This window comes from Urocitellus parryii, chromosome 8 (genome assembly GCF_045843805.1).
Source record: "Urocitellus parryii isolate mUroPar1 chromosome 8, mUroPar1.hap1, whole genome shotgun sequence".
Taxonomy (NCBI): Eukaryota; Metazoa; Chordata; class Mammalia; order Rodentia; family Sciuridae; genus Urocitellus; species Urocitellus parryii.
Genome location: NC_135538.1, coordinates 122,988,461 through 123,060,290, shown reverse-complemented (window position 1 = coordinate 123,060,290; position 71,830 = coordinate 122,988,461). Strand labels below are relative to the sequence as shown.

The following is a 71,830-nucleotide window of genomic DNA, read 5'->3' as shown; positions in this document are numbered from 1 at the left end:
TCCTCCACCACTCCCTTTTACCTCATGTCTCCCCAGCCCCTGTAGGCATTTCCTAACTTAGCAATTTATTTTACATATATTATCATATTTAAATCTCACTTGCAAAAAAAATTGTCAGTATCCAATCTCTAGGAAACCAAGTATGCTTCAAAATCAAAACTTAGGATTTGTTAAACAATAGGACTTGTTAAAACACAGATTTGCTGAGGCCCAGCACAGACTTTCTGTTTCAATAGGTTCAGGGAAGAACTGAATTTACATTTTAAACAAATTCCCAGAAGTGCAGTGCTGTCCCACTGAGAACTACTGGTTTAGAGACACCATAAGTTGCTCCAGCTACTCCAGATAACAAATGACGGAGCTCCATATTAAATGTTCTTTCTTTCTCACAGCATTAATAAAAACACATGGCAATCTTCAAAAGTGACAAGCAAATCTTTTCAAGTTTGGAGAAGCCAGCAGAGAGAGAGAAAAGGAAAATGCACATATGAACACCATCAGTGATTTCAGACAATTATCACTAAACAGGCATGATAACTTCATGAAGGGGAAAAAGACATAAAAGAGGAGACTGTAACCAGTGTGGAGGCACATGCCTGTAATGCAGCAACTAGGAGGCTGAGGTAGGAGGATCTTAAGTCTGAGGCTTCACTATGTGGTGAGATACTCTCGAAACAAAAAATAAAAAGGGCTGGGAATGTGGTAGAACACCCCTGGGCTCAATTCCTAGTACCAGCCAACCAACAAACAACAAAAACAAAACAAACACCCCCCCCCCACACACACACACATTAAGTAGTGGTCCAAAAGTGCTTTCACTCTCCTAGAATTATTATTGCTATTCTTGGGCTATTCATCCACAGGACTCAATGGAATGGATATTTAAAACTCTTAGCAGATTCAGCAGTTTGCAACCAAACTGCCTCCAATTTACAAAGGATGAGGTCTTCTTTTCCTTTTTTCAGTACTGGGGATCAAACTCAAAAGGTGCTTTTCCACTGAGCTATATGTCCAGCTCTTTTCATTTTTTGTGACATGGCCTCAAGCTTGTGATCCTCTTTCCTCAGTCTCCCAAGTTGTTGGGTTTACAGGTCTGCACTGCCATGCCTGGCTTAGGATTGAGGACTTGAAAGAGATACTATTGCATGTTAGTTCCAGAGGGGTAAGACATCCAAGCATAGAGTTTATAAAAACTAGCCCTAGAAGAGAAGTGATATAGTGCTGCCGCCAAGATAGCTGTCAAAAAAACAGACAAGAAGTCACACAGCAGTGGGTGCATGGGTTCAGTGGGGTCCTGTTAAGACTAATGATGACCTTCTCAGAAGTCAGTGAGGGCCAGAGGTAGTTCTGTGACTAGATATCTCCTGTTCTGTCCTACAATGTTACATCAGCCTCCCCTGTATCAGAGCTCCAGCTTAGAGATGAAGATAAGGATGGAAGAAGCTGATGTAGCTCAGGGGCAGAGTGGGAGCTGGGGATGGGAACCCTGGCTCCCTCTAGTCATTGGTTGGGTGCTGCTTCTAGGGAGTGTTAATTCTGGGCACTTTCAGCCTGTACTGCACAGGCAGAGCAGACTGATGACCACAAGAAGCCCTTGCATGAAAAGTTACAGGAGCTGGAAGTTGGAAGTGGGATGTTGACAGTGTCCATAACAGGGAACTAATCTACAGAGATTAAAGATGGACAAAGAATCAGACAGACATGTTTTTATTCTCTCTCTCTCTCTTTCTTTCTTTCTTTTTTTTTTTTTTTTTTGAGGTGGGTCTCCCTATGTTGCTTAGGCTGGCCTCAGAATTGCACTCCTCCTGCCCCAAGCTTCTCCAGTAGCAGGGATTATAGGTGCTCTTTACCTTGCCTGGCTGTTTTTAAGCTTTAGATTTGAACCCATTTCTAAGGGGTTGCCACTGAATGCCTGCTATTAAAAACACAGCTATTGGTGAACATCTTAAAATTAAGTTCAGGAACAAGATAGTAATGATCACTCTAGTGGAATTACTTAACTAGTGGTATTACTTAACACAATGAGAAAATTAAGTAAGCTCTTATGTAAGTAAGAGCTTAAGAATTGGAAAGTGAAAGATATATTTGTTACTATTTAAAAGTATGATAGATTTTTCTTATAGACAACTCAATAAAATCAAAGGACAGGTTATAAGAACTAATAAAAGAGTTACTGGATAAAGATCTATAATACAAATAGAAATTGGAAACTGTAGTGGTAAAACATTCTTTTATATTATTAAAAACTCCAGACAAACCTAAAGAACCTAGGAAAGAATCTGTCAAAAAAAAAAAAAAAGAAAAAAGAAAAGATAAAAAATGACATGTTAGCAGACAGTAAATTTAAATATAGTAATATAGTAATTAATCATTAATTCATAAATTCTGTGTAATTCCAATTGGAATCTAATAGAGATTATTTTGAGGTGTGTATGTAAAACTTGGCAGATTCTAAAATTAATGTAAAAAGGCCAAGGTCCCAAAAGAACCAAGGCAATTATGAAAAAGAAAACAGGGGAAAGAGGAATTGTCTTACCACCTAGAATGGCCTATTATAAACCTATAATTAGGACAGTGTGGTGTTGTTACAAAAATAGACAAACTGATCAATGGAACTAAATATACAGCCAGGAGCCCAGCAATTCTTACACAGTAACTTGGTCTAAGATAGAGTGGCATCACAATCTGTGGGGAATATATAAGCTACTTAATTTATGATGCCAGGTCTAAGGGCTTTCCCTGTTTGGTGGGGGCTTGTGTTTGATCCATACCTCACACCACATACAAAAATAATTCCAGATGGCTCACAGACTAATTCAACGTGAGGGAAAAAAATTATAGGCTGGAAGTAGATATTTGTTATCTATCTCATCATCAAAGAAATGACTAAAACCTAGAATTTATAATGAACTCCTATAAATTGATAAGGAAATTCAAGTCACCTATAAGTTAGTATGTAAATTTAAAGTGAACCCAATAAAAATGTCTACAGGGCGTTTTTAAGAATTGGAAAAGCATATTTTAAAGATCATGGGGGAAAAATAAATAAGGTCCAAGCAAAGAAAAAAATAATGATATGGTGAATGTTGGGAAAAGTGACCTCATTTTATTATTAACACATTATATAAAACTCAACTATTTGGAATGAACAAGAGAGACAAGTCATGAAGAAGGGCAGAAAGTCTAGCAACAGCCAGATATATACTGTACACAGGGTGAAATTTAGTATTTGTTAAAGGTGAAATGTCATATTAATGATTGAATAAGTGATATTGGGACAAAAAGGTAGCAATCAAGGAAGAAAAAAAATCTATATTGAAATCACCATCTTTAACAGGATGAGCAGGAAGAGGCCTCAAAACACATTCAAAAGAAAGTATGAAAATGTAAAAATACTAGAAAAAATAATGCAAAAATTACTTTATGACTTAAGAGTGGGGAATGTCTTTATAAATATAACACAAACCATTAATATTGGTGACTTTACAAATAGAAAAGTAATTCTGCATGACAAAAATTCACAAAAGCAAATTTTAAAAATAAACAGATACAAAACTGGGGAAAATATTGGAAATTTATATCACATAATATTCAAAGGTTAAGGATCACTTTCTTCAGGATATAAAAGAGTTGCTACACATCAATAAGACCAACAATCTCTTAGAAAAATAGGCAAAGGATATGAATAGACAATTCACCGGAAAGGAAATACAAACAACTTTTGTGCAAATAAAGAACTCTCAGTCTCTCTATGAGAAGAATATTAAAGAAATGCATATTAAAATGGCACTGAAATGCAATGGTTTATATTTCAGAAGTAAAATCCAGAAGTGATGGCCAATGTCAGGAAAAACAGGGCTCAAATTGCCAGGCCCATATAAATTGATACAGATGGAGCCCAATGTCACAATGTTTCAAAATTACAAATGCTCATTCTCCTTTATCTCAGAAATTCCACTTCTAGGAATTTATCCTACAGCCATACTCACATGCCTAAACTTACTTTGGACTTTGTAGTAATGTTTGCATTAGCAAAAGATTGAAAACAATCTAAATGTTTATCAGTAGAGAAATGCTGAAAAAAATCATATTCTAGCTCTATAACTGAGAAGAAATAAAATTTCTGTATTTACAGATAGTAAATATCACTAAGATATATTGTTATGTGAAAAAAATGATGCAATATAATGTATATACTCCCATGCCACCATTTGGATAAAAAAATTCTTGAACATGCATATAAGCTTTCTATATAACATTTGTTGCTTCTTTTTTGTGTGTGTGGTGCTGGGGATTGAACTCAGGGCCTGTATATGCAAGGAAGGCACTCTACCAACTGAGCTATATACCCAGTCCTACATTTGTTTCTTCTAAGAGAATGGATTTAGCTGACTGAGAAATTGAGAGATTTTTCATTGTTTACTCTTAAATTTTGTGAATTTTTATTTATGTAAATACTTTATGTCTTCATGACATTAAATGATTAAAAAATGGACAGAGAACGAACTGGAAATTCACAGAATAATAAATATTGTTGACCCATTCATGTATGAAAACAGTAATCTTGAAAATGAAAACATATATTTTATAACTCAGATTTAAGTCTGGGAATATAAAATATGACCAATAACATGGAGAAATGGGTACTCTTATATCTTGTTGTTGATGCTGTAAATTAAATCAATTTGTTAATATTTAGTAGAGTGTAAAATTGCACCTTCATTTTAAGGTTATATAATTATGATAATGGAAACAGTACTGCTAATAATAAAAGCTAACATTTATTGAGGGCTTATCATGTGCCAAGCACAAATTTAAATATTTTGCAGGGAGTTATATTATCCCAAGTTTGAGGACAAGTTACCTGAACTTTAAAGAGATTAAACAATTTGCCAGAGGTCATTTGGTAAGTACCAGTGGAATGGGAACTTGAACCCTGGTAACCTCCAGAGCCTTCTTACAATTCTGCCCCCCTGGAGAAAACCTTTTACATGTGCACTCAGAGATGTGTGTTAAGAGTATTTTCACTATTGTTTGTGAAAGCAAAATATTAAATAAGACCTGCATCAGAGATTCTCAACCATAGCACTAAAACATTTTAGGCTGGGGTAGGGCCTGCCCTGTGCATTTTAAGGTATTTACCAGAATCCCTGACCTTCACCACTAGATTACAGTATTACTCCCATTCCCCAGTTGTGACCAACAAAAATGTCTCCAGACAGCACTTCTGGCTGAGAACCACTGATCTATAAGTATCACATGTCTAGGTCTCAAAGCAACAATAAGTATGGCATTATTTATATGCACTTAAAAATACACAATCAAAAAAAGCAGTAGAAGAAGGGGAACAATTAAAATAGGAGCTGAGATCAATGAAATCAAAACAATTGAAAAAATTAACAAAACAAAAGTTGGTTCTTTGAAAAAATAAATAAAATAGATAAACCCCTGGCCATGCTAAGGAAGAGAAAAAGAGAGAAAACATAGATTACTAAAATACGAGATGAAGAAGAAAATATCACAACAGACATGTCTGAAATACGAAGATAATTAGAAACAATTTTGAAAATTTATACAACAATAAAATAGAAAATATCGAAGACATTGACAAATTTCTAGAGACATATGACCTATCCAAACTGAATGAGGTGTTCATACACAATTTAAACAGATCAATTTCAAGAAATGCAATAGAAAATGCCATCAAAAACCTACCAACCAAGAAAAACCTAGGACCAGACAGATTCTCAGCCTAGTTCTACAAGACTTTTGAAGAATTAACACCAATACTCCTCAAAGTATTCCATGAAATAGAAAAGTAGGGAACCCTTCCATACTCATTCTATGAGGCTACTATCACCCTGATACCAAAACCAGACAAATACACATCAAGGAAAGAAACTTCAGACCAATAACTCTGATGAACATACATGCAAAAATTCTCAATAAACTTCTGGCAAATTGCATACAAAAACATATTAAAAAGATAGTGCACTATAATCAAGTGGGGTTCATCCCAGGGATGCAGGATTGGTTCAACACACAGACATCAATAAATGTAACTCATCATATTAATAGACTTAAAAGCAAGAATCATACAATCATCTCAATAGATGCAGAAAAAGCACTTGGCAAAATAAAGCACACCTTCATGTTCAAAGCATTAGAAAAACTAGGGATAGTAGGAACATACCTCAACATTGTAAAAGCTATATATATGCTAAACCCAAGGCCAGCATCATTCTAATTGGAGAAAAATTGAAAGCGTTCCATCTAAAGCTGGAACAAGACAAGGATGTCCTCTTTCACCACTTCTATTCAACATCATTCTTGAAACTCTAGCCAGAGCAATTAGACAGAAGAAAGAAATTAAAAGATACAAATAGGTAACAAAGAACTCAAACTATCACTATTTGCTGATGACATGATTCTGTATCTAGAAGATCCAAAAAATTCCTCCAGAAAAACCTCTAGAACTAATAAATGAATTCAGCAAAGTTGCAAGATATAAAATCAACACCCATAAATCAAGCACATTCCTATACATTAGTGATGATTCACTGAAAGAAAAATTAGGAAAATAACCCCATTCACAATAGCCTCAAAAAAAAAAAAACACTTTGGTAATCGATCTAACAAAAGAGGTGAAAGACCTCAACAATAAAAACTACAGAACACTAAAGAAAGAAATTTAAGAAAACCTCAGAAGATGAAAAGATCTCCCATGCTCTGGTTAGGCAGAATTAATATTGTCAATGGCCATACTATCAAAAGCATTATACAGATTTAATGCAATTCCTATTAAAATCCCAATGACATTCTTCATAGAGATAGAGAAGGCAATCATAAAATTTATTTGGAAAAAACAAGAGACCCAGTATAACCAAAACAATCCTTAGCAAGAAAAGTGAAGCAGGAGACATCATAATACCAGAACTTAAACTATACTCCAGAGCTATAGTAACAAAAATGGCATGGTATTGGCACCAAAACAGACTTGTAGACCAATGGTACAGAATAGAAGACATAGAGAGAAAACCACATAAATACGGTTATCTCATAATAGACAAAGGTGCTAAAAATATTTACTGGAGAAAAGATAACCTATTCAACAACTGGTACTGGAAAAACTGGAAATCTATATGTAGCAAAATGAAATTAAACCTCTATCTCTCACCCTGAACAAAAATCGACTCAAAATGGATCAAAGACTTAGGCACTAGAACAGAGACCCTACATCTAACAGAAGAAAAAGTAGGCTCAGATCTTCACTGTGTCGGCCTAGAATCTGACTTCCTTAGCAAGACTCCTAAAATGCAAGAAGTAAAATCAAGAATCAATAAATGGGATGGATTCAAATTAAAAAGCTTTTTCTCAGCAAAGGAAACAATAATATGAGGAGAGAGCCTACAGATTGGGAGAAAATCTTTACCACATGCACCTTCAATAAAGCATTAATCTCTAGGATATATAAAGAACTCCAAAAACTTACCACCCCCCCAAAAAAAAACCCAAATAACCCAATCAATAAATGGGATAAGGAACTGAGTAGACACTTCACAGAAGAAGAAATACAATCAATAACAAATATGAAATAGTGTTCAACATCTCTATAATTAGAGAAATGCAAATCAAAACTACAATAAGATTTCATCTTATTGCTGTATGAATAGCAATCATCAAGAATACAGGTAACAGTAAATGTTGGCAAGGATGTGGGGAAAAAGGCACACTCATACATTGCTGGTGGGACTGCAAATTGTTGCAACCACCGTTGGAATGGAACCACCATTTGACTCAGTTAACCCACTCCCCGGTTTATACCCAAAGGACTTAAAATCAGCATACTACAGTTATGCAGTCACGTCAATGTTTATAGCAGCTCGATTCACAATAGTTAAACTATGGAACCAACCTAGGTGTCCTTCAATAGATAAATGGATAAAGAAAATGTGGTATATATATCCAATGGAATATTACTCAGCTTTAAAGAAGAATGAAATTATGTCATTTGCCAGTAAATGAATGGAGTTGGAAAGTATCATGCTAAGCAAAATAAGCCAATCCCCCAAAAGCAAAGGCTGAATGTTTTCTCTAATATGCAGATGCTAATTCACAATAACAAGGTGGGGGGCACTAGAAAAGAATAGAGTTAGAGGGAAGTGATGCGGGGGAGGAGATGTGGGGATAGGAAGGATAGTAGAACAAAACAGATATCATTACTTTATGTATATATGTGATTGCATGACCAATGTGATTCTACAACATGTACACTCAGAAAAATGAGAAATTATATCCCATCTATGTATGATATATCAAAGCGCATAAATACATTCGACTGTCATGTATAACTAATTAAAACAAATAAAAAATAAGAAAAATACATAAACCAACACTGTATATAATTTGCAGTTCCATATATACATGCTAGAGATTTAAACACATAGCCTGGAAGGACACACATTGAAGTTTTGATAAGTTTTTGCTTCTGGAGAAAGAGGGAGAGAAATGGAAGAATAGGACTAAATGGATAGAGAAAAATCTTGAAGTTATTTGTAACATTTAATTTAAAAAAATTTGAGCTGAATATGATAAAATACTTACATTTGTTAATTCTAGGTTGTTGGTTACAAGGGTACTGGTTATGTTATTTTTAATATTCTTTTCCATTTCACTTTTTTCAAAATAAAACAATTTTGTTAAAATAAGAATATTAAAAATGAACAATGGATAAAACTTGAAATTTAAAGGAATTCTAAAATGTTTCAAAATAAAAATGAAGTTCAGTCTTCCTATTACTTAGGAAAATACAAATAACAAAACACAAATATGAGATAAAATTTGTATTCATCATATGAGCAAGCATTTTAAAATGTCCATAGCTGATAAAGATGTGGGAAAATGGGATTCTTCACACATTGCCCGTGGGAGTCTGAGAAAGTGATAGCTGGTCACTGTCTTCTTGGAAAGCATCAAGGCAAATGATATAAAACACAATCATTGGGTGACTAGAAAGCATATTATAAGAGAGTCAAATGTAAAGAGAATTTCAATAAGTTTTTTAGACTTCAGGATGAGGAGTAGGAATGAGGTCATGGGACAATCTGAGCAGAGACACCTGTAACCAGTTTTCTTAGCAGAAAGCTAGATTTTATTTCATTAAAAGTAAAAATTAGGGAGCTGCGGCTGTGGCTCAGTGGTAGCGCACTTGCCTGGCATGGGTAAAGCACTGGGTTTGATTCTCAGCACCATGTATAAAAAAATAAAATAAAGGTCTATCAAAAAATTTTAAAAATTAAAAAAAAGAATATTAAAAAAAGTAAAAATTATGGGGCTGGGGTTGTGGCTCAGGGGTAAGGTGCTCACCTAGGGTGTGTGAGACACTGGGTTTGATTCTCAGCATCACATATAAATAAACTAAATAAAGGTCCATTAGCAACTAAAAAATATTTTTTTAAAAAGTAAAAATTAGAAAGTAATAAACACAGTTATGTTTAAAATACTTTAATAATTGTCACGTGTGGTGATTTGTAATCACAAGGACTTGAGAACTGAGGCAGGGGCATCAAAATTTGAGGCCAGTCTTCGCAATGCAGAGTGACCCTGTGTCCAATCCCCAGTACTGAAAGGAACAAAACAAACTTAGTATGCAGAATTGATGAGGTCATCAAATTATAGGATGCCAATTGAAAATAATAGAATTTGAAATCCTTTACAGAAATTGTATACTGCACTTGCAAACAGAAAGCAGCAAAACAAACAAACAAAAACCCATAAAAATTAATGTCTGTGGTTGGGTGTGGTGGTGCACTCCTGTAATCTCAGCGGCTCCAGAGACTAAGGCAGGAGGATCACAGGTTCAAAGCCAGCCTCAGAAATTTAGTGAGGCCCTAAGCAAACCTGTCTTAAAATATAAAATAAAAAGGGCTGGGGATCTGGGTCAGTGTTAAGATCCCCTGGGTTCAATCCCCAAAACCTAAATAAATAAATGTATGGGGCAACAGAATGTCAATTTATAATAGAATATTAGATATTGTGGGGAGCCATTCTGAATGACCCATGCCTTCCATCCTGAAGCAAGAGGCTCTACATTTCATGGTGACTTGGGCATTGTCCCAGCCCAGGAAGTAGAAGGCATGTCTTCAGGAGCTACACTCACTTATTCCTTTGTAATACTATCCTTTTTCCCTGGTTTGGGATAGAATGTTCCATAGAAATGCCCTTTGTATGTCCCCTTCTCTTGCTCTTGGTGTGACCTTCCTAGATGTCAATCAACCTGCTGACAGCAGACATCAGGAAGCTAGACTCAACCCCCTGAAACCTGACCCCTTCCCTTATTTGAATGGCTTCTCAATAAAAGGGTTCAGCATGTGCTCTCTTGCTCTTTCTGCAGACCCTTAAGTTCAGAGGAGCCGTCCAGAACCCAAAGAAAAAAGTATCTCTTGTGTGATTATTTTGTGCAGCCCAGTTCACCCAGAGTGACCCTGAGTGTTTTAGTAGTGAGGAACACAAGATATTACTTTCAATTTTTTGAATTATTAAACAAAAGAATTGGTCTTGGGATTAGAAAAACCAACAAGATACAAGATATCTTTTCTTCCTTGGAGAGAACCATTAAAAGATATCTACAGTTTTAAAGGCTGCAATGCAACAGAAAAGTGCCATAGTGGTCTCACCCCTCACTTTTGCCAGGAGAATATGCAGGCTTCCTAAAACCCCAGCTCCAATTTAGTATGGAGCAAGATCAGGGGAACTTAGCCTTCTTTTTATTCAGGTACCTAAGATTGTCGAATTCTTGAATTAGCTTTGGTGATTAATTTTATATGTCAATTTGGTTGTGCCTCCATACCCAGATATTTGTTGACACCAGTTTTGTTTGTGCAAAGGTATTTTTTAGATGCAACTGGCATTTAAATCAGTTACTATTATGTAGATGACACTCTAATGTTGGTAGATGACACTCTATAACGTTGGTAGGCCTTATCCACACAGTTGAAGGCCTTAAGGAAAAAAGATGGAGGTTCCTGGAGTTGGGGAATATAGCTCAGTTGGTAGAGTGCTTGCCTTGCATGAACAAAGTCCTAGGTTCAATCCCTAGCAACCCCGCCACCAAAAAAAAAAAAAAAAAAAAAAAAAGCAAGCAGGTTCCCCAAGGAAGTGGGGGGTTTGATCGCAGGATGGCATCCTGCCTTTGAACTTGAGTTGCAACATCAGTTCCTCCTTGGCTCTCCAGCAGACAGGCCTGCCCTGCAGAATTAAAATTTGCTAGCCCTTGCCATCAGGTGAGCCAATTCCTTAAATCTTTCTATGTAATATTTTTGTATTGCAGAACTGTGCCCAATTCCAGCCTTGGAATCACCTCTGTAAAAGCCCCCTGTTCCTGCTGATGGGCAGAATCACAGCCTTTGGGGCAGGAGTCCCCCGTGTTTCTCATTTCTAGCAAAACAAAAACTTTATCCTTTTCCTCAAAACCTTGTCCAGTTATTGAATTAACATTGGGGACAAGGACAGAGCTTTTGGCAACAACTTGAGACTTTTCTGTAGATAATGAATGTACCTTTGATCCAAGAATCCTGATGTAGGAGTCAGGTAAATGGGTCAATGTCTAGAGTTCTCCCCAGAAAATAAAACTATTTTAGTTATGACGTTTACTCAAAATTTTCAGCAATTTTAATTCACGTAAAATGTCATTTTTTAACCCAGTGATTTCTAAAATATGTTTTAAAAATATTGAATAATTTATGGGGGTTGTAAAAATTGGACAGTCTGTTCAAATGAGGATGCTCCCCCATTAGTCTGCCTCCCCTTGGCTTCCCATGGCCCTTACCCCATTCATTAATTCCACAGAGACCTAAAAGCACCTTAAAGCTGATATCTGAGTTAGACTTGTGGTCCTAGCACAATGTCAACTCACATCTGACATTGAGTTTCTGCTAAGTCTACTGATTGCTCCCGTCTCCTGTAGACAACATGTGCACTGGCCCCGAGTTGGCACAGGAGAGCTGCTGGGCCCCAGCTGCCCTGCCCAAGCTGTCTCAAACTCAGGGGATGACATCTGGCACCACCATTGCACAAAGCTGTCCAACATTGGCCAGTGGTTCCCATGAGCTCATATCACAGGTGGCCAGGGATACAGTGGGAGAGAGCCCTCAGGAATAGCTGTGCAATCCTCCCAGAGCCAAGTCTAGATGAATTTTCCATTTAAGACTGTGAAAATAAATCTTCTTACCTATGACCATTATTTTTCTTCATGATGTCCTCTGCACTTTCTGCAGGACCTGGCACAAAATAATTTTTCCATTGCCATCATAAACTGAGCCATTTTAATATGTACTGATGTAGCAAAAATCTTTTTTTTTGTGAAATGAAAAAAAAGTAATTAGCCTGTGAAATTTTGCTTAAAAAGAGGTATATAAAATATGACATAAAATTATATACACACATATACTTCATTTACTTCCACTCACATCAAGGAACATTGAAAGAACACAGAGGAAACTACTGTTTACCTGTAGGGCAGGGTTTGGGGAAGGGACAAAATACGGGCAGTATTGTTGCAAATCGTCTTGGGCACACCTTTTTTATATATTATTGAGCCAAATGAATGCATAACTCTTTAAAAATTAATATAGTTAAAATTATATTATTTATTTTTGGGGTATCCATTTTGTGATGGCCAAAAGCTGAAATGGAAAACAGTAAACTACTATATCAATTTCTCTGAGGTTACTTGCTCATCTTTACTTTTTCCTGAGCTCAGAGATGGACCAAGTCCACCATACTTGAGTTTCTACTATATTTTAACTCTAATGCCCATTATTGATTTAGTCTAGAATATTTTTCTCCCCAAAAATCTCCTGTGCCACCTGTTAGAATTTTGAGTTCTCTGGCAAATTTCTAAGTATGGCTTTTTATCTTCTTGAAAATAGCATGTACATAGTTGTTGTACAGTCTGTGTCCAAATATCCCAGCATCTGGAGACCCTGTTGTGTGTTATTCTTTTCTTAGTACTGTCCTCCTTCTGGTGCCTGGTTACCTCTGATAATTTGGAAGACATATTCAAGAAAGTATCTGTAGAAAGAAATCAAGGCCTAGGGTGATATTCTCTTCCTCCCAAAAGAATTCTAGTTTTTGATACTAGCAGTTTGGAGTCACCTTAAATAAGTTCTATGCTTGAGCATTTTTGGCCTTGGGACTTCCAGTTGCCATAAGCCTTTAAAGGATGCCAAAATTCAGTTTAGATTCTCAAACCCCCTACAGAATCAACAAATGCCCCCTTCCCCCAGAACAAAAGCAATCCCAAGTTCCAGGCTTGTGTCCACAGATTCCTTTCCCAAGTTTTGGCCTAGCAATTCCTTACTAGCCCTTTGAATTTTAAAATATTTTATCCAGCTTTTTTAGTTGTCTTCATCTGGAAGATTGGTTTGAATTACTCAGTCCTTAATGAAAGTAGAAATCCTTCTGATCCAGACCTCAGTTTTTTAGTGGTTTACTTTTCTCTGGACATGAGCTTCTTAGAAAACTTTTTTTTTTTTTCCGATTTCTTTTTTCTTTAGCAGTAAAGTCTACATTGACTTGTGCACACACACACACATTGCTTCCCTCACCTGCAGTCTGGGCTGGAAGAGAACCCTGCATCCTACACACCAAATATCCCAGGAGAGCTGAGGTCAGAGTGGCCCTCCTTACCAGACTCAGAAACAGCCTGTTGGTACAAATATTCAGGTGGGGCCTGGAGAAGGCAGGTGCACAGCCGTGGCTTTGATAATTTTCTCTTCAGTGCAACACTAGCATGAGGAGCAGCCCTGGGTATAAAGGCCCCTGATAGGTCTCAGTTTGCAGAATAGGACGTGACAAGAAGATCGGAGCTGCAGCCAGCTCTAGAGGGAGAAAGAGGAGCCAAACAGAAAACAGAAGCTAAATGATGCATTAAAAACCTGTAAGTCCCCCCACGAAGATTTCCTCTTCGGCAGGCTTCACTTTTAAACAAAGCTTTTTCATTCCATTGGTTTGGGGTGAACTGTTCCTGGAGATTTTGCTAAATGGATCGGTATGGGGCGGATTGGGTCCGCAGGGAAGAATTTGTGGAGGCTGGTTTTCAGAGACTGCCTCTGTTGTAGGAAATCAAATGTAAATATTCCCAGAGTCACTTACAGTACTTGTTTTTGGTGACTACTCTCAGTGGCCACTGGGGATTGCCTTCCAGGGTTCTGGGCTTCCTTCGGTTTCCTCATTTGTAGGTTGGGGATCACTACTCTGTGAGCGATTCAAGGCGCGCAGACCCAGGTGAGGCGCTGGCAACCCGAATTCCGCAGGGTTAGAGAAGCCAGAAGGACCGCGGAGACCAGAGAGAACCGGCTGGCGGTGAGAGGACAGTCCTGCATCCTGGCTGCGGGCTAGGCTGCCGCGACAGGCTTTGTGAATCTAGAGGCGGCACAGGAAGTCTCTCCCTTTGAAGGCCAGACAAGGAGTGAGGCAGCTCTGGTGGCAGTTGCTGGACGTTAGGGTGGTTGGGGCAAAGCTGTTGGTGAGCGTGCTCCGGAACAAACTGGGCGCGCGCCCCCACACACGAATGGCTGAAGGTGTTTTAAAAAGCCTATTTGAAAAATAAACAATCTGGGAGTAATCTTGATTATATTTCTCCAGTTGAGGGGGCTCATTTTTGTTTTGCTTTTGTTTTTTAATCCTAAAGCACATATTCGCTTATGAATGCTATAAAGCTGCGGGCCTGGAGATGCGTGTTGGTGGAGGTTTTCTGCAAACTGCGTTGTGCAGACCTTGCCTCTGGAATTCGGAAGCCGCTGCAAAGACAGAAACTAAAAATTGCTTGAGCTCTGGAAGCGGCAGCCTCTGGCGACGGTTAGAGCTTTCAGTAGGGACTCATAGATAGATCCTTGGGCGGCAACTCTGCTTCTCACCTTCAAGACCTCATCTGCCAAGATATCTGTCTTTTTCCGTTTCGACTCTCTTAAGGACTTGCTGATGGAAAACCGCCAGGGCTGGAAGCCTTCCAGGAGCACAGCCTTACAGCTTGAAAACTCAGGGCGGGGTTCAGTTCAGGTTCACGCAGCTTGAGGACCTCTTCAAGAAAAAAATATACAACATCAGACTAAATTAGGAACCAAAGTAAATATTAACTTAGCATGCAAAAAGCAGTGACAATAAATTATACAATTTAAAAAGCTGACAAATACCGCGACCAAAAAGAAATCCAGATAAATATTTCTAATAACTGCTATATTTTCCTATATTTTTAGTTTTATACTATTTGATTAACTCTTTAATTTGATGACAGCTTGAAATGTGTTTTCTTGGTTCAGAATAATTTGGTATTTCTTCTAAACGTGGTTAATTTAAAAATTTTTAAGTTACTATTGAAAATTTAGAAAAGTTGATTTTTATTTCACAATCATTGGTAATCGCGTGTCAATTTTAATGCACTCATTTGGAAAGCTGCCAACGCTAAGTGTTTCTTTTATGATCCTAAGATTTGTCAGGGCATTTCAAGTTTCCTTGGGTAGTTAGTGACTCACTTCAAATACTCCTTAAATTGCTAATGGTCATTGACTTGTTCATTGCTAAGTCCTTCTGGTAAATATCTATGTAGATATTTTTTGTTAAATCAACAAAAATTTAAAGTTTCTATGTGTTTATATAGTTCATTCCTCATAAATAGATTACAAATATCTATGCATCAATTCTACTTCAAATCAATCTTTTCTCTCCAGTAAATTACTGGTTTTGATTGGAAATGAAAAATAATTGTTACATCTTTCTTTCTTTCTTTCTTTTTTCTTTCTTTCTTTGTACTGGGAATTCTACCTGGGATGTTTTACCAATTATCCCCAGCCCTTTTTATTTTTCATTTTGAGGCAAGGTCTCACTAAGGTGCTAGGACCTCACTAAGTTGGCTTTGAGCCCACCCTCCTCCTTCCTCAGCATCCCAAATCGCTGGGATTACAGGCATGCACCAGTGTTCCTAGCTCTTACAATTCCCTTTATTTTGGTGGGGTAGGGTGGGGGGATGGGGGAGTAGGGGGTGGAGTGGTGGTGGGGGCCCAGGATTGAACTCAAGGGCATCCAACCTCTGAGCCATCCCCAATTCAATTTTGTATTTTATTTAGAGACAGGGTCTCACTGAGTTGCTTAGTGCCTCGCTTTTGCTCAGCTTGGCTGGGCACTTGCAATACTCCTGTCTTAGCCACCCAAACTACTGGAATAACAGGCGTGGGCCACTGCGCCCATCTACAATCCACTTTTTTTTTATGTCAGAATAACTTCTGTTAATTTATATAGAAGGCTGGGATATAGCTCAGTGGCACAGCATTGTCCTGGTGTGCTCAAGAACCTGGCTCAATTCCCAGCACTGCCCCCCCAAAAAAAATTATGTAGAAAAATGTAAAAAACAATTTTATCTCATGACAAATGTACAATTGTATGTGTTGCATTGTAAATATACTCCTAAAGATGAGAGCTTTTATTTTGACTAGACATTGATGATCCTACATTTAGAATTTTCTGGTATTGGAAGGATTTATTGGCTCTGCTGTCCACAGACTTCTGGTGCTTCATGTCTTAAGACACGTTCTTATGGTGACAATTCCTCTGACCTTGCACTTTAGTCTTTGCTGTCAAGTGAGTAATCTCAGCAGGTGGCAGAAGTATTCCTGGAAGCCATTTCTAAATTTAGCAATAACCTGATGAAACACAGAGGTATTTATAAGCCACTTGTCTTAGTACACTCAAACCATGTAAGCCTAACTCAATTTCCCTTTTGCTGGATCCCCAAATGCCCACTGATACAAGGACAGAGGAAAGTTGGGATGGAAAAAGAGAAATGCTAACTGCAGTTAAAAATACATTACTTTTGCAAATCTACAAAATAGTGTGACCATGTGAACACATTGCTACAGCCCATCCCGGGGCCTTGGAAATAGCCAGTGCAAGTGATGAACTTCATGGTACTTGTTTCTCTGCACACCCAATTACTTGAATCAGAATTGTATTTGAAGTTTCCTCTGCTGAAGTCTTACTTCAGGCTGACTCTCATAGCCTTATCGAACATCACTCTCTGCACTTGCTTACTCCTTTTGATTTTTCTCAATGCCTCAGTAAGTTTGGAATTTGCAGCTCATAAATTCCCATATTATAAGGAAGTGTCTAATTGTGTAACCTCATCATTTTGTTGAAATAGGTGTGTCTAACTTAATGCCTACAGTAAGTCAACCACTTGTATACATTCCACTCAGGGTAGATTCATCCCTCTCCACAACTTCTATAAGCAAAATGTCCATACTGGTCCATCTGGCTGTTCTTAGGAGAAGATGTTTTGTAAGATTCTTTCTCAACCTGTGGATGATGAACTGCCTCAATACATTTCAGGTTAATTGGGGGTTTGTTTACTTGTTTTTGTTTCTTGATGAAAATATTTGAAATCTACATTCAGAAATTTCGAAGAATAAACTGCACTTTTGCTAACTGTAGTCAACATGACATAGATCTCTTCAACTTATTCCTTCTGTATGAAATTTTGTATCCTTTGATCAATACCTCCCTGACCTGCTCCTTTCCCTAGAAGCTGGTGATCAGCATTTTACTCTTTGCTTCTATGAATTCAATTTTTTCTTCTTTGTAAGTAAATGTGATCATGAGGTATTTGGGGCTGTTTCCTCCATGCTATTGGGTGGAATTCGGGGATTTTACTAGCAATTCTTAAGGTCTCTGCTGAGGCATCCACATCTCCTGAACTTCATGAGTCACTTCATTTTCTGGGATCCACATCATCAAACGTTACTTGTTTTTGTTTCTTGGTGAAAATATTTGAAATCTGTAATTTCTCGTACATTACTTTTTTTTGGGGGGGGGATACCAGGGATTGAACTCAGGGCCACTCGACCATTGAGCAAACTCCCAGCCCTATTTTGTATTTTATTTAGAGATAGAGTCTTACTGAGTTGCTTAGGGCCTCGCTGTTGCTGAAGTTGGCTGTGAACTCTGTATCCTCCTGCCTCAGACTCCCAAACCGCTGGATTACAGGTGTGGTCCACCACACTTATGTTGTTTCTTTCTCAAGTAGTTGTGTATATTATATCAACTGACAATTTCCTGGAGATTTAAGGGAGAGGTGGTGTTGAGTTCCAGGTTAGAGGATGGCTTTCATCAAAGGACAAAATTGCAGAGCAGATAACTTAAGATTTTGTATTAGGCATTTACATTCTTCACCATTCTTTGACATTTCTCCCACATGACATTTCTCATTGGCAAACTGTCCCCAGTCCCCTTGCCTTCTGCTGCCCTGTGGGTTCTGCCTTTCTCCTGGCTCCCTCTTCCTCTTATACAATTTTATGTTCTTTCTCTCCTACTTCCACCCCTGCCCTGTCTACATATTTTATGTCTAATTTTACACAGCCAGATATTTTTTCTTTTTCTTTTTATTTTTTGTGCATTACAATTATACAAAATAGTGGAATTTGTTGTTACATATTTGAATATGCACAAAATATAACAATATAATTTGGTCAATTTCATTTCCAGTGCCTCTCTTCTTCTTCTCCCTCCCCCTGTCCCCTTCTTCTACTCTACTGGTCTCTCTGAGATTCCCCCATCATTTTTTCTTCTCCAGCTTCCACATATGAGAGAAAACATAAGACTCTTGACTTTCTGAGTTTGACTAATTTTGCTTAAGATAATGCTTTCAAGTTCCACCTATTTTCCTGCAAATGCAATAATTTCATTTTTCTTTATGGCTGAGTAAAACTCCATTGTGTATATGTTCCACATTCTTTATCCATCATCTGTTGATGGACAACTGGGCTGGTCCCATAACTTGGCTATTATAAATTGTGCAGCTATACACATGGGTATGCATGTGTTACTATAGTGTGCTGACTTTTAATTATATTGTGTCATATGGTAATTCTTAGTCTTTTGAGGAACCTCCATATTGATTTCCATGGTGGTTGTACTAATTTAATTTACAATCTCACCAACAGTATAAAACTATTCCTTTTTCCCCACATCCTTTCCAGTGTTTATTATATTTTGCTCTGAGTAATTACACTGCCAATTTTAAGTCACCATCTTTAAAAGAAATATCCTAGTGCTCTCAAGTCATGGCAGCAGCAGTCTACCTCCCAGAGGTGAAAGGAAGAAGTCATGTTCCAACTTGAGAGACAGTGCCACTTACTTTGCACCCAGAGTCAGCTACCAAAAGCACTCAGCTGAAGCACCCTCTCTATTCCTGTTCTGGGCAGAGTGGCAGGTTAAAATCCAGGTAGGAATAATTTAGAAGGTACATTGAACTTGAAGTGGTGATGGGACATCCAAGGATGTGCAGGAATTTAAACTCAAGGAGATCAAGACAAGGAAAAAAGAATCTGAATGGCATTGAGACTCAGGTGGAAAAGACAGGGTGGTGGCATGAACCCAGGGCCTCTGCCTTGGAAGTTCATTTAGCTACACCTCATGGCACAAGGTTGGAGTAGTCCACCTTTTATGGATGATTAGAGGGGTGAGGTGAGAGGGAACCAATAGCCAAGGAAAAGAGAATTACAAGGAGGGGACTGCTTGAACTAAGGTCTCAGAATCATAAGTTTGGATGTAAATTGAGAAAATATCACTGAAATTCAAGTTTAGGATTGTCAATCTAAATTTTAAAAATCATATTTTCCCCCAAATACTGATATTTATTTGGGAATAGCACTGCATTGGGATTGTGCATGCCAGCAAACTATGGGTGTATTCAAGGAGGTTGAGACAAGGGGAAGTTTTTGAAGTTTTCAAAAATGAAGATTACATCAGATATTTTGAAACATTGTTTCTTGGCTATAGTGGCAAATAACTTGAGTAACATCAGTTCAAGGTTAAATAGACAATTGCTTGGTAGATGTCCTTGTAGAAGTATTTTTGGGGTCTGGCAGAGTCTTCTGTGAGTTATTATCAGGTAATTGTGTGTAAAAACCCTTACTTCATAAATTTCCAGCCTTACTTACAATTTTTTTCTTAAGCTAATATTACTCAGGGGTCTGGGGGTATAGCTCTGTTGGTACAGCAAAGGCATAAAGCTGTTCATTCCCTAACACCACACACACACATACACACACACACACACATACAAACACACACACACACACACATATACAAACACACATACACAAGCTATATTACTAAATAGTGGGTTCCTGCCTTTAAGTTGCTCAATAAACCTGTAGGAAAAACAAGTACCTAAATAACTATAGTAAAAGTTACTATATGATCAGTATTCCACATTGGCATAAAATGCTATTTTTCTTCATCTATGTGGCCATATATCCACTTAATCAGTCTTTCTATCCATCTATCCATTCACCCACTCATTTATCAAGGGCAAGGAATGGTGTGGAGAGAGATGACATTTTGTGGCAAGGAAGCCATGGGTCTGGGATAACAGACATCCAAATCTGAATCCCAGGTCTAGATTTACCCCACTGTGACTTTGGACAGTTATTTAATTTTTCTATATTTTGTTTCCTACATTATCCCATGAGATTGTGCAGAAATGTCCAATGCAGGAGGGTCAAGGACTAGAGGTTAAAGAACGGGTGTGGCAGTGAGTAGCTTACAGAGAGCAGCAGGACAAGGTTGATGCCTAGATTTGTGATTTCAGGTGCTGAAATCTGAATTCCAACGAAGTGCAGAGAGTGGTCACAGGGTAGGTGGCAAAAGGGAAGGTCATTAGACATGGTCAGGTCAAGGAACTGAGGGACTTCAGTGTTGGATGTCCATTTACATAGTCTTGTACTTAGGATAATGGAAAGACATGGGGTAAGGAAAAACCTGTGATCCTTGTACCCAAGTCCTCAATGAATTAAAGGAGACAGGTGTGTGAAGGGTAGCAAAGAAGAGCCAGAGTAGACAACCAGAGATCTTTCAGACAGATATTCTTACTCTGAGTCTGAGAAATAATGGTCAGGAGGTGGGGGTATGGAGTGAGGAAGGTACCCACCCCACCTGTGACCTTGAAATTTTAGGGAGTCATCTCCTTTGAGAAGAAAGCCAAGGAACTATGACTTGAGAAAGTGACTTTTTGGTATCAACCTAAAAGAAAATCTGTTTAAACATTTGGGCACCAAATATGTGGATTTATTTTTCTCACACCAACTAATTTTACAATTCTCTGACATAACTAAATGTCCTTAATTCTGACACTATTGGTGGTTAATACAGATACCACAGGTTAAGGGCTTGTCCCAGAAGACTGCCTCTTGCTTCAGATGCACATCATAAGTAGTGGGTCCCCAGGTTACCCACACTTATGGCTGACTTGGCTACAAATTGGAATTCTCCATGACCCTATCCTTAAGTTTAACAATTTGCTATAATCATGCACAGAACTCAGAAACACACTTTAATTGCTATTACTGATTTGGTGCAAAGAAGTCACGAACAGCCAGATGAAGAGGTACATAGGGTAAGTAAGCTCCAGAAGGGAAGAGCACAGGATCTTGTGTCCCCGATGAGTTGTATCCCCGCTGAATTTGGTGAGCACCATTTTCCCAGCATGTGATGCATTTACCATCCTGGAAGTTCTTTGAACCCTTTTGTTGAGACTTTCATGAATATTCCAATATGTAAGTATAATTGACCAAATTATTGGCCATTGGTGATTACTCAGTTCCCAGGACCCTCTCTTCTTTCTTGAGGTAGGAGGTAGAGCTATAAGTTCCAACTCTCTAACCATAATTGGCTTTTCTAGTAACTGGCCCCATATTTTAAGAGCCACCTCTTTGGCATAAAAATCAGGTTTGGTTGAAAGGGTCCTATTGTGAATAGCAAAATATACACCAGTCACTTCTATCACTCAGGAAACTACAAGGGTTTGAGGAGTTGTCTTCCAGAACCAGGGATGAATACCAAAAGTATACTTATCTTATTATAATACCACACAACTCCACATAGCAATCGGTGGCAAAGTAGGATTGAAGGAGGGGGCTATGGATTGAGGTTTTCAAATAAGACTCTTAGATCATTAAAAGCCCCAAGCGGCAATCCTTATTACTGGCACCAGCTGGTGTCTCTCCCAATGTCAATGCTGAGATCAGTCTGACTGGAAGGTTACTGGAGGACAGTGGGGTGGGCAACTGATGTTCCAGCATCATCCAGCAGTAAGTGTCAAGGTCTCATGACACCTGGATCCTACAGTTCCACAAGCTGGGATTCTGGTGGCTTCCATTCTGAGTTGACTGTCAGTTTCTGTAATATTTGCATTAAAAGCACCAAGACTTTCCTCTTTCCCATGAGCAAACAAGCCACACCCTGCAACAACCGAAGTCCACCTGTTCTTCCAGTTACCCTAGGTCACGGGGACTTTCATTTCCCTGGTAATTCAGTGTTTCTAAGATTGGGTGAGTTGCTCCACCTCTCCCCCAGTTTTACGGACCCATGAGCATATATAATTGGCCTGATTTAAGAAGGAACCATTCACCCGGCCGGCCTTCTCCCCAGATCTGGAGCCTGAGAAAATGACCTGAAATCCAAAAGGAGAAATTGAGGTAGGATTATAAAAGAGCTTTTGCGGGGAAGGAAGTTAGGCAAGATGAGAGTGAACACACCATATTTAAGGGAAGTGGTGTGGCAGAGACTTCCTTTGGGTCATCTTTGGAGATGATTTGAAAAGAAAGAAAAAGATGGCTTCAAACATTACACAAGTCTCTCTTCTGCTTTCTGTCCTGTTTTCTTTCTCTTTCTCTTTCATTGTGGCATCTATAACCGAGGAAAAGATGCTAGTTAGGAAAATGACTTGCTGACAACATGCTGCTATAAATGGTTGGCTGTATCAACGGCAGTACGTTACTGTGGGCGAGAACAGTTTGAACTCCTGCAGAATCCTGGCAACCAACAGCAAATCAGAGAAGACTTTCAACTTGTAAATTATGGTGGTTCTGTTTCTGGCCATGACAATGACATCCTGGCCATTTAATTTTGAACTGTATAAATATTCACAGAAAGCTCTCAAGAGAAAACGGGGGGGGGGGAATAAAAGAGTTTTTGAATCACCTGCTTCTTAGAGTTGTATAGAAATAGTGATTTCAAGTGTAGCAGATATAGGGAAACCACAGGATGCATAGCAAAGCTAATGAGGTATTTCTGAAACTCATTCAGAATCATGGTTTAGGTGGCCAGAACTGTCTCCTTTGATGGAAAGGGGGCAAGTGCCTGAAGTTGGAGCCTGAGCTGTGTCCTTTGGGTCCATCCACCTGAGCCCTCTCATCTAGGAGTATCAAGTGTGGCAGGATTCTTCAGAAGACCCAGTGGGAAGCTGGTGGGACAGGTTGGAGACCATGGTCTCCTTACAAGAGGACAGACAGGAGGAGGCTGTCTGCCCCATCTGCCAAGAACACCTGAAGGAGGCTGTGAGCACGGACTGCAAACACCTCTTCTGTCGTGTGTGCCTGGCCCAGCACATGGAGAAGGCCTTGGCCTCTGGGGCTCTCTGCTGTCCCCTCTGCCGGAAGCCCTATTCTGAGGGGGTACTGGGGGAAGGCTACATCTGCCACAAGCACCAGAAGAGGTTTCAGAGGTTCTGTGAGAAGAGCAAATGTCTACTGTGCTTGGAATGCCTGGAGTCCCCTGAACACCAGTCTCATTCTGAGCCGACCATTGAAAATGCCATCAGTCACTACAAGGTAAGGCTGAGCGCCCCTGCCATGGCTCCCTGAGCTATTTGCTTCTGTGCGTGGCACCTTACAGAGAGGATCAATAACTGACACCTTTGTTCCCTCTGCTTCATTCTATTTTATATCCTTGTCTTTGCTTTTCCGTTTATATTTTGCTGCTGATGTTGGACTTTCAAGCTTTAATGTGAGGCTGTCTTAAAGGTGATACTGTCCCTGTAATGGCAGATTTCCAGGAAGCCTGAGCCACTCTTAGTGTGCTCATCTGTAGAATGAAGTTGTACCAGATAATGTAAAGCCTGTTCAGTACTAAGATTATATAATCCCTAGTTGATAGTACTAGAAACTTGGCTAGAAGTGAAATTAAATTTTACCTACGCTAGCAATTATCCTGCAAGTATACTGAAACTTGGATATTAATATATGATTCTCTCTTTTTCTTCCCCTTTTCTTTGTCTTTTCTTCACTTTCTCCTTCTCATCATGATTATTTTTATCTTACTTAATGTTTTATCAGAAAAATTTCAACCTCTTGGTATTAAATTCAGACAACACCAAAAGGTATACCATCAAAACTCAAAATCATTTTTCCTGCCTACCCCCATTGTCAGTCTTAGAGGTAATCATTGTTAGATTTTTGTGTATACTTCCAGAAAATTGTATGTGCAAATGCACTCTTGAAAACACACACACACATACACACGATTTTTTTTTTCCTGTAGCTTGTCTTTATCATCCAAAAAAATATTTTGGACATTTTCCCATTTTTTCCATCAGTACATCCAGATCTTCTGAATTATTTTCAACAATTGTATGGTATTCATTTTTTGAATGTAACATAAATAGACAAACATTGTGTTATTTTCAAGTTATTATTTTGTTTTGAGGTTGTATACAATGTTGTAATGAATATTTTTCAATGTATATTTTGGATAACTTAGAATACCCAAGATATACTTTGGTGAAAGTGTATAGGAATCTAATTATTTTTTCTAAGTTACAATTTGTCCTATCACCATTTATTAAATATTCCATATAGTTCTCCCACTGATTTGAATGCCAACTTTGTAATATGCCATAAATGTATATTTACTTACATATGTTTTTGATTCTATTCTGTTTTATTATTCTCTATATTCCTACTTGTATGCCAAACCATTTTACATATTGTAAATTTGTTCTTTACTTTTAAATGTTTATGCATGCATTATAAATTACAAATATGTATAACATTACAACATAATCCAAAATAAATAGTGATATAGAAAATTTTTATGATAAATAAAACTATGGTTTTAAAGCCATTTTCTGGAAAACCAAAAATGACAACTTTAATATCATACCAAACATAAGTAATGCCAATTCAAATTAAAGAAATATATGCTAGTACCAGTTTCTGATAATAAAAATGGCTTAAGTCCTACTATATGTTCAATTCAGGACAGGTATTTGTAGAAACAAAAGAATATTAAAATCATTTATTTTATAATTAGGCCATGAAGGAAAGAATAATAAGCAGCAGAGTTCTTTTATACCATAAAATTACTTACTCTCACTTATTCAGCTAGAAAACTAGCTTGAGAGGTGCTACGACATTTCATTAATAATTTCTCTACAGCAAATAATTGTTTTACATCTAGAGCACATTTTAAAAAATTTTCTCCTAAATATTTTTGTTGTTGTTGTTCTTTTGAGTCTTAATCACTAATAGTTCAAGGTATTTGGTAAAACTCTGATTTCTTAGAGGGCTTGGTGAGTGAATTAAAACCAAGCAATATGTTTATATTCTGAAAATGTTCTTAAATTCATAAAACATTGCTTGCCTGGTGGAGCTAGATTTCCCCTACAGGTATCATGACATTTGAAGAACACATGTTATAAAATTTCCTACCAATTTTGTCTTGTTCCTTCCTTGTTAGACACTGTGCTTCCTTTTCCATTTTCTCCCTTTGTGGTCCGGCTCCTCTCTTTTCTCTGCTGTCTCAGAACTTCTTGCCAGGCTCCATCTTCTTCCCATGCATTGGTCCCTGCCTCCCTTCCTTCCTTCCTCCTTTCTCTCTCTTTCTCATTTTTTCACTGCTAGGGATGGAACCCAGGGCCTTGGGCATGCTAAACAAGCATTCCACTGCTGATTTTTACCAACAGCCCTGTGTTAGTATTTTCTTGCCAGATATTTAAGTCACCTGATTTAGAATGTTGATGAAGCACAGGCATTTTTGTGTTGGTGCTAATTTACTAGAGAAACCTGTGTTACCATCTGGAATACCAAAATTGAACAATTCTCTCTTCTTAATGATTGTCTAAGTTTTGCTCATAGTTGGCATCATGTTCTTAAAACAGGTTCCTGTTGTTCCAGGGCACTCTGTTGTTGACACATTCCCATTCTCTCCTTCAATCCTTACACCGAAGGTACTTCTTCAATCCAGGAAGTCCACCCTTCAACTCCTGTTTGCTTAGAAACCAATAAATATTCCATATAGTTCTCCCACTGATTTGAATGCCAACTTTGTAATATGCCATAAATGTATATTTACTTCATGTGGTTGGCAAAGTTAAATGGTCTCCATTTAATTTCTGTCCTCTGCTAATCTGTGCATTAATCTCTTTAAGAATAAGTATACTATTGCTAGGCAGATACAAACTATATTTTTATTGTTGGTACTAGGGATTGAATCTGGGGTGCTTAACCACCAGGTCACATCCTCAGACCATTTTTATTTTTTATTGAGATAAGGTCTTGCAAAATTGTGTAAAGACTCTCTAAATTGCTAAGGCTGGCCTGGAACCTGAGATCCTCCTATCTCAGCCTCTGGAATCACTGGGATTATAGGCAAGTTATAAACTTTAAATAACTGAAACTGCATGATGGCCATCATGGGAATCAAAACCTTTCCCTCCCACTTTCCACCTTGTAATATATTTAAATGTCGGATAGATCTTCAATTTCTCACAACACTCTTATTTTTCAGAATTTTTGTGGATATTCATATGTTTATTTTGTCAATTCCTCTAGAATTATTTTTACCAACCTTTTCCCTCACCCCAATCCAGGTAGTATTGGTACACCATGAATATCTTTCTATTGAAATGATGAAGACTGAGTTTTCTAAGTCTTCTTGATTTTTGGAGAATATTGTAATGATATAAAATGAGAGAGAGAAAAAAAAGATATTCCAGCTTGGGAGTGAATATAGAAAAAAGAGAAATAGCTCAGAAAGTTGAAGAGGCAAAGAGCTCTGCACTCTCCAGGTATGGTGTCCTCAGGAGTGTGGGGAAGAGCTTCCCACTGGCTAACGAGCCACAGGCACGAGAGGGAGAAATCTACTCATCTACTAAATGATTTACCCAGGTCTGCACCTTGTATAGAATGTCATGCTAGCTGTTATAGGAAGTACCAGATGATTCATGATCGTTGTCTTCAAATTCATGTTTAAACAGTAATAGGAATTGCAGAACAAATAAATGTCAACAATATTTATTTATTTAAGGAAAACACAGTGAGTTCTTTCTGAATTTATGTATGATGAGGTATGAGTCTTCACTTAGGAAAACAGACAAATAAGAAATGAAACAAACTACATGATTTTGTGATCTAGGAAGAAAACAAACAAGACCCTGAGATGGAGAGTAACACATGACTATGTTAGTGTGGTCTGACGGGGTCTCTTAGGGGAGATGACATTGAAGTTAAGACCTAGAGGAAGAAAAATGGACCAGTGCAAAGCTGAGGGAAAGGGAATATATGCAGAGACCCAAGTCTGGAAGGTCTCATTATATTTTAAAAATTTATAATCAGAGTTTGAATTGTTAGGATTTATTGATAGGTTAGAATTGGGGTGAGAAAAAAAAATCAAAGATGACCTCATGAGTTTCTGGTTTGAGAAACCAAAGGGATGATGTGACAGATAAGGACTGGGGAGAACAGGTTTGAATGAAATATCAAGAGTTTCATTTGGGACAAGTTGAGTCCAAGTTGAGACACACCATAGTAACGATCTTAGATATGTAATTGGATGTCAACTCTGTATCTCCAAAGAGAGTCTGGGGTTATATTCTCAGAATCTAGAGCAGGAATGAAGGTGATATTTATTTATTTGTTATGGTACTTGAACTTGAACCCAGGGGCATGCTACCACTGAGTTACATCCTGGTTCTTTTTTTTTTTTTGATACTGAGGCTTGAACCCAGGGGTGCGCTCAACAACTGGGCCACATCCCCAGCCCTTTTTAATATTTTATTTAGAGACAGGGTCTCGCTGAGGTGCTAAGTGCTAAGGCTGGCTTTGAACTCACAATCCTCCTGCCTCAGCCTCCTGAGCCACTGGGATTACAGGCATGCACCACCATGCCCAGCTCCCCAGTTCCTTTTATTTTGTATTTTGAGACAGGGTTTCACTAAGTTGCTGAGGATCTTCTAAGTTGCTGAGGCTGGCTTTGAACTTGCAAACCACTTATCTCAGGCTTGAAAATTGCTAGGATTACAGGTGTGTACCACGGCACCTGGCTTGAATATGATATTTACATCCAAGGGAATTGATGCAATATCCTTAGAAGGGAATCTTGAGAGAAAATCAGTTTCAGGGAAGGTCATGGGAAAGGTGATCACTAGGATGTAGGATAGAGAAGGACCCAGAAAAGGAGACAGGGTGAGTCACAGAAGGACAGGAGAAAAACAGAAAATTGTGTCCCAGTGCTGAGAGAAGAGCTTTTTAAGATATGATGGTAGATTGCATTGAAAGAGACCGAGGGGCCCTTTAGATAGTGGCAGAGAAGAGAAGCCTGGGCTGGGAGAAAGGGACTTCTTCCACTTCTTCCATAGGGGACAAAAGAAGCTGTCTCTAAACATAAGCAGTTTTTAAGTTTTAGAGACAGCTTGGGTGTTCTGGTTTTTATTTCCTCAATAATATAAGAAGCAGGAACATCAGCAGTGTGGCAGAGGTGGGGATGCAAAAGGTGTGAAAAGAGAGAATAGTTTGGGTGATATAATTCAGGCAAGTGAACTATGAGAGAACCTGCACAGAGTTGGCTGCAGTTTGGAACAAGTGATCTAAGATGTTCCAAGAGGCTGCTTGAGGACAGACAGCTGAGGAAAAAGGTGATGTACAATTTACCCAAGGATAAGGAGGTGGCTGAAAAGTAGAGACAGGAAGAGCAAGGCAGTTGAGTCTATTTCTGTAGAAGTTATGATGGTGGGCCATGTGTGCACCTGTTAATGTTGACAGAACAGGTTTGGTTTGGTTTTGTCAGTACTAGGGATTGAACTCTGGGGCGGTTTACCACTAAGCTATATCCCCAGCCCATTTTTAATTTTTGAGACAGGCTCTTACTAAGTTGTTAAGGCTGTCTTCAAACTTGCCATCCTCCTGCCTCAGCCTCCAGAGTCTCTGGGACTACAGGTGTGTACCACCATGCCTGACATAAATTATATCCTTTGAAAAAGAATTATGCTGTATTCCAGAAAGACTGAAAAGTTTGTAATGCCACTAAGTCTTCTTTGTATACCTGTTTCCTTACTGACTGACCAATGATGGTGTCTAGCACTTTCATGTATTTTGTTAGTTTAATAAGTGTGTAACATTCACTTCAGTTGTTTTACTTGATTTCTACATGTGGGGGGCAGGGGGGGAAGGTGGTGAGATTATTTTATCTATGAAGAGTCACTGTCTACATTTCCCCATAGAATCAGGACATAAATTCTGTATCATCACCTCACAGTACTTAATCTTTTGAAAAATAAACTGTATTAGTTATGTTTAGCCTACATTTTTTATTTTATTCTTTCTTTTTTTTTCTTGTATTTTAGGGGCAAAAAATTTAGAAATTTTATATTTAAAATCACTTCTATTCTTTATAGAAATAAAATCTCCTTATCTTAAATACTCAGAAATTTGTCTAATATGATTATGCTCCTCTTTTATCTTTAAAGGTTTATTAATTTTAAGCTTATTTAATATACTGTATAGTGTGAAGGATAAATCCATGTTAATTTTTTAAATTCTTGTATCCAGTCATCTGCAAACATTTCTATAATAGTGAGTCCTTTCCACATTTATGTGTTATTTCTGATTTGATATAAAGTAAGTTCTTATAACAATGCAATGGAAAATTTTCACTCTTCTACATTAATTATTATTTTTGTACTAATGTTATTATTACATAGTTTTGATATGTTTGGTCTCATGGTTTACTTTTAAATCTAGAAGTATCTTTGCTATTGAAAAATTTTTTGAGACTTGATAATCTTGTTGACTCTCCTTTCAGAAGAATGTTCTTATATCACCTTTGTAAGTTTTTTGCTTTTGTTTTGTTTGAGATGGGGTTCTCATTATGCTGTCCAGGCTGGTCTTAAACTTGGCACTCAAGCATTCTTTTTGCTTCACCTCCCAAGTAGTTGAGACTACAGGTGTATGCCACCATATCTGGCTGTTTCTGTGTTTTTTAGAGTGCTCCCTGGGATTTTCATGGTCATTGCATTAAATTTCTTGATTACTTTAAGACTCGTGACTTTTGAGGGTTTATTTACTTTTCTTGACAAGTAGCAGGAAGTATCACCAAGTGTTTTTCTCTGTTCTGAACTGGAAATCAAATTGTCTTTGACTTGAGGTGCCCTGATTCTATTGAAGTTAGCTATATCTATATTTTATAATGTTGGCTTTTTTTTTGGTCTTATAGATTCAAATGAGAGTCTTTGCTGAGCTCCTATATTTACTCATAAACCCTTTATGTATATTTCCTGACCTTTTCTAGAGCATGATGATGTGGATGATATTATTCTGTAGAAGCATGCATTTTGAAAGTTAGTTGTGGGGTTTTTTTTGTTGTTATTTAATATATTGGGGATGGGTGCTTTTTGTCTGTCAACTGCATTTTCTTTTATACACGTTATTAGTTGAGTTGTTTGAGAACAAATTTCAGTGTTGCTAGGTTTTCATATTCCATCACTGCTTAACACCCTCGTTTTTACTGTGAAATCATAGTTTATCTGACAGCTTATAGGATCACAAACTTAAAAAAATATTCATTCAAGAAAAGACAGGCATTAAACTATTCACTATATTCCAATATGTCTGAGCCATTTTCTAGCCATTCAGCTCTAGCTCCAATCTTCATCATTTCATTCATTTATCTTTCTTGCTGTTATCTCTGCTTTCTTTTCTCATTACACAGTACCAGTAAGTTGATCTTAAGTCCTTTATTAAATTTTAAACTGCCAGAATACTAAAGAATATTTTTGGTAGGTAAATTGCTAGAAGCCACCAGTGAAATGTACAGGAACCCAATTGGCATGGAAGCCATTGGATAAGAAAGTCTGGTATCTGGGAACTCCCGGATACTGGTTTGAGATTGCCTGATACTTGTGACTTTCTATTCAGCTCTGTCACAGGTTCTGCATGGCACTGGAGATGAATGACCCTGCTGGAGCCACATAGCCACACAGCCTCTCAGAGATGGGTGTGGCTTGCCAAGAGGCCAATCAACCTTTTGACTGCAAGCCATCACGAAGCAAGATTCCATAGGCTGAAACCTTATCCCTGTCTTTGATGTACTCTCTCTTAAATAAAGAACCTGAGCCATTTTCTAGTCATTCAGTGTTAGCTCCAACTGGGACTGGAGGACATCTCCGGAGCTCCCCCTTTTTGAATCCACTTTCTGGCTCTGGCTCTGGCTCTTATTTCTTTACTAATTATTCCAGACTTTCTTTTTCTCAGGTAGTTCATCACCTTCTGAGCAGGAAACTATCCCTGGCAGGGTGCTGGCTGCCGAGGGGTGGTAAATGTTTGTAGAAATTTGCTTTTTAAACTCAAACAAGTGGCTAATTTATATGACATACTCTCATTGAATATTATTTTACTGCAAGAATGGATGAAAACACACTTTTTGAAACAGAGAACTCCACCTTGCCCATATTGAATATTGTAAATGATACATCTATATAACCTGCAATCTTCCATCATTTCATGCATTTATCTTTATTGCTGTTATCTCTGCTTTCTTTTCTCATTTACACAGTGCCAGTAAGTTGACTTTAAACCCTTCATTAAATTTTAAACTGCCAGAAGATAAGACTCTTTCTTTTAAAACTGAACTTGGAAAATGGGTTCTGACCATCAGAAAAAGACAGTATTTCTGGCAAGAGGAAATAAGAGATAAACCATAATGAGGTGGGGCTTCACGGGTGTGTTCAGAAAGCCCCAAGCAATCCTGTTGGCCAGTGCAGAGGGTGTGCAGGAAGCTGAGAAAGAGAGAGAGAGAGAGAGAGAGAGAGAGAGAGAGAGAGAGAGCGAGCACTGGAAATGTAAATTGGAGATGTGTCACCAAGAGAAGAGCCTTAGAGGCTGGGTGGAGTTTGGGCTTATCTTGTCAAAGAGGAGCGGTTTGAAGGGAAGAGAAGCACAGATAAAAAGTGAAATGTAGGATGGGTTATGGCTCAGTAGTAGAGTGCTTGCCTTGCACATGTGAGGCACTGGGTTCAATCCTCAGCACCACATAAAAGTGAATAAGTGAAATAAAGGTATTGCATCTATCTATAACTAAAAAATATTTTTTAAAAAAGTAAGTAATATGTGACAGAAGAGCAGACAGAAAAGTGGGTACAATGACAGAATTACGAAGGCCAAGGGGAAAGGGTTGTAGAAGAGGCCCGGGAAGGGGTGACTAGTCTGAATTCTCCAAATGATTTTTTGAGTTACTAGCAGGACAGGAAATACTTAGCTCAGTTGGAAATATGAGATTAACTGTTAGAAAAAAAGATTTGGTTTCAGAATTATGACTCATCACAATCTGAAGTTAAGGACATAATCTAAGATGGGAAGAGTTAAGGAACCAACCTCCCATCAGGGTTCTTTTTATAGGATTTTGAAATGCAGAAACAGAAGGCACAAGGCTGGGAAGGACAGGGTGGGACAAGAGAGGGAAATGCCATCCACAAAAAAAGAGAGCTGAGAAGTCTTCTCACTTCATCATGGAGATCACAGGTCACCCTGGAGAGAGAAGCTTCAAGAGAAGGATGAAAAACCAAGGCAGATGGCCACAGAATGTAGGGCCATCAGGATGGACAATGGCGAGGACAGACTGACTGCACATAGACATCTGTGAGGGCAGAAGTGAGCAGGTTGAAGGGCAAAGGCTGTTTGTGATTTTTAAGACCTGAACATTTGTACTCACACAAGCAATTCCACAGCCCTTCTCAGCCTGTCACCTTCCCCTGCAAGGCCAGTGAGTGACAGTGACACTCAGTTATTGCCTTAAGTTTTAAAATTTTGCCTCTGCTGGGAAATGCCTGCAGGAAGTACCCAGTGTCAGATTTGCCAGAATGCTCTAGCTGACTTCTTACCTGCCCACTGTCCCTGGGTTAAGGAACCCAGGTTCAAGACTCATCCCATAGAAAAACCCATGTCTGAGAGACAGTGTTGGGGAGAGAGGAAGGCTTTGTTCAGTGGCCAAAGAATGGTGAAGAAGGAGCTTAGCTCATGAATCAGCTCCTCAACTCCAGAAGGCTGAGGGGTTACAGATATACGATAGGAATAATGAGGGAGAGGGATAGGCTAATACAGAGGAGGAATATTCATGTATTTTCTGGGAATAGGTGAAGATCTTCCAGGTTCTCAGTACCACTTCATTTCACTCTTCACGTTATTTGGTGTTTCCAGTCATGGAGGCTGGTAGATGTCTTTTAGTCTTGAAGCAGGCAGAAAGAGATAGTAGGCCAGTCTAGGTCGAGTTAACAATTATAATGGGCCCTATGTGAGCACTTGTAAATATTGCTAGGACATTTTGTATTGTATTATATTGTATTGAATTATTTTTATCATATTGTATTTTATTTCATTTTCTCAGTATTAGGGATTGGATCCAGGGGTGCTTTATAACTGAACTATATAGTCCTAGCCTTTTTGAGACAGGTCTTGCTAAATTGCTGAAGCTGGCCTTGAATTTACAATCCTCCCGTTTCAGCCTCCTGAGTAGCTGGGATTACAGGTGTGTGCCACCAAACCTCAATCTAATCTGTCATTTCTCTATTAATTTTGTATACATGTGTTGTTATTAAACAGAAATGTTTAATCTTGATGTGATCAAATTAAACATTTTCCCCATCATTTGTGCTTTGGGGTGTTTGTTTATGGCATTATTTCCCTACCCCTCAGTTCACAACTTTATATGTGAATATTATTTTTTATTAACTTTACACTTTCACCTTTCATACTGCAGTTTTTTAGATAGGGACTTGATTTTATTTCTTTGTTATCACAAGCCAGTTTTCCCAGGACCATCTTCTATAGCTTCTGTTCCTCCTCCTGCTAATATATGCACTGTTCTTTCTTTTTAAAATTCCTGTATGAATATGGTCTGTCCCTGAGCTCTCTCTTCTCTTTCATTTTTTAAATTTTTTTTTGCACCAGTACTGTTTTTATTACTATAGTTGCAAATAATTTTTCTTTTTTAAATTTGGTAGGGCAAATGCATTCTGTACTAATTGAACAAGGGATTATGAGAAGAATGTTTTCAGAGTCTTCAGTTGACAATCCCCCCTTCCTCCAGTTCAATACTCACCTCTATTGATATCTATACTGGTTTTGTTTATTTTTGCTTTTCTCATGGGTTATAAAAAACCTACAAGCAATTTGGGAAGGGGGTACTGGGGATTAAACTCAGAGACACTTGGTCACTGAGTCATATCACCAGCCCAATTTTGTATTTAGAGACAGGGTCTCACTGAGTTGCTTAGCACCTTGCTTTTGCTGAGGCTGACTTTGAACTAGTGCTCCTCCTGCCTCAGCCTTCTGTGCTACTGGGATTATAGGAGTGCACCACTACTTCCTGGCTAAAAGCAATTTTTTTTTATAGAGACTTAAATCATATCTGGGTGTGGTGATACACGCTTGCAGTCCTGGCAACTCAGGAGGTTGAGGCAGGAGGATCTCAAGTTTGAGTTCTGCCTGAGCAATTTAGAGAGACACTGTCTCAAAACGAAAAATAAAAAGGTCTGGGAATGTAGCTCAGCAGTCATATACCCCTGGGTTCAATCCCCAATACTGAAAAATTAAAAAAAAAAAAGAAAACTCAAATCATTCATTATATCCATAGTTTCAGGGATACAGTGACCCATCTAGATTCTGATTTAAGATTGAAAGAGGGAGCACATGCCTGCCTAGGATATGGGTTTGTACTTAATAAGTGGCTTTGCTATCCATCCTGGGGACAGGATGTGGTAGGAATAAGAAATGGTACCAGAGCTTTCCTTCTTCTCTTTAAGGCAATTCTCTCCAGACTGGTTTCACTTGTTACTGTAAAATGGTACGAAGCACCAGAAGACTAACTATGAGGAAAAGTTGGTCATGAGTACTAAGTTATAGTTAGATAGGAGAAAGAAGTTCTGGAATTCTGTTATACTGTAGGGTAACTGTATATGATGATAGTGTACAGTATGTTTCCCAAAAAAGCTAGAAATAGTTAAGTGGAGTGACATATGCCTGTAATCCCAGCAACTTGGGAGGCTGAGCAGAAGGATTGAAGTTCAATACCAGCTTCAGTAACTTATAGACCCTGCCTCAAAATAAAATATAAAAAGAATGGGGGATATGGCTCAGTGGTTAAGTGCCTGTGGGTTCAAAAAAAAAGCTAGAACAAAGGATTTTTAAATGTTATTATCACCAAAAAATAAATCTTTGAGTATATAGTATGCTTACCCAGACTTGAACATTACACAATATTTATTGAAACATTGCATGGCACCCCATAAATATGTACAATTTTATGTATCAATTTAAAGTGAATATATATGTATATATACATGTATATGTATACATATACTATATACATATATAAAATTGTCATATGACTTTTATATTTGGAGAGGAGAGCACCCTAAACTCAAGTGAAAATGGTTCTATCACTATCTGTTATTTTGTGTGGATCTAGACTAAAAAAATTACTCATTACTTTTCTCCTATGATTTTCTATTAAATAAACTCTCAAGTTCCTTGTTTCAAAGGTACCTACTATTTTTAGGCAGAACGTTACATTAGCCTCGTGCTGGGCAGGACCCTACCTGCTGTGTGGGGTTCCCCCAGTGGGTGCGCCCTTACCACTTGTCTGATGAGCAGTTGTGCCCCTGTCTTTAGGAACGACTCACCCGCCGGTTCAGGAAGCTCAGAAAGGACATTGGAGAACTTCAGCGGCTCAAGGCTCAGGAGGAGGAGAAGCTGCAGGCTCTGCAGGTGGGTTTCTCCAAATCCTAGGAGGGAGGGATTGTGTTGGAGAGTCCTCAGGCACCTCTCTTCCTGTCCCCTGAGCAGCCTGAAGAGGATGGAAAGTTGCTGATGCTAAATACCTGGGTGTTGGGTTGGGCTTCAGGGTTGGCTAGAGGAGTGACCTGGGGCATGATAAGCCCTCTGACTTTCATGTGACTTATATTAACTGAAAATCAACCTTACTCTCTCTGGTGACATTCAAAAGAGACATCAAGTGAAAATTACTACACCCACCAAGGGCTCTGTCCCAAGAGCCCTAGGTGGGAAGTTTCCTTTCTTTTGGTTAGTCTTTCTTTATGAGAAACACAGCTGCCTCTGTGATACCTGTGACACAGGGAGGCTGTCCCACCAGGGGAAGAGGACTGAGGAATCAGCATTCTTACTCGGGTATTCAACTGTGGAGGGCCAGGAGGGAGCCATCTGACATTGAGTTTTAGGGAGTCCGTTTTCTGGAGATTCAGGAAGACTGTGGAAACCACAAGTTGGAGGCTGAGCTGGTGAGTCAGCACCAAAACAAGGGACAACTGGATATTATCCCTCAACAGCAGCTGGACCAGCTGGAGGACACATCAGCAGAGGAGGCCAGAATCCTTGAGCTCTCCAAGGCAATAGCACAGATCAGCCTTCTGGTTGCTGATCTGGAGAGTACGGCCAAGGAGTTGGATGCCAATACACTGACGGTGTGTACCTGAGGCACCTCCCCAACACTGGGATTCTCTCTGAATACTATGCAGCCCACCTACAGCACCCCTCCAGGAGATGTAAAGGAAGTACTCACGTTGTACATAGGGGCAAGTAGTGGTGGTGTTTGTCCAAGGTCACACCCTGCTGCTTCAGCCTGGTAAGGTGTAGAAGGAGGGTACAATCCCCTGCAGCTTCCAAGGTGGCCCCCAGAGTGACCTTCAAGAGCAAGTTTGGAAGGGAATTTGGAGGTGTCAGGAACCTGAGACCTGATTGTGATTCTCACTCTCTTTCTCTCTTTTAGACTGCCAGTGACTTACTGAAAAGGTATGAGTCATCCCTTTTCTCTTCCTGCATGTACAGACTCATCACATAGAGGTGCACATAGACTTCATCATTTTTGCCTTCATGCTTCATGGCCAGTGGTGTCAAAGGAAAGCAGGGAGTTGAAACTCCAAACGTCAGCTGCTATGTTCAGATGAAAGAAGATTTAAAAGTCATGCAAGAGAACTTTATTAGAAGTCAAAGTGAGGTGAAAATAAAGTAAAAGAAAAGTGAGGCTTAGCAAAAAGCACTCTCAAGGGAGAGAGTGGGCTGTCTCCAAGCAGAGAACAACAAAGGAGACAATGCTGTCCCCAATTTTATTATTGTTTTTTATTTACCAGGAGAACTGGGGACCATGTTCTGTGCTCTTTGTCAATCAAGTGTTCAACTCTTCCTTCACATTGGGCAGTGGAGTTACTGACCTTAGTTGGTCCTCTCCGAAACTGCCATAGTGGCCATCCTCTTTAGGGAAGGTTTCATCTACAAGTCAATCCCATGTTAATGTGAGCATTGGGGTCATTAGCTTGTCAGAAGTTACCTTAGTGCACCCACTAAAGGAATCTTCCTTCCCAGACAACTGGAGACACTTAAAGCCATAATTCTGACTTTTATGTCAACAACAATGGACCCTATAAGAGTTAGTTCCATTAATCCTTTTCTCTTGCCATGTTTCCCAATTAGCTCCTTTTGCTTGTTTATTTTCTACAAATCAACTACTACTCTTTGCTTTCTCTTCTACTTTGAAGTAGCTTAAAGAAGGACCCTAAAGACAGGTGCACTGGCACATGCCTGTAATCCCAGTGGCGCGGGAGGCTGAAATAGGAGGATCAGGAGTCCAAAGCCAACCTCAGAAAAAGTGAGGTGCTAAGCAACTCAATGAGACCCTGTCTCTAAATAAAATACAAAATAGGGCTAGAAATGTGACTCAATGGTTGACTGCCTCTGAGTTCAATCCCTGGTCCCAGGGGGGAAAAAAACCTTAAAGTAATTTAAAAAAACACCTGTGACCTTGCCTGCATTTCACTGCTCATTGCTAGCGACTACCTAACAGTGGAAGATTCTACAGAATATATGAATTTATCAAGGATTTCTTTGTTTCTAGGAGTACTCCAAAGAATCTAGATGAACTCCTCTCTCTGCTTGCTCCAGCTGGTCCAGTGGCCAATTAATCTTCCTGGTGCATCATCAGGTCTGCCATCTCCAGAACACATACCTATTTTGTCATCCCTACAGCCGTGATCTGATGCCTGGATCTCTGACACCTGGACTCAATCTCCTTCCTGAATGAGGTTCATGCTATGGCTCTCACTGTGGAAGTCAGATCCATGATCTCCAAGACCACTTACATGATCTCCATTTTGCCTTTAAACCAATGATATTAAAATAAGCACCTAGGTATCTGGGTGGCATGAGCTCACCAATGATGATGCCACGTCAATACATGGATCCCAGCAGGTTTGTGGGAGGAATATTTCTTCTGAGCTTCAGTAGCACCTGTTCTTTGTACCATCCAACTGTCACGGTAGACAGACTCCAGGGGGATCCCCATGATTCTCACCTCTTGGTGTTCATGCCCTTGTGTGACTTCCTTCCCCTGAGTAGACTTGCTTCTCATCATTGAAAAATGGCAAAGATGGTGGAGTGTCACTCTAGTACTATGTTACTTGGCTTAGGATTCCTCCTTCCTAGCAGACTCAACTCTAGAAGCTCTCCTTGCTGACCTGTGGAAGTGGGAGGATCTACCTTCTAACCAGTAGGAACAGGGACCCTTAGTCTCCCAGCTATAAGAAAATGAATTCTGCCAACATCTGAGTAAGTAGATTCTTTTCCAGTTGAGCTCCCAGATAAGAACCTGGTTCATCTGACACCTTGATGACAGTCTTATGAGACCTTAAGCAGAACATTCTGTTAAGTTATGCCCAAATTTTTGACCCCCCAAAAAACTGAGACAATAAATATGGATTGTTTAAGGTAGTAAACTTATGGTAGTATTAATGGAAAATGGACAACTAATATAATTGTATATTAATTACTTATTCATGTATCTCACTTCTTTGGGTGAGCAAAGATATTACTCTATGTCCTCAATTGTTGGTGCCTGGCTCATAGTTGGTGCATAATAAAACTGTAAATGGAGGCAATGAGTGAATTAATAGCATAACTTGATCCTCCACGTATGAAAGGAGTCATCAATTGCTTTTTTTAATTTTTATTTTTAGTATTGGGGATTGAACCCAGGGATGTGCTACCACTGAGCTACTTCCCCAGCCCTTTTAATTTTTTATTTAGAGACAGGGTCTCACTGAGTTACTGAGACTGGCCTCAAACTTGCCATCTTCTTGCCTCAGACTCCCAAATCACTGGCATTACAGGTGTGTACCACCATACCCGGCATCAATTGACTTTTAACCAGTATTATTTAAGCCTTTGTGAGTCAATACTGTACTAGGAACTTAGGGATTTAAAAAAATGGCCTCAAGGAGGTGCCATGTTGTACTGCCAAGAGTGAAGACTCTGGTGTCAGAGTTGAGTTTAAGTCCCAGTGCTGAAACCTAATGCCTCTGTGGCCATGGACATGTCACTTAGCCTCTCTGAACATCAGTACTACCCCCTTTAAAGTGTGGGTAATGGTACCTGTGGCCTGAAGTGGTTGTAAGAATTAAACTCCATTGTGCATGCTCAGTGTCTGCTGCAGTGTCTCCCACAGTGTAAAACATCAAGTATGTTACTTCCACTACTTTTTAAAAAATTCCACTTCCCCATCCAGAAGCTACAAGAGAGTGTGTAACTGGGCTAAACATCATGGATGTTAAATGCTTGGGAATTGCAAGAGAGAAACAAGTGAAGCTGGATGAGTCAGGGCAGGTTTCATGGGGGAGGTGGGGCCTGGACAGGTTGGAGAGAAAGGTGAAAATATTCCAGGTCAGACTATCACTTGAATGAAAGTATAGAGGTAGAAAAAAGCCATGACACAACTGTAGACACATGAGGAAACTGACTGCTCATCTGGAATGTTCAGGAACTAGGGACACCAGACGTCAAACAGGTGAGATGGATGAGAGCAAGATGTAGGGGGCCATCAAAGGTTTTTGAGTTGGGAGTGAAAAGGAAAGTGGTGTTTGCAGTAACTAGTCTGGATCCTTTGTGCAAGATGAACTGGGCAGTGAGTTGGGGATTCCAGAAAGGCTAGAGGAGAAAGAGCCTAGTGTAGATGTTCAGGAAAACAAGAGTGTAGTAACTTGGCAAGGTGTAGATCTCAAGAAACCTAAGACCCCACATCTAAAAACAAGACAGCAGCCAAGGAAAGAAGACCCCTGAAGGTGACAGCTAACAATCCCTGACTCCTCTAATGGGTTAATGTCACAGAGAGAACCTGTCCAGAAGTGGGAGGAGTGGGAGGAGACTGAAACTAGAGGTCATTTATGCTGCAGTTGCCTGCCAGGGCCTCTGACCTCTTCCAATGGAGCCATAGATGATTGGAACAGGGGTGGGTATCTGGCCAGCAGATGGTTGGCCAATTGAGTCTATGGGTTGCCTGTTGAGAAAGAACCTGTCAAAGAGGGACAATAGTGATTCACTGAAACCATCAGGTTCTCCTGGAAATTCAAAAGGGATCTTTGATAATAGTATCATTAGTTGGCAGGGAAACTACTGCAGACAGCAGCCGAGCTGCCATACAGCAGATATTGAGAGCAAGTGTTCATGACCCTGTTGCTGAGTGACTACAGGATGGTCCTGTCTCTACACTTCCTTGGACCTGAACCCTCCTTCCTACCAGTTCTTGGGCTTGTAATTGCATGATGACCATGAACACAAGCCTGGGAACCAAACCACCTGATTCCCAGTGCTTGAGCAGCTGCTCACTCTCAGCTGATATGGGACCATACTCAGCCTCCACATCTCAGTTCTCTCTCATGCAAAATGGGATCTTACCAATAGTACCTACCTCATAGAGTTGATGTGATGATTAAATGAGTTAATATATTAAAATATTTATTATGGCAATTAGTCAAAGTGAGCTGTGTTTGTTCTTATTTATCAGCACTTTTCAAATTTCTAGTTCTTCCTATGGAAACTGGTACTGTTCTCCAATTCCCTAGCCCTTGCAAGAGCTTCTGTGAGGCCTTAATAATGGTGGAAAATCTCATTTTCCTTATTTTGATGTCTATTCTTATAATAAACTTTCCTGTTATCTGAACTAATTGGAGTGGGCCTCCTTTCTTTGCAAGAGAAAGATCTGCTGTAATGCAAACTGTGAAAAAAAATTAGGGGTAAACTTGCGGATGTCACAGTAAGTGTGTGACACTAGAGTATGGGTCTCTAGACTTTAGCACTTACTTCCTGGGGAGGGAACCCAGAGTCTGATTTCTGCAAGCAGAGCATGGAAGTTCATTGGGGTGCTTTATTGTAAGGTCACTATTTTGGGATTTATCTACTTCCTCCAAAAGTAAATAAATTTCAAGTAAGTAATTACCTTAAAGGAGGAGCAGGTCAGTATGAGTATTTTCACTCACCAGCAGTTTTATTCCCCAGTTTAAGAAATATAAGCCTTTTTTTTTTTTTTTTCTGAATCCAAATTGCCTGTGTGGAGCATAGCCAGTATTAACATATTCACCAGGTTCCCCAGGCGTCTGCGAAATAACCAATTCACTAGGCCTTGGTTTCTTAGCCTCAAAATGGGTAACTCACAGAGTTACCAAGATTAAGTAACATAATTGTGAAGCCCTCTGGCTGGCCTGGACCTTCATACACATATTTAAGTAGGCTCATCATCTTTTTTTTTTTTTTTTTTTTTTTTTGGTGCCAGGGATTGAACCCAGGGGTGCTTAACCACTGAGCCACTTCCCCAGACCTTTTTAAAATTTTATTTAGAAACGGGGTCTCACTGAGTTGCTGAGGCTGGCTTTCAACTTGGGATCCTCCTGGCTCAGCCTCCCAAGTCCTTGGGATTACAGGTGTTCACCACTGCACCTGGCTTCATCTAACATTTCATTCATTTTTAAAGACCCAGGAATAACCAATAGAAGCAAACAAAAAAAATATAATCCTACATTCTAGTGGAATCCCAGGTTTGGGGGTGTGATATGTTTTATCATTATATAGATACTGTGTGTGTCATTATTTGGGGAATATACAACATTTGGGAATATACAACACTCTCAGGAGAAGCCATTCAACCCCCCTTGAATCACCTGGCTCCTGATCACCATGACTTTCTTACCTACTCCTCTGAGGTTGAACAACAGAATTCTCAGGGGAATTTTAAGCCTGGACCTAACTCTATGGTGCCCTCTGCCTTTGAGGTGGCACCCTGAGTGGTGCACCTTCTCATGGAGGACCAAGTAGGAAGACATGAGGAATTGAAGTTTATGTAAGGGCAGGGTAAACAAATGTCAAACAGACTTTCAGAGTAAGGGGCATGTGTAAGCAGAATAAAATACAACACCAAGAATTAGAAAATAAAGGACGATCACTCAGTACAGTTAAAACAATATTTTCATAATGCATAGGGATGACATATCATTTTCCAAATTCTAGGCAGCCATATCTGTCCTGGAATCAGTACAGGGGCAATTCTAGACTTCCCAGTCCCAGCATGACCACAGTCCCTCCATTACCACCAGGCTTCCGGTCTCCCACAGGCCTCTCTACTCCAAATCTGCTCATCTCCATATCCCTAATCTCCCCTTTTTCACTCCATTTTTCATATGTAGCCTTTTGTCTGTTCCTAGAGCAGCCCCAACTCTTTAGGCTAAGGGGCAAAGGTCCTCCAATTCATCCCCCGACCTTTTCTTCCATCACCTTATTTCTTGACCTCACCTTGATCAGGAGGATGTTTTCCCCCCAGAGGTTGAATGTGGTCTTTGGGTTATGGTTTATGGTTAAGCCTGTCATCTTTTTCCTAAGGCCGTATACCTTTGTCTCAGCCAAAGTGACACCACCAGGAGGAGGGGCTGTGAGTGGTGTTGGGTTGGGATGATGTATGTCTGCTCATGAGGTTATGGAGATGACCTAGTGCCCCCTGAGTCACAGCCCATCTACCCAGTTCTCTGCTGTCCCCATTTCCTAAGGTGCTTCCTCCCCTTCATTCCTCACTTAACACATGCCTCCTTCAGACCCACCTCTTTCAGAAAGCTATCGCTGACTCACCCTCTCCTCTGAGCTTCCATAATACCCAAGTTGAACCCCTGTCACAGAAGCCACCATAGTGTGCCAAAATATACTCTTTATGTATAGCTCTGTGTCTTCCCAGAGCTCCTTCAGATACAGGATGAGTTTGTTTGTTTGTTTTTTTTTTTTTTTTTTGAGAGAGAGAGAGAGAGAGAATTCTTGAATATTTATTTTTTAGTTTTTCAGCGGACACAACATCTTTTCTTTGTATGAGGTGCTGAGGATTGAACCTGGGACCGCACGCATGCCAGGCGAGCGCGCTACCGCTTGAGCCACATCCCCAGCCCTTTTTTAAAATTTTTATTTCAAATAGCCAGTGGCTGCCTACACTTTTTGGTTCATAGTTAGCCCACAATAAATGTTCCTTGAGAATATGAATAAATGAACTCTAACATTTTTTGTTAAGAAGACAAGATGAAGAGAGCTGGGGGTCCTGCTTGAACTCAGACAATCGGTTGGTAAGTAAGCTTGGTCTTGAACTCAGGTCTTCTGGCTCCAAATCCAGCGCTCTTTCTGTATATAGCTACTTCTGTGACTGATGGTGGTGAGGAGAGTTTGCAGCAATGGAGTTCCCAGATACCCTGACCATCCACTGGTCACTTGGGGAAAACCTTGATCAGTGGATTAAAGTTCATCTCATCTTGTCCCTTACCATCATATCTAAAGAAGCCATTTCTATTCCAAGTCTTCCAAATGACTCAGCCAGAGATCAAGTTCACATGATACTTGATTTGAGTCTTGTATTTGGAGGAGGGTAATTTCACCCTCTCAATAGCTCAGAGAGAAACTGGACCCTCGGCCCCAGAGCCCAAAGAAGGGAAAGACCTTCCCAGTGAAGGAGGCAGTGAAGGTGTAGATGTGCTCATGAGTGACAGCATTGGCAAAGGTCACCCAGCCCACCTCGTAGTCAAGAGATACCCGCACCTGCCGGAGCTGCTCCTCCAGGGCCAGTCTTGCAGGGAAGGAGGCCAGGGCAGAGACAAAGCCCCAGGCCAGCCTCAGAGCCCACACGCCCTCCTCTGGGCGCAGCCGCAGCTCCCCCTTACGCCGAACATCCTCACTCACCACACCCACAGTGCAGCTGCCCCCGTGGGCCAAGTCCACGCTCACCACCCAGGTGTGTCTCCCACCTGTGAAGCCACTGTGGGCTAGGACACAGGTGGCCCGGTCAAAACGCTGGGGGCTTTCTGGTGAATTCTGCCATTTGTAGGAGAACTGAGCCCGTTGGTGGTCCTCAGACAAGAGGAGCTTGGGGTGGGAAGTCTGGGGGTCTAGAGAGATGTGAGCTATGGGAAAAACCCAAAGAGACAAAGATGTCAGAAAACATGCTATGACCTTCAAGGAGAGCCTAAAACTCTTCTTTGCACCCGCTTTCTAATGGCACCTGCAAGGACCCTCAGCATGCGCATCACCTGGGAACTTGTTGTAAATACAGACTCTCAGACTCTGCATCTCAACATGGTGCCCAGGGGGTTCCTCTAAGGAACCTCAGAGGGCGCTACAGCCCTTATTCGGTTTCTGTCCTGCTGGGCTGCAAGAAGTACCTGCCAGCTGGACCTCCCTCCTGCTGGTACACACAGCTGCCCCTCCCCCATCTCCTTCTCAGAGGCAGAGACTTTTCTTCCCTGGGGCCTAACTTCAGGATTTCTCCCTTGCTCTCTCTCCAGGGCATGGTGACTCCTTTGCACACTTGTACTACCAGCAGGCTGTCTGAGTCAGACTTGATTCAGACAGCCTTGGGTTATTCACCCTGCTTCAGTCACTCCAAACTGCCAGACTCTGATGACCACTTTTTAACAGCAAAAACTTTGGCAGAACACTTCAAATTTTTACTTTTAGTATCCATACAGTGAGGAAAACCCATAAATTCAGATCTATTCATGGGTTAGGGAGCTATCCCAACAACTCTATGACTCCTCCTCCAAAGGACCGTGTCTTTAGCTGATAGATGGGAAATAACGCTGCCCTCTTTCAAACTGTCATTAATGAAATGACACCTGAGAGGGAGCAGCTCTTTGAGAATGTGATTATAAACCCAGACCAAAGTTTCCCTCATGCAAAAAGGCTTCTCTGATATGCCTTATTCCATTCCAATTTAATCTTTCTATCCACTCAACATGTGCAGATCAGAATGTAAGCTTCATGAGGAATGTATGTGCACCTGTCCTTTCTTATATATATATAAGTATATATACCATCCCTTGGTATCTGTAGGGGACTGGTTCTAGGAACCCCATGGAGACCAAAATCTTCAGATGCTTAAATTCCTTATATAGAATGGTGTAGTGTTTACATACACATATCTTCTTATATGCTTTAAATCATCTCTAGATTACTTATAATACATACAAAGTTGTAAATGCTATGTAAATATGTTATACTGTATTGTTTAGGGAATAATGACAAGAAAAAAGTCTGGCCATATTTAGCACAAACAGATTTTCTGAATATTTCTATCTGAGGTTGGCTGAATCAATGGATATGGAACCCATGGGTATGCAGGGGTGACTCTCTGTGTGTACACACACTCAAATATATGTGAATACATATGCATGTGTGTGTATATGATGTGTGTGATTATATATATATGATTACTGTAGTGCTCAGTGTAGAGCCCTGCAAGATTGTTTCTCCTTTTTAGGATCGCCATCCTGATGTAGGCTGCTTACCTGGCTCATAGTCCAACTCAAAGCAGAGTTTTTCTGTAAAGAGAAAATAAAACACGATGAGATTTCATTATTTTTGAAACCAGAGAACACCCAGTGATAAGGGAACAGGTCCAGAAGAGGGAAGGGACAAGGAGAAGAATAGAAGTTAGAATCCTCTAGGCCAGCGGTTCTAAACGTAAGCTTGCATTGGAATTACCTCAAGTACTTGCTAACACACACCTGATTCATTCCTGTGCTCTGGTGTGGGCTTCAAAATTGCATTTCTAACAAGTTCCCAAGGGGATACTGATACTGTTGCTGTTGACCAGGAGCCCCCCTTTGAGAACCACTGCCCTAGGTCTGAGTGGGCAGCAGCCATATTGCCTTGCTTACCTCTGTATCCACAGTCCAGCACATAATAAATGCTCAAGAAACATCTGCTAGATAAGTAGCTAGATTTATTTTCTATCCTGCTTAGAAATAATTTTTGGAATAGTGAAAGGTCAGCCTTTGATTAGAGTAAAATTTCCTGTACTGTCAGGCGAATGGGAATATTTGTGGGAAGTAGATTTATAGGGAAAATTCTTCCAGGATGATGTTTTTGTGGATGGATCATCATTATGATGTCATAGTTGCAGGGGTGCTATCTCTTTTGTTTCCTTCTGGACTCTCAAGCTCTCCTCACTCTTTCCCACCAACACTCCCTGTTCCAGAAAAGGGTGGAGCACAGTTGCCACAGGGGCAGCCCAGCTCTGGGAGCCACTCTAACAGAAGGAAAGCGAAAGGGAGGGATGGATGAGTCAGCTCCCACAGGGTAAAGATAACTACTGTCACAGGTTATGGAAAACTAACAACATCCATCATCTAAAACTTATTACAAATGCCATTGTGGATTTTTAAATGACAGAATGATAGATGCTTGGCAATCATTCTCTTTTATATTATTTAATGCCAACGGATTAGTTTTGTCTATTTTTCAAATCAGTTGAATTTTTCCCCAGAAATCTTTACCTTTGTTACCTCTCTTCATTGTCATATCATTCTGAGAGGCAGATTTTATTAAAAATCTTCAAGCAAGAAAATAAAGGCACTGAAAGGGAATAAACCTCGCCAAAATTCACAACCACTTGGCAATGGAGCATGGAGACCAATTCCAAACCCAGTCTTCATGACCACCTCTGTGGGGGCCTGGGGTCCACTTACCCAGGAACATCTTCATCTCCTTCTGCAATGGGAGGGCTTGTTGGGGGAAGTTCCGAATCCTCTGGCCCAGCTCAGGGGACACAGCCTCTGGTTTCCGGCACTTTCTGGTTTCACATCTAGGGGCACAGAAACGACAGGGTCTGGGAATTATATTCCTTAATGAACACCTCCAGAATCAGGTGGGCATCTTCTAACATGGCTTGGAGACACCAGTTTTCACAGACATACTTCCTTTAAGGCAGACGACACTGCTATCTGAGGGTGTGCATCTACAGCTGTAAGTGCGAATATATTTTGGCATGTGGAAGCTTACGTTTGAATGTATGTCCTTAATGTGAGGATGTTGTATCTGTGTATGGCTATAACTAGGTATGTGGTGCACGTATTTATTTTTATTTATGGCACCAAGGACTTAACCCAGGAGTGCTCTACCCCTGAGCTATATTTCCAGTCCTTTTCAATATTTATTTATTTGCAGTGCTGGGTATTGAACAGAGGGCCACACACATGCCAATAGGCAAGTGCTCTATTATTTTTTTATTTTGGGACAGGGTGTTTCTAAGTTGCCCAGGCTGACCTCAGATTTTCAATCCTCCTGCCTCAGACTCCTGAGTTTCTGGGTTTACAGGGTGCACCACTACACCCAGCTATATATGTGTATTTATGTGGAAAAGAAAAGAGAAATTGCATTGCTTACCTTATTAGAGTGCTTCTGATATCCTAGGGGAAAGAGAAAGGCAGAGGGGATGGGAAAGGGGGGAGAAGGATTTAGTTCCAGTTTTTCTCTACTACTTTTCTTAGGTCTACAAAGACAAAATACCCTTTTCTAGACCTATACAGAAAAAGGACACCAGATCCATAGAGTTCCAGAACATTAGGATTCACAGGCTTTGAGGATCAGAGCCCAATCTCTGTATTGTGTAGACTCAGGTGGTGAGGTGACGGTCCCTGCTAGTTGGAGGCAAAGGGGAATGAATCTCATTCCCAGGTCTCCTATTTCTTAGTCCCTAGTGCACCCTCCTAAATCATGCTGCCTTTATGATTCCTTGTTGGGTTCCCAATATCCCTCCTCCAGTTTGAGAAAGTGAAATAAATAAACCAGTAAGAATTTTCTGGCAGATGGAAGAGACATTCAGGTTATAAAGACTGACTTGCATTGGAAGTAACACCTGACACTTGTTTGCATAATATTTGGTACTTTTTGAAGTGCCATTTCCACTTCCTCACCTCACAGAAGCCCTGTGAGATTTGAGAGATGATAGGATGGAGAGATGGAGACCAGGAAGCACAGTGTCCAGGGAGCATTTGGGGAAGCACAGCCTAAAATCAGGACTTGTAGTCCTGTGACCCATTTCCCATCTGGGATGTAGAGATGCCTGAGTGAAGGTAGCCTGGTGTAGACAAGGTAAAGATGGTGATCACAGAGAGCACAGTGGGGGGCCAGGCCTCACCGTCAGGAGCTCCTTTGCTGGCCTCTCGCTCTTCTCCTCCAGCTCTTCAATCAGGGCACTAAACCGGCAGATCTCCCCAGCAACCAGGGAATCAAACTCTTCCTGTTGCTTCAAAATGTCACCATCTAGCCTCTCCAGTTGCTCTAAGAGTGTACTCCGCTGTTCCTCCAGGAACTGGCTCAGATGTGCAAACTCAGAAATCACCTGTTGTCTCTTGGTGGCCACCTGAGTCTGAGAAGGCAGGATAAGAGCCAAGAAGAACACCTCCCCCATCATCTCCTCTCCTTAGTCCTCATCTGTTTTCTTCTTTTTCCTTACTTGGTCCTATCTCCCTCTTAGCCCAGGTCCATGTCCTCCAAGGTTTGGTGGTAAAATCATAGCCCTCAGCATCCCTGCCATCTCCCCAGAGAGATCTGGAGTTGTGGCATGGTTTTCTTTCCACCTGCCATCCTGTTCTGGGAACTGGACAGTACAGCACTGCCTCAGCCACCATCTGCAGGAGCTTCTAAAAGGGGTAGGGCTCAGAGGAGGTAGAGGGGACACCTGACCTCCTGTCATATAGGAAGTACACACTGTGTGCATACTACCAAGCTACTTTACAGGCAGGATCTCATTTATCCTTGCAGCAATTCATTGAGGTGGTAATGATTTTTTTTTATCTCTATTTAATAGATAAGTAAACTGAAGTTAAAGAGTTGCTTGAGCTCATATAGTGAAGTGTCACTGCCAGGATTTCAGACTCAGGATGACTTTAAAGCCCTATGCTATGTTGCTTGTTTTCAGGGAGACCCTGGACACTGAGGAATGGGAGGGACCTGGGGAAGGGTAATCACTTACCAGGAGGACTTGTATCCTTTTATTTTCTCTTGATTGGATTTCTTGAATCTCCTCTCTCTCCTTTCTTAGATTTCTAAGACACTTCTGTATTTGTTCCTGAGGGAGAAGGAGCATAAAATGCTAAGATGAAAAAAAAAAAGATTTACTAAAGAGGTGTCATCTTATCCAACCCTCTGTCTCTGGGAATGGTAGACAAGCCCTGAGTCTTCAGCACCTTGACAGCTCACACTCTTCGGGTCTTTTCCCTCTTACACTGTGTTTCAAGAGTTTTAATCTGGGCTTTCCCCTTCCTCCTGTGCCATTAAAGTCTGTGACTTGCTTTTGCCCTTTCTTCTGGTTAAACATCCACTTTCTTTTGCATCTGGTAAGTGGTCTTTCTCTCTCCCTCTCTCTCTCTCTCCTCCTTCCCCTGTACTGAGGATTGAATCCTGGGGCAGTCTGCCACTGAGATACCCTTCCAGCCACTCCCAGCTCTTTTTATTTTTTATTTGAGACAGAGTTTCTTGATAAGTTGCCTAGACTGGCCTTTAACTTGTAGTCTTCCTGCCTCAGCCTCCCAGTCACTGGGGTTACAGGCATGTGCCACCATGCCTAGCTTAGTAGGTGGTATCTAGAATCTGTCCTGATATACTTCAAGCTTAATATCACTGAAATTGTTCCAGCTTTCTGACATATCCAGAAGGAACTTGTACAAATAACAATGCTCTCTTTTATAGAATCAATTATCTAGGTATGATTCCATAAGGGAGAAAAAACTTGGAAATGCAGAAATAATTGATGAATTGTTTTAAAACTGTTCTAGGATGGAATTAGGAACAGGTATATACATATAAAAGCCCACATATGCATATTCAAAAATACATATAGATTCTCACCATCAAGAGCTAATTAACTAATTAAGACATCCACACATACTCTCACTTGTAGTAAAACAATATATGAACAACGAAAACTGGCACATATCCATTTAAGAGATAAAATTATCTACTACATATTCTATCCAAACTATATATATATATATATATATATATATATATATATATATATAAATTTATTCAAAAAACATAAAATGTTACACTTACACACTTGAATACTCACTCAGATCCACACCCAAAAGACTGTTCCCCCTTGTGAACATGCAAACAATGGTACAATTACACGGTGTGTGATTGTTTCCTCAAATACAAGCCTAATACACACACACACACACACACACACACACATGTTTTGGTCACTCATTCATTCAATAAGCACTTACTGAGGTCCTGTTGTCTGTGGGCCACCAGTAAACAATATAAGACACCCTTTAAATGATAAACCTGTGATTTTCTGTGCCTAGTTTTACTGCTTGGGTGACCACATAAGTAGAGAGAAAGAATTTGGATTCAGGATGGTCCAAATAATCTACAACTCTGCTCTATTTCTCTTGGTCCAGTCCAACTTGATCCCACTCTGGGGAGCCCAGGTCCCCCTTCCTACCCGGTAGGGACCTGCAGCATCCTCCAAGAAGCGCACAGTGTGAACCCTGTGCTCCCCAGCTTCACGACACACCACACACAACTGCGCCTCATCATCCTCGCAGAAGAAGTAGACCTTCTCGCCGTGCTCCTGGCAGACGTCCTCCTCCTCTGGGCCCAGCATGGCTACCAGCTTGAGGCGCTCGATGTTTTCCACCACATTGGCCAGCTGCCAGTTAGGCCGGAAACTCCCCGGACGGAAAGGCTCTTTGCAGAGCGGACAGGTGAGGGACTCCTCGGATTCTGAACCTGGTATCTCACAGTAGCGAGTGAGGCAGCCCCTGCAGAAGTTGTGGCCACAGTCGATGGTGACAGGTTCCCTCAGAGTGCCTTGGCAGATGGGGCAGTTGACCTCATCTACCAGGTTGGTCACAGAGGCAGCTGAGGCCATGCTGGTTCTGCTGGCCCTGTGGACTCCTCAAGGTCACTCTCTCTGCTTGATTAAGGTGGAAGGATTGGGAGAGCAGCAAGGGCACAGAACACACACTCACACACTCACATGTGCACACCACAGACACAAACATAGTCACACACACTCAGACAAGGCACCCACTTGCATCTCTGGTGCCAGGGTTCCGTTTTCCTGCTCTCTTGGGAACAGACACACCTGCCAATAGCAGAAATGGAAAAAAGGCAGAGGAGGGAAGGAGAAGAGGCAGAGGGGCTCACAGCATTCCAGAGATGGCCTCAGTTACTGTCTGGACCAATGATCCTGGCCTGGGGCTTGCTGTTGCTTTCTGTCCATCCAGAGACCCTCACAGTGGAGGAGTGTGTTGGCATCTCAGCTGTCAGCTCTGAGAAGAGATCAGTCTTCTTTTGGGGACAAGAGGGAGACTGGGTCCCAGAGTGATGATGCCACCCCTGCCTCCCTGCAATGTGACCAGCTGTCTCCAGGGAGATTGGAGGTATCAGCCATCCCAGGGCCTGACAGTCAGTAGGGAGGAGAGTGTGGGGACTCAGATAAGGTCCTGTGCTGGGGTGTATTTGGTGATGTCCCAACTGGCTTCCAGAGGTTTCAAATGAGTTCAGAATATACCCTGCATGGGGGAGGAGAAAGAAAAATAGTCATGGCTAGCATTTCTTTATGATGACCACACACCTTATACTGATAAAAGCACTTTAAACACATCATTTTATTTATTCCACCTATCTGCTCTGTAACGCTGGTGCTATTAGGCTTTCTGCTTTGTAAAGCAGAAAGCTGAGGCTTAGCCAGGTTCCCTCAGCTTGCCCTAGGTCAACAAGTAGGAAGTGACCATGATTTGCAGGTAGAGCTGTGTGTCTTCCGAGTAATACTGTCCAATAAAAATACAGTGCAAGCCACATATGCAATTTATTTATTTATTTACTAAAATTAAAGATGATTTTTAAAAAATATTTATTCTTAAGTTTTAGGTGGACACAATATCTTTATTTTACATTTATGTGGTCCTGAGAATCGAACCCACTACCTTGTGCATGCTAGGCAAGCACTCTACCACTGAGCCACAACCCCAGCCCCTAAAGATGATTTTTCGGTGTTTACGTATGCAATTTAAAATGTTCTAGTAGCCTTTCAAAGGTAAACAGAAAAAAATAATTTTAATAATATATTTTATTTGGCCCACTATTTCCAATATGTTATGAGTTCAGCATGTAATCTGTATGAAACATTATTATTATTATTATTAATTGTAGTACTAGTAGTAGTAGTAGTAATAGTAGTACCAGGGATTGAAACCAGGGCACTTAACCACTGAGCCACATCCCTAGTACTTTTAAAAATATTTTATTTTCTAGACAGGGTGTCTCTAAGTTGCTTAGGGCCTCACTAAGTTGCTAAAGCTGTCTTTGATCCTCCTGCCTTAGCCTCCTGAGCACTGGAATTACAGGTGTACACCACCATGCCCTGCTGTATAAAACTTTATTAATGAGATATTTTAATTGCTTTTTTTGTGCTAAATCTTTGAATTTCAGATTCAAATATACATTTTACATATACATTTTACATATACATTTCAATAGTCAGTAGCCATATGTGTGGCCCGTAGTTCACATATTTGACAATATAGCTCCAAGACTGTGCTCTTGATAGGAGTGGAGGGTAGGGGTGATATACAAAGTAGCTGGAGGGAAAAGGGGGCAACAAGGAGGTGCCGGGCTGGTCATGAATGGAAGGGGCCCTGATTTATCTGCAGATGCAGGTGAGCAAAGAAAGACTCCCCCCTCCCCCAATTTCTGGCTTCTTGATCTTTGTCTTGGCTGGTAGTGCAGGAAGAACACAAGACTTGAAGCCTGGAGATTAGGATTGTCCCCAGCCTGTGGCTGTCAGCCTGTGACTTTACTTCTCTGTTTACATTTCCTTCTCTGAAAATGAAAGTAATGACACCTGCCCCAAAGGGTGGTTATTAGGAATGGACCTAATAATGTGAAAATAGTAAACCCTAGATAAATATACTTGAATCTATTTATCTCTTTGACTAATTGAGTTTTCTATGTTTTTTTTTTTTAATCAACACATAATTTGCATTATGGTTTCTTGTCTTTTCCCACCTGCAGTTAAAATATGAAAATGAAATCCAGGATCAACCAAACTCCACTGGAGATGGTGGTCCACAGAAGTGGGGCATTTAGGAGTATAGGGAAGACCAGCATGGCAAATAAGGCACGATGAAGAAAGACAGGCAGAGGAGGGAAACCTCCAAGAAGACCTGTCCGTCTGAACAGAGTCCCCCAGAGTCTCCGGAAGTCGGTCACCTCCCATTCCAGCTTGGACTTTGACGCTACAGGCAAACTTCACAGCGAGTTTATGGCTCCCACCTGCTCAATCTGACAGGAAGTGGCTCCTCCCCAATTCTCTCCACCCCACTATGGTCAAGGGATTCCAGGAAACTTCAGACGTGACCTCACGGGGAGCTCTTCTCCCCAATCCAGGAACTAGAAGATAACAGAGGAGTGGAAAACTATCTAGCTCACCTGGCCACCTCTAGGTAGTTCAAGATGCCCTGGAGTTTGGACCCATTTAGCTGATGGGTGGTGGCCAAGGGTTCCTAGGTGTGCAAGAGGTGGAGCCAGGTGGCTTCTCCGTGCGGACATTCCTGCCTTCCTCTGTCAGCTCTGTGTTCCTTTCCTTTGGTGACGTATTTAAAAGTGACTCAATTTCAGGTAAAGGAAGTTTGCGTGAACGTGGCTGAGGCCAGTGCGGACAGGCTGGGGAAGGCACCGTGATGCCTTCCACCTCCTCCCTGCAGTTGGTCCATCAGGGGGCTGCCTGTCCTGCCTGTGCAGGGTCCCTTCAGGATGCAGTAAGTGCCGCCTGTGGACACACCTTCTGTAGCCTCTGCCTCCCTGCGCATGCCCAAATGGGGGCCCAGCCCTCCGGCAGGGTCCTGCTCTGCCCGCTCTGCCAAGAGGAAGAGGAGCAGACAGAGACCCTCTTGGCCCCTGTGCCTTTGGGTCCTGTGGGAGAGATGAACTGCGAGGAGCACGGTGAGAAGATCTACTTCTTCTGCAAGAATGATTCCGAGTTCCTCTGTGTGTTCTGCCGGGAGGGTCCCTCCCACCAGGCCCACACTGTGGGCCTCCTCGAGGAGGCCATTCAACCCTACAGGGTAAGAAGCTTGGCTTCCCCTTGGCCGGTTTGGGTAGGATGGTGTGGCTGAGGAAATGGGGTGGGGGGGAGTCTGCTTTCTAAAGCCTTCCCTTTGCCCTACAGGCAGGTCTGTCCTCTGTGTTCCCATCTCTCTGTGTGCATGCCTGACTACTGCATTTATCTATCTAATATTATTCACTCTCAACAAACTCCTGCCTTAAGTAGTGATCCTTTTAGGGACAAGAACTGGATCTTTGTCACCTTCAAATTCTTTGGCGCTCTGCAGTGTTCCCAGAATGTGGGAGAAAATTTATATTTCTGAGTTGAATTATTAATGGAGCCACTTTTCTCTGCCCTTTCTTCCCACAGGATCGTCTCAAAAGTCGTCTGGAAGCTCTGAGCACAGAAAAGGACAAGATTGAAGACATAAAGTGTCAAGAAGATCAGAAGCTCCACACACTTCTGGTAAAGGCCAAGCCACTTGCCACCGTTTTCTCTGGGGTTTTTCTTAACTGACTAGGGAAGTCTGTTGTCTGGTATCTGTTGCCTGGCCAGAAAGAACCTGGCAAACTGTTCTTATTCACTTTTCTGCTGCCACACACAAAGTCACTTGGGATCTCAGAACATCTCAGAACATCAGAGCTAGAAGTGGTTCTGATGTCCTCTAACCTAAGATCCTTTTTACATATAAATGTGTGGTACTGGAATTGAACCCAGAGGTGCTCTACTACTGAGCTACATCCCCAGACCTTTATATTTTTTGAGATAGGTGAATATATATTCATATAAAATATGTATTGAATATGTATAATATATATATATATATACATATAACATATATTTAAAAATATAAATATTTTTTTATTTTGATTTAGTGAGAACTAAGTTGCCTTTGGTCTTGAACTTGCAATCCTCCTGCCTCAGCCTCATGAATTGCTGGGATTCCAGGCACGTCTCAGCACCTGGCTCCAAGATCCATTTTTATCCATTTCTTACAGAGTGAAAAACTAAGTTCCAGAAAAGTGATGCTCGCAAGGCTACATGGCAAAGCCCAGGTTCATGATGAAATGACAAAAACCTGAGTCTTTTGACTCCTAGTCCTTTACTCTTTGGCTGGAGTGTGTCTGCTTGAAAACACTACCTTCAGATGGGAGCCTTGGGGTTCAAAGATGTATGTAAGTGTCTGGATTCTAGTTCTGACACAAGAATGACCCTGAGGTCAGTAGGCTAATGGTGGGGGCTCTATCTGGCTCCCTCACACCTCTTTATCCATGCTACAAAGTTAGCCAGGAGGAAATCCACAGTGTGGAATTGCTGGTACCTTGACCAAGGAGATGGACTATCAGGACAGAAAGATCTCTCCAGATCTCGACTCCCATTAAAGCATGCCCTGTAGATGGTGACCTCAGTGGCTAAAACCAGGGTCACATACTTGTTCACCAACCTGTGTTGATTCTAATCACAACTTCCTTTTGCCTTAATTTCTCTCTAAGAAATTACCATAATCATCTCCACCTAACTCTATAGAAAGTACAGTGGAGTTAAGATGGTATTGTAGATGTGGAAGGCCCTTTGAAAAGCTTAATGTGGTTCTGAAAGCATAATGTGGCATTATTATTTGAATCTCAAGCTAATGATAGCATAGCCCTTGTCACTGGTAAATTTACCCTGAGACTTATCAACTTACCATAGTTTTATTTGGAGGATTGAATCTTCAAGCTCCTTAGTCCCTATTCCTCTTAATAAGTACATCAGTAATCCTTCTGGGAAGGCATGGTGACACACGCCTATAATCCCAGTAGCTCAAGCTGCTGAGACAGGAGGATCGGGGTTTCAAAGTCAGCCTTAGCAACTGTGAAGTGCTAAGCAACTCAGTGAGACTCTGTCTCTAAATAAAATACAAAATAGGGCTAAGGATGTGGCTCAGTGGTTGAGTGCCCCTGAGAACCTAAAATAAAATAATTCTTCTGGAAGTCAACTCTGTAAACCCCTTCTGACAATGTCTATCTTTCTCTCCCTAACAGACTCAGATTGAAAACAAAAAACAACAAGTAGAAACAACTTTTGAGAGGCTGCAGCAGGAGCTGGAGGACCAGCGGCATCTCCTGCTGGCCAGGCTGAGGGAGCTAGAGCAGCAGATCTGGAAGGAGAGGGATGAGTACATCACTAAGGTCTCTGAGGAGGTCACCCAGCTTGGAGTCCAAATCAAGGAGCTGGAGGAAAAGTGTCAGCAGCCAGGAAGTGAGCTTCTACAAGTGAGAGACGCCCCACCCCCTCTTGGGAGAGCAGAGGGATTCCATGGGAAGGGGCACCATGTTGTGAGCTGGAATGTGCTGGAGAGAGGCAGAAAGGGAAGTGAAGATTATCTCTAATGGGAGGGACCAATGCTTGTCTAGTTCCTCTAGCCCAGAGAGTCTAGCAACTTGCCCAAAGCATACACTGTGGTCTTGTTAAGAGCTTGTTAAGAGCTCTTGTTAAGAGTTCAGAGAGCTCTGGGTTTGAACGTTGGTTCTTCTAGTTGTATCACTAGAGGAGTTTCTTTAACCTTTTTTTTATGCACAGGAATAATAATAGCAACTCCTTTGTAGGGTTTTTGCAAACATTATAAGAAAGAATCCATGTAAAACACTCCACATGGGCTGTGACCACAAAGAGAATTCCTTAAATGGAGTCTGTCATGGTTATTATGATGCTGTCTTCTGTAGGTCCCGCTGAGAACTCAAGGCTGGTCCTGGCTCTCTACCAGCTCTTAATCTTTGGAGGTAGAACTTACCTTCTAAGACTAAAACAGAAATTATCACAAAAGAACTGGTTGCAGAGTCCACATTAGCAAGGAAACATGAGGTAACAGGACAGTTTAATGAGTAGGTAATAAATAGACACAACTCACTGGAGGAAAAGAGTTTTGAGCTGATATTTGAATTAAGAAAGGAGGTACAGAATCCCTAACAGGAATTATATATGGAAACTAAGTGCATGTTCTTGTCTCTCTTTTGTAGGATGTCAGAGTCAACCAGAACAGGTAGGGCACACTCCCCGGCACCAGCTCCTTCACATGAATCCCCGTGACACTGCTACTACCTCCTCCCTGTGGATAGTCACCCAGAAAGGCAAAAGCACTGACAAAAGAGCCACTCCCTCACACACCAAGTCCAAACTCCCTAAAGTTTTATATTCTAAAGGTTTAGTTTTAAACTGTTAGGCCAGTATTGGGGACCTATTTTTATTCCTAGAAATGGAGTAATAAATAATAATTGTGTTTTTAAGTTGATCTAGGAATATATGTAATCCACACTATTAGTAGTACTCAAAGGGAAAGTATCGTCATAGACTATGACAAGCATGGAACCTGGGAAGACTAGCCAGATTTCCCCAGATCCATTTCTCCTGCTTCCTGCAGAGTTTTTCAATGCTACCCAAATGGGACAGTTGCCAGGTGCTGAAAGGCATTGTAAATGCATGCTCCTTCCTTTCCTCTCTGCTGGGTGCATTAGCAATCCTCACTAAGACTCAGACTGGGGAACACTTGTCATATGCTGTGTGGAGGGGGTGGGGGTAGGGATAATCCCACATGTCTATGAATCAGGAAATGTCTCCAAATATGCTTTCAAAGAGTGTCAGAGTCTGAGACCACAAAGGTCATTAGAGATCTTCCAGTCTGATGCAGAAGCTGAGGCCCAAGGAGGTAAAATGCTTGTGCAAGGTCATATAGCCAGTGACTAACAAGTGACTAACAAAGCCACACAGCCAGTGACAAATAAGGGCTGCACTAGAACCAGAATCAGGGACTTTCTACTGCAATATGTGTCAATATGTACTTTCTTTCATGTCCTTTATTTATTTTTAAATAAAGATACTGGGGATTGATCCCAGGGCCTCAGTTCATGCTAGGCAAGTGCTCTACCACTGAGTCCTGGTCCCCATCTCCTTTATTCTTCCTTCCTAGGCCCTTTCACTTTTTAAAGATCAGCACACAAATTAGAAAGAATAATTCATGTCAGGCATGGTGGGGCACACCTGTAATTCCAGTGGCTTAGGAGGATAAGGCAGGAAGATTGCAAGTTCAAAGCCAGCCTTAGCAACTTCTCAAGGCCCTAAGCAACTTAAGTGAGACTCTCTCCAAATAAAAAAAAAAAATAAAAGGGCTGGGGATGTGGATCAGGGGTTAAGTGCCCCTGGGTTCAATCCCTGGTACCAAAATAATAATAATAATAATAATAATAATTTAATAAATAATAAAATTTAAGGCTGTTTTTCAAATTGTACAGCACTGCCCTCTAGAGGCTGACAGTTCCAAATAGTCTTTTAGAGGACCAACCCTCCACTTCTTAAGGAGTGGTAGCCATTAGTTCCTGTAAAGTCTATCTGAAGGGCCTGTTGCATTAGTAACTGTATCTTTCTATCAAAGGTAGAGAAATTAAATAATTATAATATAATTATTCACCACAGCCAGTAGGACCAGTTTTTAGTTTAATTGTAGTCCTGTTTGGTTAGTATCACCCAATTTTTGAGAATTGGACCTAACCAATTACCAACTTGTCTGCAGGTGTGAGATGAAGACTTTTGTGAGTCCAGAGACCATTTCTTCTGACCTTATCAAGAAGATTCGTGACCTTCACAAGAAAATACTTGCCCTCCCGGAGATGATGAAGAAATTTTCAGGTAAAGGGTAAGGGGTTGGGGCTGGGGATGTGGCTCAAGTAGTAGCACGCTCGCCTGGCATGCGTGCGACCTGGGTTCGATCCTCAGCACCACATACCAACAAAGATGTTGTGTCCACCGAGAACTAAAAAATAAATATTAAAAATTCAAAAAAAAAAAAAGGGGGGAAGGGGTTGAAGCTTCCTCCACTCCTATTAGGTGCCCTTCTGCCTTACATTCATCTACATTTTTTTCCTACCTTTAAAACCTGGCTCAAGTGCCTTCCCCCGCAAGCTTCCCATAGTGACCCCACTGGAAGTCATCTCCCAGAGTATTTCCTCCTTTCCCTGAGGACAGGCACTGGACTGGAAGTCCAGGAATGTGAGGCCACTTCTCTTCTATTAGACCACAGCAAACGCAGAGCCTTCCTCACATTGTCCCTGTCCTCATATTCAGGACAACTTGCCCTGGGAGTGCCTTTAAGAAACATTAAGTTACAGATCTTTCTATTTCTGCTTCCCTCAGAAAACTTGGTGCGTCATCTGGAAACAGATTCAGGTAAACCACTAAGGGTTTGGGGAGCCATTCTTCACTTATCCTTTCATCCTGGGCAGCAAACAGAGCAATTATATGCATGCATTCTGGAGCCTGATTGCTTGGGTTCTCTATTTTGGCTCTTACTAGCTTTAGGGTGCTGGGCAGATTATTAAGCCTCTTCATCCCACACTTATTCTATGAAATGGAAATTATAATAGTGCCTACCCCATAACGAGCTGTGAGGATTAAAGAGCTGATATACACTCAAAGAGCTAATATAATCCCTGGTACATAATAAATGTTCAATTAACATTAGTTACTTGTAAAGATATTATTCATTCAAAATTGCTAACAAGTCCTTGATTTTTGCCTGGTATTGTGCTAGATTCTCCATAGGTTTGAACAATATTGTACAATTTTCAAAAGAAAGCATTTCCTTTTGTGTGTGTGTGTGTGGGTGGGGAGAGTACTAGGGATTGAATCCAGGAGTGATCTACAACTGAACCACATATTCAGCCCCCTGCTTTTTTATTGTGAGACAGGGTCTCACTAAATTGCTGAGGCTGGCCTCCAACTTGTGATCCTCCTGCCCAGCCTCCCAAGTTACTGGGATCACAGGCATGTGCCACCATGTCTGGCTATAGCATTTACTTTTAAATTGGTACTTAATTTAGAAATTATTTCCACAAGCATTTGTCATTCTGAAATATATCAGTGATTTTTCTAATATGAGGGGGAAAAAAACAACATCTAAGGATCTTGTTAAAACAGATTCTGTCTTAGTTGGTCTGGGATGGGGCCCAATATAATGTGTCTGACAAATCCCAGGCTATGCTGCTGCTGCCGGCAAAGCCACTACTCTTTGGGAAGCAAGCACTGCTTGGCATTTAGGTAGAGAAGTTGCCATTGTCTGTTTTTACAGAACAGAAGCAGAAACTGAGATTCAGAGGAGCAGGCCAATGTCAGGTTGCAGCAGGGCCCTGGTTGCTGTCAGTTCTATTGATGTCTGCGCTCTCCTTCCTCTAGGGATCCTCACTCTGGATCCTCAGACCGCCAATGCAAGCCTGGTCCTCTCAGAAGACAGAAAGTCAGTGAGGTATACGCGAAATAAGCGGAACCTGGCCGACAGCCCCCAACGCTTCGATAGTTTGCCGGTGGTGCTGGGGTCTCCAGGCTTTTGCTCCGGACTCCACCACTGGCAAGTGAAAGTGCAGCTGAGCGACGGAGGCGGCTGCACGGTGGGAGTGGCTGCCGAGGAAGTGAGGAGGAAGGGGGAGATGAGCCTGAGCACCCAGGAGGGAGTCTGGGCCGTAATCATCTCGCACCAGCAGTGCTGGGCCAGCACCTCCCCGGGAATCGACCTGCCGCTGAGCGAGATCCCTCACTGCATAGACGTCACCCTGGACTATGAGGCGGGGCGTGTGACCCTCCTAGACGCAGACACCCAGGTGCCCATCTTCACCTTTACTGCCTCTTTCTCAGGCAGAGTCTACCCTTTCTTTGCAGTCTGGAAAAAAGGTTCCTGTTTGACTTTGAAGTAGGAAGCACCACATAGCAGAGACAGCAGTGCCCTAGGACTCAACGTTGTCTCTGTCCCTGGCTGGCCAGTGAGGCAGGTGAACATGAGATCTTGGAGTCTAGAACAGTAGTTGTTTTTATTTTATTTATCTTACACCTTTCAGTTTCCTCCCGTCCTCACCTGATACCCCACACCCCGACAGTACTCCTGGGAGTGGAGAACCAGGGGTGCATATGTGGCAAAGCTGGGAGCCAGTAGGTTTTGGGAGGAGAGGGGGAACAGACTTTGTGTGTGTGTGTGTGTGTGTGTGTGTGTGTGTGAGCGCGCGCGCCAGGGATTGAACCCAAGGGTGCTTAAACACTGAGCCACATCCCCAGTCCACATTTTTGTGTCTTATTTTGAGACAGAGTATCACTAAGTTGCTTAAGCTTTGCTAAGTTGCTGAGGTTGGCCTCAAACTTGGGTCCTCCTGACTCAGCCTCCCCAGCCACTGGGATTACAGGCATGCACCCCTGCATCCAGCCAGACATAAATAAAAGTTTAAAAGGTTCAAAATAATCATCATGGGAATGGTTTTGTTGGGCTTGCTTTTACCATTGACTTTGATACACACTAGGAGATGTCTCCACCTCTATGGAGACTTCTCAACAGCCCTTTGGGTCATTTCTTTAGACTTGTAGAGAAGGTTCTAGTAAAGTATGTGGCCTGCAGACTTTTGTATTTCATGTGTCTAATCTGTCTATGGGGACTTGGAGCTGAGGTGGAGGTGCCGTAGTTTGCATAGTGAGTGTTCCCCAAAGACCTATGTGTTAAAGACTTGATCCCCAGCATGGCACTGTTGAGAGGTGATGGAGCCTTTAGGAGGTGAGGACTAGTGGAATGCCTTTAGGTCACTGGGGCTGTACTCTGGGAGGGCACTGTGGGACTCTGGTTTCTCCCTCTTCCATTTTGTTTCTTGGCTCATGAGATGAATGGTTTTGCTCCACCAACAGCTCTCACATGATGTGTTGCCTTGCCAGAAGTCAAAAGCAATGGGGTCACTAAATCATGGACTGAACCTTCAGAATCATGAACTGAATGAACCTTTTCTCCAAGTTAATTATCTCAAGGATCTTATTACAGTCATAGAAAGCTGACAAGTAAAGGGAGGGAGGAAAGGTGCAGAGGGCCTGATCATTCTGTGATCAACTGTCTCTTCTTCTACTCAAAACCTGCCTGTTGACAATGGGACAATCACCAGACCCTATTGTTTAATAAAATGAAACTTTTGTTCAGATCTAACCAACTTCCCAAATATTTATTATTCCTTTTACTATTATGTGGACATTGAAACAGATCACACATTAAAATAACTTTGCAAAGCAAGTGTTTTAGTCAATGTTTTGTGTTGATATGACCAAAAGACCTGATAAGAAAAAATTAGAAGAGGAAAAGTTAATTTTGGGGCTCATGGTTTCAGAGGTCTCAGACTGCAAATGGCTGACTCCACAGCTCTGGGCCCAAGGTGAGGCAGAACATCATGGCAGAAGGTCATGATGGAAGAAAACACTCAGGACATGTCAATGTGGAAGCAGAAAGACGGCTCTGCTCACCAGGGACCGAATATAAACCCCAAAGTCATACCTCCAGTGACCTGTCTCCTCTAGCTACAATCTACCTGCCTATAGTTATTGCCCAGTTAATCCATATCAGTGTATTATATTAATTCACTGATTAGGTTAAGGCTCTCATCACCCAGTCATTTGCCTCTGAAAATTCTTGCATTGCCTCATAAATGAACTTTTGGGGGACACCTCATATCTAAACCAAAACAGCAAGTTAAGAGCCCTGGTAAGGTTGCTAATTTCTTCACCACCACACCCTTTCTGGTTCTAGCTATTTCTCAAATTGAGCACTAATAGCCCACCTTCCTACCCTTAAGCCAGAGAATCTCAGGATATCTGTGTTGCTATTTGAGATATAAAACCATCCTCATATAAATACATATTTTTTTTAAAAAATCCTCTATCTCCTCTTCAGAATACTCAGCACAATGTAAGATGCTCCCAGTACTTTTATAAGAGCAGCTGATTTCTGAGGAACATGAGAACCCTGAGTTTTGAAAGAACTGCCAGAATGCTGGATTATGTGAGGAGCAGTCACATGCTTGAGCTGCCTCAGAAAACCAGAAAGGTTAATGTAAGGTGGGGTCCATAGGGAACCTCTGCAGAGCCCAGGAACAGTGATTACCATGGGAGGGATGTAATGAACTATAGCTGCAGCAGACGGGTTGTCCCTCAGCTCTGAATATGGGACCATTCTGTCTAAAAATAGACTCACTGACTTTACTCATGTCCTTTTTTTCCCCAGTTCTTTTTTTTTCCTTGGACTTTCAGTGTAGAGAATGGACTCAATTACACTCCGTTCTTGGTACTTAGTCATCATCAGTCTATGTGAGGTCTAATTTTAGTTACATTTTCTCCATTTTTCATTCCTATTTTTCTCACCCCCACAGATAGCTACTTCTTTAATGCATTTCATATGTCCTTGGATATATAGGAATCCTCGAATACATAACAGTACTAGTTCAGTATCTTGTGCTTTTTTAACAACCCATTACTATTTAAGATCTAGTCATATTGCTATGCATAGTTAGATTATAGCTTCTAATTGCTTAACAGAGTTTATTGTAAACCCAGTTTGGATTACAACTTACTATTTCATCATCTGAAAAATAGTTTGACTCTGTCCTTCTAATCCATATAATTCTGATTTTTCTTAAACTGTCATGTGGGCCAAGACCTCCAACACTATATTGAGCAGTAGCTGTGATAGAGGGCACCCTTAGTCTCTTATGAACATGAAAGAAAGTTCAGTAGGGTTAATAATTGTGGATTTTTTGAGCCTTTATTGGACTAGAAAGTGTATCTTAGGTTTTTTGAGCTGCTATAATAGAATACCATAGACTGGGTGGCTTATAAACAACAAAAGCTTATTTTAGTTCTGGAGGCTGGGAAGTCCAGATCAAGGTAGATGCCATGTATGGCAAGGACCCACTTATTGGTTCATAACTATCTTTTCACTATAATCTTATATGGTGGAAGGGGTTCTTTTGGGGGTCTCTTTTATAAGGGTAGTAATTCCAGTCAAAAGGACTCTGCACTAATGACTTAAAGCTCCACCTACAAACACCATCACTTTGGGGAATAGGTTTCAACATGAGTTACAGGGACACAAACATTCAGTCTCTATAGTATTTTTCTATTCCTAATTTTCTTAGGGTAGTTCAAATAATCCTTAGGTTTTAGACTAATACCCTCCCGCCTTCTTTTAATGTTTCAAGATAGTCACTGTAATTTTTTTCTATTTGTCCATGGATGTGGTCATCCCTTAACAGATCTTTTGATATTAAACTGTTATTCCTTTCTGAGATAAGCTTTACACAATAAGGTAGTATTTCTTAGTAATTCACTTAGTAATTATACACAGATCTTTCCACTTACTCAGGACCTTCTTGGCCATGCTGTCTCTATATCAGCCCTTCTCAAGTGTTTAAAAGTCATCTGGGAGTGTTATTAAAATGCAGTTTCTGATTCAGAAGGTATACGGAGGAGGCTGAGTTTTAACATTTCTAAAAAGCTCTCAGATGATTTGTTGGTGCTGTTAACAGTGGACCACACTTTGAGTAAGACTCTGTATCACAGCTCTCACCGACTGCTTCTACTCTAGATCTCCAAGGTCCAATTTCCTGGGAAAGGCTTTCAATTGGCTCAGTCCTCATTTGTGTGTGTGTGTGTGTGTATACCAGACTGCAAGTTTTGGGCAAGTGTGGCAGATGTCTGGATGACCCTTGATAAGATCTACTGCAGGGTCAATCAGTGAGGTCAGTGGTACTTGCCACAGGTGGTAGTCCTTTGATTTATTTTGTAATAAACTCTCACCTGTTGCTTTGCTGCAGGCAAATTGCTTAATGCCCCTGAATCTTGGTCTTCTCATGTGAAAAAGAGACAAAAAGTACCTGTTCTGTGGCATTATTGTGAGACTTAAATGGATTCATACACATGATGGGCTTTGCCACTGTGCTTTTGGTCTTTAGTAAGTGGTTAATGTTGGTGTTTGGCCATGGTGATGGAATTGAGGCAAATATCCTTAAATGAGACCATGGCAGGAGGCTGAATGATTAATGTCTCCCATGACTGGTCTGCAGATGCAGAAGGAAAGTGGTGTGAGCCACAAGAACATGCATCCAACAGAAATTATTTAGGAAAAGGACAATCTTTACTCATCCATTATTTTTCTCATTTGTGATCAATAGTGTATAGTCAAAGTCTAAATCTGGGATTAAGCCCAGTCCAGCACTCTAGGACAATAATAACCAAGGAGAACTTATACAGATGAAAGAAGGGGTAAAGCCAGGGATGGCCTCTGGTCATCAGCTTTTTCTGCACCTCTAGTGTTGGGTGTCACCTGAATTCAAAGAGAAGTGCAGTATCAAATACATAGAAAAGTTTAAACTAGTAAGAATTGCTAGAGAAATTATCTGTAATTTAGGAGTATGGGGATTTTTACAGCGAGTCTTTGTAAATTCCCTCCCTCCTATACTCAATAGAAAGAAGATACAATAGCTATTTATTCTCATGATGACAATAAACCATTGCCACCAGTATCATCCCTTCACAGCGGTCTCTTTATAGAGATCTTGAGACTGGGCAAGTGGTCCTAAGAACTGTGTAGAATTAACAGTAAATGCAAACAAGTCAAGAGCCCCACTTGGAGAAGTGTAGGCCTCTTCTAGTCTTGGCTCTGCCAATGATTTTGGCTTTAGGAAAAAAAATCAAACAATCTCCCTAGCGCCTAAAGAGCATCTAGAATCCCTTTTAATTCTGTGAACCTGTGACTTGACTGCCCTGAAGGAGTGGTCCATGCAAAGGAGGAAGAATGTTGGTTGTACCCCATACCCTCTAAGTCTTCCCTTGTTTCTCATAGGATTGGGAGTCAATTTCACACACTTTCTTTCAGGCCTTTTGGAAAAGCAATGGTTTCATACCTTAGTGTCAGTGGTGAAAATCATGGGCTCTGAAAGCAGGAAGACCCTGGCTCTAATCCCAATTCATGTTTTAGTCATGTAGCCTTAGTATGTTTACTTAATCTCCCCCAAATGCTTAGATTCACACTTCTGCCTTTAGGCAGACACCTAATGACTCTTTTAGGGACAAGGCAATCAACATAAAGTTTAATTAGTAGAGAAAATGGGTTATTTCCTCGAATAAATGAGACCTAGGGAGAAATGGCAATCTCATTTTAAAAAATATATTCTTGTCAATGGATCTTTTACTTATTTATATTTGGTGCCAAGGATCCAATTTAGTTGTCAGTGGATCTTTTATTTATATGTGGTGCTGAGGATCAAACCCAGGACTCACACATGCCAGGTAAATGCTATACCACTGAGCCACAACTCCAGTCCCCAATCTCATTTTTTTTTTTTAAAGAAGGAGCTATTTGTTCCACACAAGTCTCATTCTCTCATACCATGGCATGTGTCAGGATCACATGATCTTCCTTGCTATGTTCTTTTTTTGGTCAAGTTCTGAGTCACTTTGGATTTGTTAGGGGGGATTTTGAAACAAGTGTCTTGAACCAACTTTACAGTTGATGAACATAACTCACCCTGAACTTTACCACATTGCCAGCCAATGTCAAAAAAATATGTTTCTGTCAGTGGCACTGTGAGTTAAGTGGTTGATTATTTTTGAGTTTTACAAGAAAATAGGTGAGCACCACTGCCTTACTGGAGGAATTTCAGCCTTAAAGTCCTAAGTAACTGTGAAAATCCAGGCAGCATGAGTGACAGGGGTGTAATGCCTCCCTTGCACCAGACTCTCTGCCTTTGGTTATCCTGGATAACTCAGCATATGAAATGTTGGTTCAGTAACAAGCAGTCACAACTGAGACTGGCATCAGGCCTGGACACTGTGTAGACCACACATTCAAAGAAAGGCCAGGTTGAAGGAAGACTCCCCATGGCAGAAGAGAGAAAAGCAGGGGAGCTTTTCCTAAAATTTCTGAGAAACAGAAACCCTGGTCTGGTACACAGACAAATTTTTGGTTTGTGATGCAGGATTCCCCCAAAGCCAAAAAATAAACATGAAATTGGTACTAACTGTAATTGCACATGGATTGATTGGCAGAAACACCACTGGAATGTCCTTGGGACACCCCCTGAAGATGAGCTCACAATGTAATTTAAAACACATGAAGCAGGGCTGGGGGTGTAGCTCTGTATCAGAGCATTTGCTTAGTACTTGCTTAGCTCCCTCCCTCCAAAATGCAACCAAACAATAGAAAACACACACACACACACACACACACACACACACACACACACACACACACACACAGACTCCTTTTCCCATTGGAAGACAAAAGCTGAAGAGTATAACCCCCAAAACCCTCACTATTGAACAAAAAAGCTGGTAAATATGTGAGTAAATATGAAGAAGTATTAAGTCTATGGAACAACAGCAGCAGCAGCTAACTGGAATCTTAACACTAAAATACGGTGTGCTCAGGGTCATCTTAAGAAAGGTTAAATCAACATTTGAAGGAAAACCAATAAAACTGTATCTGTGAAGCAATAACTGCAACTTTGTTTAAATTTTACGCTGTAACGTAAAATGTAAATCTGTAAAATATTATCTTCTAATAGATAATACAGGAGGATATCTTTAAGTAGAGAAGGATCTCTTAAGTATGATAAAAAAGCACTTCCCACAAAGGTATAGATTAATAAAGTCTCCAGCATTAAAGTTAAGAAATTCTGATAACCAAGACACTAAAAAGAGTGAAAAGACAAATTGCAAATGGGAGAAGATACTGATAATAAACACAACTGACAAAAGGCTTAATCAAAAGAGCACATCAAGGACTGCAGATGAGTATGTAAAAGATAGTCTGAGAGAAAAAGATAAAACATTTGAGTGGCATTACCAGGAGAGGAAACCTGAAAAGTAACCCTACATAACCCTCCTTAGCAGCCATAAAATGCAAATTTAGTTACTGATTGATTTTTAGGCGTAGATGAACATAGCACCTTTATTTATTTTTTTTATGTGGTGTTGAGGATCAAACCCAGTGCCTCACATGTGCTAAGCAAGTACTCTACTGCTGAGCTACAACCCCAGCCCAGGAAATGCAAATTTTAACCACATTGTTCTCATACTTATCAACTAAACAGGCAGATAGATGTTCACAAGGCAGACATTACCAAAAATGACGAACAACAAGACAGTTCAACCCCACAGGGGAAGTGTGAATTGGTGTGACTACTCTCAAAAATTTGGCGTTATCTGGTAAAGTTGTCACTCTGTGATCCATAGTTTCATCCTACAGGAACTCTGGCATGTGCATACTCAGGGAATGACAAACCTGTCTTCGAAGCACTGTTTTTAAGAAAATGGAAGCAACACAAGGGTGGAACAAAGCTGCTATGATGATAATGTCACATCAGATGAGGAGGTGGTCCAAGTTAATGTATTCCAAGGTTTTGTATTGTTTCAGAGGAAGTGACACAGATACACTTTATTTTTTAAATTCAAGTATGCATTTAAATTTCCATTTATGGATAAATGGAAAGAGAATAAGTTCCAGACCAGGAAAAGAGAAAGAATGGGATAAAGAAGTCTCAATCAATCTAACAAACAGGAGAAAGAGGTGGAGAGAAGAAAATAAATAGAAATCATAAGACAATGTGAAAGAAATAAATTGTTCTATCAATAATCATAGTAAATGTAAACAGAGTAAACTCATATCTGCCAGAAGACCAACTCCTAGCTTCAGAGGCAAAACATAAAACCAAAGAAACAAAACAAACAAACAAAACACAGTTATGCTATTTACAAGAAAACTAAAAAAAGTGACACTGAAAGATTAAAAATGATACATCAGCCAATAATAACCAAAGAAAAGCTGATATAAATAAATCGGTATCAGAGAAAAAAAGAAAGAAGTATTATTAGGTTGGAGAAAGAAGGATACAACATTTTGATAAAAGGAGCAACTTATCTGGAAACTAACACTTCTAAGCTCTAATGAATATAACAATTAAGAGAATTCCACAAAGGAAACTGGATACACCAACAATCACAGTAACATATTTTTGAACACATCTTTCTTGACAATTGATACTTAAAGACAAAAAAAATCACTAAGGACCTAAAATATTTGAACCATGGAATTCTAATTCTAATAATGATGTGGCATATTTGTATAAAAAGATTTATCTAATGGGCATATACAGAACCTTGAACTTCATGGTGGAAATAGTCTTTTTGAGTCTCATGGACCATTTAGGGAAAATGACCAATGCCTAGATGTAGATCAACATCACTGTCAAAGTAAAACATCATATGCTCCATATTCTGTTTAATATTTCCCCCCACTTTCTTCTATCTTATTTTAAGTTTTTAAGCTGCTAGCCTGTCTTTTCTCCTGCCATTAGCCAGTAGAATTTCTATGCTTAGTGTTGGGGATGTTGGCTCTCCCAAGTAGCAGCTGCTGCTGAAAGGAGTATCAAAAGGAAACAGAGTGATGATCTTTCCTCCTGCATGTTCTGGTAAGGTATCCTGCCAAGGACATTAACAGAAAGCATCACAGTTCTGGGTATAGAGTTGTGTGGCAATTTGTAACTACAATCCACCCAATTCTGTTTCCCATTATCTTAAATCTCTTCTTGAAAATGTTAATTTGAAACAAAAGTTTCTTTCCAGATACCAACATTGGTCTGTAGAATCAGATAAAACATTTCATTGAAAGTGTCTATTTCATTAAACAACTTTCTTGTTTGATAATTTCTCTGGTCATAATATTTGAATAAACATGTTTTCTAACAATATGAATGCTTGCAAAACTTCTTGCTTATAGTTTTGGAAAGTATCTATCTCCTTCGGTGTACAATGACATAATAAAGCCGTAACTGACAGGCCTCTTTTTAAAAATAAAACAAGGTCTAAATGATTTTCATCTTGTCAATAATACAGACAATGATCTCTGATCACAATGTAATAAAATTAAAAGTCAAAGATGATTTAGAATGCTTATACAGTCATAATACTTTAAAACACTTCTAAATTATTCATGGACCAAAGAATCATAATGAAAATTTCAAAATATTACAACTGAAAGACAATATCACTTGGCAGAGTTTGATGTAGATAACACAGCTGCATTATTTGCATATTACTACATAGTAACATATTACCCCCAATTTTAGCATCTATGTAAATAAAAATTTATTATCTCACAGTTTTTGTGGGTCAGAAATCAGAGAACAACTTAGCTGGGTGGTTCAGGTTCTGATTCTGAAATGTAGCTGCAGTCAACATACCAGCTGGATCTGAAGTGATCTGAAGCTAGAATTTCCAATTTCAAGTTCACATGCCATCACTGCTATAGTATTCCATGTGTCAGGATTAAGTCACTAAGTCCAACTAATACTCAAGGAAGGCAGAATTAAGCTCTATCACTTTGTTATTTTGGTGCTGAGGCTTGAACCCAGGGCCTTGCGTGTGCTAAGTGCAGGCTCTTCCACTCACCTACACCCTCAACCCCTCTACCTCTTTATTTTGTTGTTGTTGTTTTGTACAACATTTACACATTTATTTGAATTGACTGTGTACACAGATGAACAAAATGACTAATAGGTTATTTAGAGGGCAGAAGATAGGGGAAAATTATTCAAAAAAGGAAAATTTTGTACATGAATCTCTCAATATTTATATACTATTCATCTGATATTGATACAAACAAAAATTAAAATATAGGTATATTGAGTAAATGGGAGATTAGAAAAATATATTAGTGAAGACATAAAAGTGGTAGGAGTGAAGTATATGAAGGAGAAAGAAAGAATACAGATGGAAGGAATATCAAAGAGGAAGAAGAGTATCAAAGAATTTTGTGGACATAGCTTTTAGTCCACACAGCATTACTTAGATAAGAAATTCAGTCTTAGACATATATGTTGGAGAAAAAATAGTGAAATTAAACTATGTCTAGCTCAGTAAGTTAAAAACAATAAAGCCTAAAAAAAGTTAAGAGGAAGAGAGAGATGAACAAAAATGAGTGAAATAAAGAAGATAATCAAAACATTCAACAACAATGAAAACTTGGTTTTTTAAAAGATTACCAATATAGCAAATCTTCAGCAAAATTGACCAAGATACAGTAAAAGTATAAAAAAATTAGAAATTAAAAAAAAAAACAGGACCAAATACACTGTTAAGAATCTTATATTGGGCTGGGGATGTGGCTCAAGTGGTAGCACGCTCCCCTGGCATGTGCAGGGCGCTGGGTTCAATCCTCAGCACCACATACAAATAAAATAAAAATGTTGTGTCCACCGAAAACTAAAAAAATAAATGTTAAAAAAAATAAAAAAAGAACCTTATATTGCGCTGGGGATATAACTCACCTTGTAGGCACAAAGTCTTGGGTTCAATCCCCAGCACCACCAAAAAACAAAAAACAGAACCTTATATTAATGACTTATTCAAATTCACTCCTGATGACATGGAAAACCTAAATAGATCTATAACCATTCATTAAGTAAAATTAGAAATAAAACATTTAATACCTTCTCCCCTGAACCCACCCCCCCAACAAAAATAAACACCATGTCCATGTTGATTTGTGGGCAAATTTTATGAAAACTTTGGGAGAAAAAGAAGATAATTTCTGCTTTCCAAATCACTTTATGAACCTAATATAAATTATATTAAAATTATGTAGAGAAAAAAATTGGGGCCTTATTTTAAATATAAACATAAAAATTCTAAATAAAATTAATAAATG

The 71,830-nt window shown here is 40.4% G+C and overlaps 3 protein-coding genes and 1 pseudogene across 4 annotated transcripts; 2 read left to right on the top strand and 2 right to left on the bottom strand.

Annotated features, from left to right (window-relative positions):
* Positions 1-23,318: 23,318 nt before the first annotated feature.
* Trim40 (tripartite motif containing 40) lies at positions 23,319-38,074 on the top strand. Its single transcript, XM_026415328.2, has 5 exons — positions 23,319-23,663; positions 35,772-35,871; positions 36,366-36,580; positions 36,886-36,908; positions 38,008-38,074. The coding sequence occupies exons 1-5, from the start codon at positions 23,319-23,321 to the stop codon at positions 38,072-38,074; spliced, it is 750 nt and encodes a 249-aa protein (XP_026271113.2).
* On the bottom strand, positions 23,834-27,057 carry LOC113201558 (receptor-binding cancer antigen expressed on SiSo cells-like; annotated as a pseudogene).
* Positions 38,075-43,844: 5,770 nt separating the features above from the next.
* Positions 43,845-51,123, bottom strand: Trim10 (tripartite motif containing 10). Of its 2 annotated transcripts, none has more exons than XM_077802075.1 (7): positions 50,695-51,123; positions 49,216-49,311; positions 48,379-48,609; positions 47,625-47,647; positions 46,928-47,067; positions 45,746-45,778; positions 43,845-44,362 (listed from the first exon to the last, which is right to left on the bottom strand). In XM_077802075.1, the coding sequence occupies exons 1-7, from the start codon at positions 51,121-51,123 to the stop codon at positions 43,845-43,847; spliced, it is 1,470 nt and encodes a 489-aa protein (XP_077658201.1). The 2 variants fall into 2 exon arrangements, with proteins under 2 accessions (XP_077658201.1, XP_026271110.2); XM_026415325.2 differs by having other exon boundaries at positions 46,928-47,043.
* Positions 51,124-53,938: 2,815 nt separating this feature from the next.
* Trim15 (tripartite motif containing 15) lies at positions 53,939-61,022 on the top strand. Its single transcript, XM_026415330.2, has 7 exons — positions 53,939-54,322; positions 54,673-54,768; positions 56,328-56,558; positions 57,303-57,325; positions 58,850-58,965; positions 59,470-59,502; positions 60,508-61,022. The coding sequence occupies exons 1-7, from the start codon at positions 53,939-53,941 to the stop codon at positions 61,020-61,022; spliced, it is 1,398 nt and encodes a 465-aa protein (XP_026271115.2).
* The last annotated feature ends 10,808 nt before the right edge of the window (positions 61,023-71,830 follow it).

Bases quoted from the DNA above. Each gene is read 5' to 3' on its own strand.
- Trim40 (XM_026415328.2), top strand. From the start codon at position 23,319: ATGGTCTCCTTACAAGAGGACAGACAGGAGGAGGCTGTCTGCCCCATC. The intron at 35,872-36,365 runs GTTTCTCCAAAT...AGATTCAGGAAG, and splicing joins GCTGCAGGCTCTGCAGGTGG to ACTGTGGAAACCACAAGTTG. The intron at 36,909-38,007 runs GTATGAGTCATC...CTTTGTTTCTAG, and splicing joins GCCAGTGACTTACTGAAAAG to GAGTACTCCAAAGAATCTAG.
- Trim15 (XM_026415330.2), top strand. From the start codon at position 53,939: ATGCCTTCCACCTCCTCCCTGCAGTTGGTCCATCAGGGGGCTGCCTGT. The intron at 54,323-54,672 runs GTAAGAAGCTTG...TTCTTCCCACAG, and splicing joins AGGCCATTCAACCCTACAGG to GATCGTCTCAAAAGTCGTCT. The intron at 54,769-56,327 runs GTAAAGGCCAAG...TCTCCCTAACAG, and splicing joins AGAAGCTCCACACACTTCTG to ACTCAGATTGAAAACAAAAA.
- Trim10 (XM_077802075.1), bottom strand. From the start codon at position 51,123: ATGGCCTCAGCTGCCTCTGTGACCAACCTGGTAGATGAGGTCAACTGC. The intron at 48,610-49,215 runs GTAAGTGATTAC...CTGCCTTCTCAG, and splicing joins AAAGGATACAAGTCCTCCTG to ACTCAGGTGGCCACCAAGAG. The intron at 44,363-45,745 runs GTAAGCAGCCTA...TTTTTCCCATAG, and splicing joins TGAGTTGGACTATGAGCCAG to CTCACATCTCTCTAGACCCC.